This window comes from Akebia trifoliata, chromosome 13 (genome assembly GCF_017979445.1).
Source record: "Akebia trifoliata isolate Shusen 1 chromosome 13, ASM1797944v1, whole genome shotgun sequence".
NCBI lineage: Eukaryota > Viridiplantae > Streptophyta > Magnoliopsida > Ranunculales > Lardizabalaceae > Akebia > Akebia trifoliata.
In genome coordinates this window covers 25,915,397-25,987,485 of record NC_141387.1, presented here as the reverse complement: position 1 = coordinate 25,987,485, position 72,089 = coordinate 25,915,397, and the positions used below count along the sequence as shown (strand labels likewise).

General features: G+C 33.9%; 1 protein-coding gene across 1 annotated transcript; it reads left to right on the top strand.

Annotated features, from left to right (window-relative positions):
• Positions 1-31,565: 31,565 nt before the first annotated feature.
• Positions 31,566-47,652, top strand: LOC147388134 (uncharacterized). Its single transcript, XM_086420071.1, has 14 exons — positions 31,566-31,720; positions 32,240-32,535; positions 36,050-36,224; positions 37,416-37,499; positions 37,856-38,097; positions 39,076-39,313; positions 39,896-39,975; positions 40,056-40,140; positions 40,641-40,772; positions 40,864-40,977; positions 44,415-44,462; positions 46,849-46,933; positions 47,060-47,116; positions 47,211-47,652. Exons 2-14 carry the CDS (start codon positions 32,318-32,320, stop codon positions 47,348-47,350), a joined length of 1,698 nt encoding a protein of 565 aa, XP_086276197.1. The 5' UTR covers positions 31,566-31,720; positions 32,240-32,317; the 3' UTR covers positions 47,351-47,652.
• The last annotated feature ends 24,437 nt before the right edge of the window (positions 47,653-72,089 follow it).

The following is a 72,089-nucleotide window of genomic DNA, read 5'->3' as shown; positions in this document are numbered from 1 at the left end:
TTGAAAAAATCAAGGGCTAATATCTCAGTATGGGGTTTACTCATGGCTTCCACTGCTCATAGGGAGGCTGTTCTCAAAGCATTAAACACAGCCCAAGTCTCCCTTGATACTTCTCCAGATCAGCTAGCCAGTATAGTGGGGGCAACTCACGTGGAGAATATTCAATCCTTCTCGGACTCAGACCTCCCAAAAGAAGGGGCAAGCCATACTAAGCCGCTGCACATTACAGTTGACTGTAACGGAATGAGGGTACCTTTAGTTTTGATTGATAACGGGAGTGCACTGAACGTTTGCCCTCTGAAAACTGCTACTTGTCTCGGATTTAAGGCCGAAGATCTCAAACCTACTAATCAAGGTGTTAGAGCTTATGATAACACCAAGAGAGATGTACTGGGAATTTTGCACCTTCGGCTGTCCACAGGCATAGCTGAATTTCCTGTGGAATTTCAAGTTATCGACATCCAGTCTTCTTTCAATTTACTGTTAGGGAGACCATGGTTACACCAGATCAAAGCCATCCCTTCTACGCTACACCAGAAGGTCAAATTTATCAAGGATGGGCTGGTAATTACTCTTCATGGAGATGCTGAAATTGTAGGGATCATAAATAATACTGAGGCTAAGGATAAGCCGTTGCTTGAGATTCAACCAGAACAACAGGGAGTAGAGCTCAGTGGGTTCGAATTTGAAAAGATATGCTCAGTCCAATGGGATCAAGCCATGAAGGAGTATTTTCCAATGGAAAATACCTATAATTGTTGCATGGCCAATATATTCAAGAAAATGAGATTCTTCCCTGGTATGGGCTTAGGTCGCAAACAGCAAGGTATTAAAGAGGCACCATTAATTAAAGAGGCCATCGGCACATTCGGACTAGGATATAAGCCTACTAAGGAGATTGGGCCCAATATTGGAAGACAAAACGGGATAAGGCCATTGCTAAAAGGCAAAGGCGTACCACAGATCTCATTAAAATGAAGCCCTATCGAAAGACCCTCAATGGTTACTTTGTGAAAGAAGGAGAAGACTTCCGCTACTGTGGGTTCCCAGAGCCATTTATTGATCACATCACAGGTACTCGTCTCCCGGGGTTTGAAATTTTTTTTGGCATGGAATGGCCCGAAGAGGAAGCAAGCATAGAAGTTAAGGAGAAGAAAGTTGAAGACTGGCAGCTCGATCTAGACTCCCTCAACATCGATCAGCTATTCATTGAAGACCATAGTATTTTAGTGTTGTCGGTTGAGAAAGGGATTCCCAATCCTCAGTCTGTAATCAAACCCGCTGTTGGGGTTCTATCAAATTATCATGTAGTCAGTCCTGTGTTGCATGTCAAGGCTGGGTCTGTCGGTCCCATTAGTCCTGTTCAGTCTGACATGCCAGTTGAGTCATTTATTTCTGTTGAGTCGAGTAAGTTAGTTGTTTCTGCTGAGTCTGTTATTTCTAGGGAGTCTGTTTTTCCTGCTGAGTCGAGTGAGTCTGTCCAGTCTGCAATGAGTCCTGTTACCCCATCTCTTTTCAATGAAATGAAAGAAAGAAATTTTTGATTACCCCGAGCGCAATAATAATTCAACTAATAATCTGACTTCGGAGGGAGAGTCTTCTGACGAAAGAACCTCCCCCTGAAACTAAATCAAACTACTTAAACAAGAAGAGGAACGTCAGCTCAACCTCTAATAGAGGAAGTAGAGGTTATCAACCTCGGAACAAAAGAAAGTCCTCAAGAAATTGTATAGGGGTCACTTTATCTCCCGATGAACGCAAAGGGATAGTAGATTTACTCAGAAAGTTCAAAGACGTGTTCGCGTGGTCTTACGAGGATATGCCGGGAGTAAGCACAGATATTGTCCAACATCGGATTCCGTTATATCCTGATGCTCGACCACCAATCAAACAGAAACTTCGACGTATGAAGCCGGAATGGGCTTTGAAAATCAAAGAAGAAGTTACAAAGCAGATTAACGCTGGATTTTTGGAAGTGGTAGAATACCCTGAGTGGATTGCCAATGTCGTCCCGGTACCAAAAAGGATGGAAAAGTTAGAATGTGTGTGGATTTTAGAGACTTAAACAAAGCAAGCCCAAAGGATAGTTTCCCTTTACCACACATAGATGTTCTAGTAGACAGTACAGCAGGACACATGTTGTTGTCCTTCATGGATGGGTTTTCAGGGTATAATCAGATAAAGATGGATCCTCGAGATATGCAAAAGACGTCGTTCATCACGCAGTGGGGGACCTTCTGTTACAAGGTCGTGCCTTTTAGTTTGAAGAACGCTGGAGCTACCTATCAAAGAGCAGCCACAACTTTACTACATGACATGATACATAAAGAGGTCGAAGTCTATGTAGATGATATGATAATCAAATCCAAAGAACGACTAAGGCATGTTACTGCGTTAGAAAAATTTCTCACAAGGATTCAAAAGTATCAACTCCGCCTCAATCCACAGAAATGTGTATTCGGAGTAACTTCTGGAAAGCTGTTGGGATTTGTAGTCAGTCAGAGAGGAATCGAAGTAGACCCTGTAAAGATTAAAGCTATCCAAGAGATGCCACCGCCCGAGACTGAAAAGCAGATTCGAGGTTTTCTAGGCAGAATCCAGTATGTTAGCAGGTTCATCGCTCAACTCACCAATGTCTGCGAACCTATTTTCAAGCTTCTCAAGAAGAATGAACCAACAGTTTGGAATGAGCAATGTCAAAAGGCTTTCGACCAAGTCAAGGAGTATCTCTTAAATCCACCTATTTTGGTCCCACCTACACCGGGTGAGCCACTTCTTCTTTATCTGTCAGTCACAGAAGAAGCTATGGGGTGCATGCTTGCACAGTATGACAAAGATACTCACAAAGAAAGGGCCATCTACTACATCAGTAAGAAGATGTTAGAGTATGAACGAAAGTATTCATCCTTGGAGAAAACTTGCTTAGCATTGGTATGGGCTACTCAGAGACTCCGACATTATATGCTGTCTCATTCAATTATCCTGTTATCTCAGATGGATCCTCTCAAGTATCTTTTTGAGAAACAGGCATTGACAGGGAGAACCGCACGATGGTTATTGTTGTTATCAGAGTTTGACATCACGCATGTTACACAGAAATCCATCAAGGGGAGAGCTGTAGCAGAATACTTGGCAGATCACCCTGTAGTAGAAGGAATAAGGCCTGTCGATCAATTCCCAGATGAGAACATCTTGCACGTTAAAGAAGAACCGCAGAACCAAACATGGCAGTTATACTTTGATGGAGCGGCCAATCAAAATGGGTATGGAATAGGGGCAGTTTTGTTATCTCCAGAAGGGTGTCATATTCCTATCGCTATTAAGTTAGCCTTTTCGAACACTAATAACACGGCTGAATATGAGGCGTGCATCGCAGGGCTCGAAGCTGCTTTGAACCTAGGCATTACAGAAATTGAGGTTTTCGGGGATTCAGCCTTGGTCATACATCAGTCATTGGAAGAATGGAAGACTAGGGATGAAAAGTTGAAACCCTATCATGAGTATTTGCTAAACTTAGTCAGTAAGTTTAAAGCTATCCTGTTCCAGCACCTGTCAAGGGAAGATAACAGATTTGCTGACTCCTTAGCAACTTTATCTTCAATGATCCATTTGCCCCCTGGCATGGAATTGAGACCGATCACTGTTGAAGTCAAAGACAAACCCGCGTACTGCCATCAGATCAACATTGCTACTCGACTACCCGATGGAAAGCCATGGTACACAGACATAAAGAAAGTGTTGGAAAAACAAGAATTCCCGGAAGAAGCATCGAGGAAAGAACGACAGACCCTACTAAGATTAGCATCTCAATTTATCCTGTGCGCAGGAAGCTTATACAAAAGGTCTTATGATGGGATTCACTTGTCGTGTGTTGATGAAGATCAAGCTGAACAGATAATGATTGAACTACATTCAGGAGAATGTGGCCCTCACATGAGTGGGAAAATGTTAGCCAAGAAGATTATGAGACAAGGATACTACTGGCCCACGATGGAAATAGATGGTCAAAACTTGTCATAAGTGCCAAATACATGCGAACTTGATACATGTGCCACCATCTCAATTAGTGGGTCTGACCTCACCATGGCCTTTCTCAGTCTGGGGAATTGACATTATTGGTAAAATATCACCTAAGGCATCGAACGGCACGAATACATCCTGGTTGCCATCGATTACTTTACCAAATGGGTTGAAGCTACCTCTTATGCTGTCCTTACTGCGTCTCGAGTTGCAAAGTTTATTCAAACAAACATCATCAGTCGATATGGGGTACCTTCGGAGTTGATATCTGATAACGGGTCACACTTCAAAGCTGAGGTTATCAAATTGTGTTCAAAGTTTAAAATCTCACACCATAAATCATCTCCTTACCGACCTCAGACTAATGGAGCAGTCGAAGCAGCTAATAAGAATATTAAGACTATCCTCAGAAAAATGTGTCAATCACATCGAGATTGGTCAGAAAAACTGTCGTTTGCCTTATGGGCATATCGAACCTCAATTCGATCCTCCACCGGAGCTACTCCCTACTCCTTAGTGTATGGCATGGAAGCAGTCTTGCCAGTTGAAATGGAGATTCCATCTCTCAGGATTTTGTTAGAAAGTCAGTTGTCAGAAGCAGATTGGGTTCGCCAACGGTATGAAGAGTTGAATTTGATCGAGGAAAAATGACTGAGAGCGTTGTATCACGTGCAAGCTTATCAAAGAAGAGTTGTCCGTGCGTTTGACAAGAAAATCAAGGCCCGTCACTTACAAGTCGGGGATTTAGTACTCAAAGAGAACAGGGCACCGATTTTTGATCCCAGGGGAAAGTTCAAACCAAATTGGGGAGGTCCATTCATCATCAAAGAAATATTACCAGGAAAAGCTGTCAGACTTCAAGATCATGATGGAACCGAGTTACCAGAACCAACCAACCTTGACCAAATCAAACGGTACTACATTTAAGGAGGCCATCTTTGGCCGAATCAATTTTCTTGCTACCCAGTTCATTATCTCCTTTCTCAGCCCTTTGCAGCCCTTTCAAAAAAAAAATTGTGCCTTTTATTTCTTAGCCTGATCACCTAACTTAGGGGAGGGAAAGTTCGAACTACGTTTTGGTCTGATCCCAAAATTCTGGGATACGTAGGCAACCTGAGAAGTTACTTCAGGCCCGACCACATCAATAAAAAAAAATATATTTCCCCACATAATAAGAAATGAAAAAACTTAAAAGAAAAAGAAATTCAAAATGGGGAAGAAAATTCAAGAAAAAAGGAAAATAATTTAAAAGGAAATGCCACACAAGGGGCATTTGGGTTTTTGAGCCTCAAAATCCCTTTCTTTTTTATACTCAGTCCTAAGCCTACCTATAAAAGTCCTCCTAAGTACTGTGTGAGAAGTCAAGGAAGATAGCAAAACATGATCAGACAGTAAATCTAGAAGTTCAGAGAAGAAAAAGATAAAAAAAATGATGCCTGCTAAGTTGAAAACCCGAAAAGGGTGACTTAGGCAAAAATTAAGGCAAGCTCGCAAGGTTGAAAATCTGAAAGAACAACTTTGGCAACAATCAAAGCCAAGAAAAAGAAAGAAAAAGCTCGCTAGATCGAAAACCTAAAAAGGCGATCTAGGCAAAAGTTAGAGCAAGCTCGCTAGATTGAAAACCTGAAAAGGCGATCTAGGCAAAAGTTAGAGCAACAAAGAAAAACAGAAGAAAATCCCAAGCTGAGAGCGGTCTTAGCTAAAACATCAGAAGTCCGAATAATCAAGTTCAATACTTAGCTTAAACCCGGCATAGACTCAGAAGCCACAAGTATCTTGTCCACGATCGATCTGAAAATGTTTACTTCCCCAAGTGAACCAAGGGGATAAGGGTGAATTCTATGATGAAACTCGAAAGGAAATAATTTTGTACTCTTGAGCCTGACTCAAAACCTCCAATAAAATTAATCAAAATTAAAAGATGAGTCTTTATTGCGCTTGTGGTAATCAATTATTTCAAACCTTCATACAAGGGGATTTTCTTTCTTTTTTAATGTAACTTTTCCCCCTTATACTAGGGGCATTTTTTTGCACGATATGTTCAATTATTTTCAAGGCCATGTTCATTGTCAAACTAGAGGTGATTTGTTTTTGAGCAATGTTAATCCTAAAAGATAATGAGAACCCCAAATTTAAGGTTACCCTCTTGATAACAATTTTTTTTGAAAAACTTTTGAGGTTCAAGAGAAATAAAAACTCCGGTTTTAATTCATAAAACTTTTTGATAAATCCTTGAGGTTCAAACAAAAGCATTTTGATCTCACATAGGAGATATGGCATTCTTTCATTCTCCAGATTCTTTTAAGATCCACTCATTCTTGGAATCGATCATTTCTCTTTCAGATTCATTATCTTCCAGATTTATTCATTCTCCGATTCATTCTAATCAGTTTTCGCCAAATTCGTTCATTCTTTCCCAAAATTCATTCATTCCTCTACCAGTTTTGCTCAATTGCCGCCAAGGATTAACTTGGATTTTGCTCAGTTTCCGCCAAGGGTTATCTTGGATTTTGCTCGGTTTCCGCCAAGGGTTATCTTGGATTTTGCTCAATTGCCGCCAAGGGTTATCTTGGATTTTGCTCAGTTGCCACCAAGGGTTAACTTGGATTTTGCTCAGTTTCCGCCAAGGGTTATCTTGGATTTTGCTCAGTCTCCACCAAGGGTTATCTTGGATTTTGCTCAGTTTTCGCCAAGGGTTATCTTGGATTTTGCTCAGTCTCCGCCAAGGGTTATCTTGGATTTTGCTCAGTTGCCGCCAAGGATTAACTTGGATTTTGCTCAGTTTCCGCCAAGGGTTATCTTGGATTTTGCTCAGTTGCCACCAAGGGTTATCTTGGATTTTGCTCAGTCTCCGCCAAGGGTTATCTTGGATTTTGCTCAGTTGCCGCCAAGGGTTAACTTGGATTTTGCTCAGTTGCCGCCAAGGGTTATCTTGGATTTTGCTCAGTTGCCGCCAAGGGTTATCTTGGATTTTGCTCAGTCTCCGCCAAGGGTTATCTTGGATTTTGCTCAGTCTCCACCAAAGGTTATCTTGGATTATGCTCAGTTGCCGCCAAGGGTTATCTTGGATTTTGCTCAGTTTCCACCAAGGGTTATCTTGGATTTTGCTTAGATGCCGCCAAGGGTTATCTTGGATTTTGCTCAGTTATCGTCGAGGGTTTTCACGAAATTTTATTCAAATTATGCTCAGTTTATGCTCAGACTATGCTCAATTTATGCTCAAGTTTTACTCAGTTTCACACAGTGCACACACTTGCACATTTGTTCTTTTAGTCAGGGAGAATTCTCTAAAATTCAAGGATCTGACACTGTCAGTGAGAGTTTGCGCTCAAGGACCTGACAACCTTTTGATTCGGGGAGAGCTTTACCCTCAAGGATCCGAACACCTTGACGAATTGCTAAATCAGGCTGCAAAATGAACTGTCACTAGCTTTGGCATTCAAATATCGCACTATCTACCAAAATAGATTTGCTATCTAGTTTGCTTCAACCCTCTGCCAAAGAGGGGCATCTGTAGACACCCCATTTTTGCACTCGCCTGATTGATCAACTCGTCAACTCGATCGCAATGATTCCCAATGATGGATGTGTATTCCATTGCTTTATTTTGTTACCAGATGTGTTTCAGAAATCCAGATGAGGTATCTCGAATTGACAAAACCTTAGTAACCACGCTACGCTAGGAAAATACGACCCAGAAACATAGAAACCATCATCTTGCAGACCAAAAAGAAATTTTACGATAAAAATCACTAAAAATTGACCAAATTACCAAAATACCCCTAACATCAAAACAACCCTAGAGCCTACGTTACGCTTAGGAAAACTCTCTCGAACACATAAAATAACAAATCATAACCAAATAAATCATTTCACCAATTTTAACAGAATTTGACAAAATTACGAAAATGCCCCTCATAAAGTTCACGACCATTTCACACAAAAAAATTTCATAAATAACAAAAACTAATATTTCCATTGAATTTCTTACGAAAAATCGATTCTAAAACATCCTAGAACATTAAAAACCGATTTAAAACGTGAAAAGTCCTCTCCGGGGGCAAAACAGTAATTTCACAATTTTCATAATTAAAAAATTCGAAATTAATAAATAAAATATTAAATAATTAAAGTGAAATATTGATGAAATTAATTTAAAATTTTGAACCTAAAAAATCGATCAATCGGACTTTCGGGTAAAATTGTTGAGGGTTCGTGGGATATTTCTTTAAGGACCCCTCCATTTGGGAGTCCAAAGAATTAAAGAAATAATGGAAGGGGGTTCTCCAAAATTAAAAGTAAATCAAGCAAGACTGAAGTCAAGGTATTAAAGTCAATCAAGTGAGACTGAAGTCAAAATTAAAGTCAATTAAGCAAGACTGAAGTCAAAATATTAAAAGTCAATCAATTAAGACTAAAGTCAAAACATTAAAAGTCAATCGAATAAGACCAAAAGTCATAATAGAATTATAATTGATTAATAACTCTATCTAATAGAGTTCTAACTTAAAAATAATTCTACCTAAAACAATTCTAATTAAAACACAATTTTACCTAAAACAAGTCAAATTAAAACACAACTCTAATTAAAAGATCTCTAATTAAACACTAACTCTATCCAAATCAACCCCTAAAAATATCTATAAATAGAGGTGCTCACACCCTATTTTCGTATCAAATTATAAACCCTAAGAGAAGTAGGTCTAGAAGCTCCCCTAGCCCCCCATAAACCCTAGTTTTGGAGCCCCAACTCCTTAACTAACATCCCTCCTTCAATTTTAGTCTAGAAAACACTCAAAAGCCTTCTAAAAACACCCCCAAATCCGCAACGAACTTGAAGAGTTCAGATTCAAAAACAAGGAGATACCTCGGTCTAGGGGATCCGAAGTCAAATCCGGAGACAGAACGAAGCAAGGGAGCACGGTACAAGGAGCTCTTTTTGTCAGATCTGAGGGAACAAAGTCCTTGCTATCGGAAAGGTAAATTTTTATTTTTATTTATTTTTATCTAGGTTTTAGCAATGTAATTTACTTGAGAATTTAGTAGAGACCGGCTTTGGTCGGGTGGGGTTGGTGCCTAACACCTTCCAATCCCGTAACATGATCCCCGAATTCGGTTTTTTTGGTTTTAGATTAGTTTTTATCCGTTTAGAGTCATTGATCGGTTCCTAGACCGTAATAACTAGGTGGCGACTCCCAAACCTCAAGGGTCAAAAGCGGATCCGCGCACCCCGCGGATCGAGGGCGCTTTCAGTATGATGTTTATCTGGTGTAGGTTGAACGTTTTGGAATGCTAACATAAACAGAGGAGACCATGCCAAAATTTTGAGGTGCCACTTAGTACATCGAGATCTAACATAGGGATTTTTGTTAGAGTTCGGCGAGACGCCATTGATGGTATCAGAGCATAGTATTAGATCCGTATGGGATACTGATCTGTTGTGTTTTGAAAAATTGGTTGATACCACAAATATTAGAACGATAATCATAAAATGTCACTAGGAATTCAAAATTTGAACTCATTAATAGTTGCGTATTGGAATTACGAGTTCTTCCGTGTCTGGAAGTTTATAGAACCTAGTAAGCCTAGGATAGGATACTGGGTTTGCTTTGTTAGTAATGGAAATGTAGTCTATTACTAAGTTCCAAGCTACGGTAGCAATTCATAGTTACGTAAAAACGATTTTCACCTTATTCTGATAAGTGCCTTGTTACGGATAAACACAAGCAAGATGAGTGGATGAGACAAAGGCCAAAACATAACAGAGACAAACAGATTCTTGATCAGACCACTGACTCGATAGCACAACTAATGTCATTCATCGGATAAACGACTAAGTCTCATGATAAGTTTAGAGAAAAAAATATGAATAATACAACCACCACCACCTCGAAACCAAATGGAAAGAAGGCAATTAGTATGTAATAATAGACAAACAATTACGAAACTAGCAAATTCATAAGAAAAATAATCATATATGAATAGTAAGATTATAGACATACCAATTCAATGGATGAAATAATTTTATAAGAAACAATAACATATACTACTAAATCGATCGAAAGAAAGAGTTGTGATATATTACGAATGTGACAAATTGGAACACAAAGAAGAGCAATATTTGGGTCGACGTCAACCAATTAAGTATGTGTGGCTCAAAAAGATGCTAAACAAGCCAATCCAAGAAAAAATAAGACCATCAGATTTTAATAATATTGATAACGTACTCATGCTATCCCAAATAGATAAGACTAGCGATCGAAAGTGAGAAATGGTACAAGACTTACCACGATTGCAAGGTGCACCACTAAATCCAAGAAATGAGGGACCACTACCATAGGTCGTGCCTTTAAAGAATGAGAGAAATTTTCAACCTCAAAGGATAGATAAATCTAGGGATGCAGTTGTAGAATTTACAATGATTACGTCTATCGAGATTTGGGGACTTTTCCGATTTGATTGAGGTCAATGAGTGGGTTTTAAAGACCTGAAAGATTTTGAGTGACATGTAATGCCCAAGAGATCAGTGGGTGACGATGATTACATTCTAGTTGGACGATGATGCCAATCATTAGTAACGTTTTGAGATGAATGTATTGGGAGATGGATCATTTGAGTAGGTAGAATTCGATAAGATATTTGTTGATAGATTTATATTTGAGACTACTCGAGAAATCAAGCATTAAGAGTTTTTGAGATTTGTGTAGGGTAATCTATCAATTTCAGAGACTAAGATATAATGTTCACTAGGTTGTCACGATATGCGCTCGAGCTTATCCTGACAGATCTATAGAAGGCTGTAGATTCTTTAGAGGATTATAACCCTACCTAAGGGTTAGGAGGTCAATGATTGAGACTACCAATATAAAGATACGATGAATCGAGCTTAGAGGGTAGAACGATGATAGATGGAGTTACAAACCTCCAGAGGGCAAATTAGTCGACATTAGACTTCTTTTCCTCTCAGATCAGATTCGGACAAGAGGCCGATGTATTCAAGGCTTTCTCTTCCGGATCAGTGTATCCATAATATATAACTCCTCCACTACTGAGTTGTAGAGTTTCCCATCACTGAGTTATAAAGTAGTTGAGTTCCAATGATGCCAACAGGGCCAAATGAACCAACAAGGCAAGTTTAGAGCCTACAGACCCCAGTCCACCAACTGTCCGCTTCATAGAGATCTACGAAGACAGGATCGTTGACATGCTACGCATGTGGTCAGGTGGGACATATTAAGAGAGAGTGCTCTCTATCACAATCGTGAGCAAGGGTTGTGACCCAGGAGAAAGTACATGTCTCCGACGAAGTTTTGAAAAGTACGATTTCTAATTATAATGTTAGAAATTTGAGTTTTATTCAATATTGGTTCTTTCAAGTCATATAATTCTGCTGAGAGTTTGCACACTTGCTAGAGCTAGAAACTACTGACACAAATCAAGTAATGAAATTATTTGTACCATTAGGAAGCCTTGCAAATGAAGAATGAGATTTTTCAAAGATCATTTAAGAACTTGCAAAACATAGGTGTTAGAATAGTTGTAAAGTATGAGAAGACAAGTGCGATTTGTAAGACTAGTAATGTGACTATGTAGCAAGTGAAAATATGTATGATGTGGGCAAGATAAAGTTAAATAAATAAGATTTAATCAATATTACAATGATATTTAAGTAGTATCTAGTAGAAGTTATAATTTTGGGGGTAGAGTAAGAAAGGGCGTGTCTTGCAAAATGATTCTACCACCATAACTCGAACAAGTTTTCAATGTGTTCTACGTGTCCATGTTGAAGAAGTATTTGTTAGACCCTTCACACGTGGTTAATTTGCAAGATAATTTATTGGATATGTTTAAAGGAGAAGGGTAGGATGGTTGGTGTAAGGTAGAATGGGAAATACATATATATCTCGAATTAGAGTTGATGAATAAAAAGATGAGATGTAGGATTTATCCCATCGAGTAAGATTTTAAATTATAAAGATTATGACAGTGGTTTTAATGAAATATCACAATAAGTAGAAAATAAAATATTGAATTGAATAGAAAGATAATAGTGTGTTTGCAGTTAATCTATGCATTGAAGAGTAATATTCACAGCAAGTATGAGTAAAACATAATAGACGGTATAATTGATGAGAGAAATAAAGATAAAGAATAGAGAAGATGTGAAAGGATTGTTGTTGATAGACATTGGTGGGGAAGTGATACAAGGTGAATTGATTGTTATCTTAGGTTTATACAAATAATGGATTAGTTAGAGTATGAGTTTGAATTAGAGTGATTAATTAATGAATGTCTTGGGTTGACGAAATATGGGAGACATAAGTCTATGAGTTATAAATGAGATTGACTTGGGACGAAGAATAGATGGTAATCGAAAATAGGTGTTGTTTATTATACATGTCGTGTTAGTGAAATCACGACAAAGATCGATAAGGTATGACTTTAATTTCGAGGATGAAATTTTTATTAAGGGGGAGAATGTAAAATCCTGAGTTTTCAATTCGTATCTCGAGAAAAATAAATAATGAAATTTTGAGAAAATCTTGAAAGTAGGACTTAGGGATAAAATTTTAGGAGGTTTCTAATCATTTTTAATGGAATATGACCTCACCATTGGATTCAAAATGATTGAAAAACATACTTTAACCTATAAGCACGCTCAAATGCGAGTCCAAATATAAAAGTTGCAAAATCTTCGATTATTGAGTTGGACCAGGCTAAAATAGTAACTTTTTGCTAGAGCAAGAATTTTTAAGATTCGATCATATCATTGGATTCTTAACAAAAAATTATTGAATATGGACTATTTATTTGTCATTTTTGGAGATCAGGAAGTCGAATTATCATCAAAAATGAAAATGACGTCAATTTTAGGGGTTACCTCAGGCCAAAAATATAAATTTTTGTTAGAGATAGAATTTATAGAAATTAATCACACCATTAGATTCGGAACGAAAAATTAGGTGAAATAAAGTATTCATTCGGTACTTTTGAAGTCCGGACGATTAAGTTATCGTCGATCGAAATAATAGGCGAAATACCGATTTTGTCCCAAATTTTATATAAATAAATTTTTTTTTTTACTTCATCTTCCCCAACCTGTCCAAACCAACCAACATTTTTATATTATTATTTTGGTTTTCCCTTGATTCTTCAACCTCAGATTCACGATAAACGGCTCGCCGTCAACGTCCGACGCAGAAGGGAGAAACGTCCGTAGTCGTGTTCTCTACAAAACCCACCCAAATTCCTTCCGTTTTCTCATTTTTTTCATCCTGTATCGTCAAAAAACAACTGTATATATACGGGGGTTTCGAAACTTCAACCTCGAATTTCATCGATTTCGGGGTCAAACCATCCTCCATCACAGAAGGGAGAAAGGACGACGACGTCGAGATCTTCAAAACTATCGGGCAAAATTCAAAAATCAATCATCTCGAACTTTGAGCCATCTCTATTTTCATGTCATTCACCTCGATTTTCATACACGCACTTCAATCATTTTGCACAGAGATAGTAAAGAACTCTCAATTTCTATTAGTAATCGTAGATTGTGAAAATTACATTTAAGATTTTATTGGAAAATTTTGATGTATTTCCAAAATACAGAATTCTTTTGTTATTTCAAAATTCATGCCAGAAATTGCATGTTTGATATGTTTAATTGTATTTTTAATAGTATAGTTCCAAAAAAACCAAATACAAGAAAATATTTAGAGCTAACAAAAATCAAGAAATACCCTATTTTAAAGTTTATAAATCACTAAAAAAGAAGATATGAAATATCCTATTTTAGAGTTAACATAAATCACTAAAAAAGAAGATTTGAAATACCTTATTTATCCTGAAAAATTCTCGAGGAGATGAGATTTGAGATTAATTGAGGTTGTCACTCAGAGAACTTTAACTATCTTTAATCTACAATGCTAAAATTTGAAGATTTGGTTTCAAAACAATGATAAAAATGTATGGTTTCGAAAAAAAAATCACAATAGATAGATAGAGATGCAAATAGAGCTAAGTAACAAAAAATCAAGGTAATTACTTGAGAAATTCTCAATCGAGATCCAAATTAAGCTCCAAGAACATCAAGATGATCGATTGAATGCAAAATGATGAGATTGAGATGTGTTGAGATCATATTTCAAAGAAAATCAAATCATTGATTAGATTCAAAACGATGAGATTTAAAGCATGTTAGGTTCCAATTGAAGAAAGATTGAGAACTAGTTGGGTTCAAACAAAAAAGTTAGGGTTCAAATTCAGGTTGTGGTGTTCTGATCGAACCACTAGTTTAAACGAAAAACAAATGATGAAATGATGAGATTGGGATGAAAAAAATAAGATTCAAAACATCATCCTCACGTCAAATGTTCTCTGTTAAGGTTTCCAATTACGTTACATTTTTATTGAACGGAGGTTTTGGTTTCTATTAGGTTTTGTTTAAATAAAGGATATTTTGATCATTTTGCCTAAATAAGGGTATTATAATAATCTCACACACTATGTGTGGCATCCCGCAGTGCTAACACAAATCCCCATGCTAAATCTCAGGGGTATTAGGTGGCGCCTCGAGACTTCGACATAGTTTCCTCTATTTATGTTACCATTCCAAAGCACTCAATAACTTTATAAACAAAAAAAAATATATCTTGTATATATATATATACAAAAAAATCAACAAGCAATAAAATACTATATACATCTAATAACGTAAGATAGATTAGAGTGCAAAAGGAGTAAAAATTTACAGGATTACAAAAATACATTCTCTTTAACATGAACCTAACACTCAACCCAAAATCTATATACATCATAGCCAAATTGACTTCTAGTCAGTGTAGCCCTATTGTTCACCAGGTAACAGATTCTGATCGTCGGTCTGACCCACCAAATGATCATTACTCGTTGATTTTACACCCATCTCACCAACTGCAAGTTCTAAAGTTAAAAAAGAAGAAAAAAATATTAAGTAACAATAGTTATCTAGTGGGTCCACAAATAATTCCCATTAATAATCTCTCCTAACATGAATGAATAAGCATACTAAATCATCTTAATACATACAAATGTTACAGAATAAATTACGAGTAACTGGTACATATATCCATGGATAATCAACTAAACATTTGAAAAATTCACAACACATCAATCAATAGTACTCACTATAATATTTTATTCTTATACAAATCTAATTGAGAAAATGAAAACATTAAACATACATTTCATTTTATAATTTAAAATAAGGCAACAAATACATAATACACACTGGTGTAGTAGTGGAATGATGTTGCAATACTATATTAGTTGTTAGTTCCTAATTTTGTTGTCAGTCGTTGTAATGTACCACGGTTAGTTGACCATTTATCCGGTTTAGGCTGGTCATTTGATGTGATCATAAGAAATGGGTCTCTTTTTGATGTGTTAGAACGTTCAACTTCTCTAGATTGTTAGTGATCATTGACCAATCATCTTCGTCTATGCTTATTAGGCATCCATGTGATTCTCATTATACATCCCCATTCGTGTACGACCACCTTTATATTACAAGTTCATTGGTAAAGATAGAAAGGAATAAACTCAAATTTTAATTGTAACTCTATTCTTATATACGTCTCATACCAGGTATAGGCTTGGTTGTCCCTATTGTACATCCGATGATAGTACATCACTTCGGATGATATGATGTATTATCCCTTCAAGCATTCACAAGCTCTTTAACAATTTAGAAAATAACTACGTATATATATATATATATATATATATATATATATATATATATATATATATATATATATATATATATATATATATATATATATATATATATATATATATATATATATATCATTTTTCTTTGAAACTAAATGAAAAATTAACATTACATAATTGAGAATGGATATTCAGATTTCTACCATGAAATTGTGGCCCATTGGCTTAAAATAAATAATAGTACGAAAAGTAAATCAACGACTTACACTAATAGAAAGTAAATAAACATGAACTAAAAATGATTGCCTCTAGATATCCGTTCATAAATTTACACAAAACACAAGAATGTAAAATGCAAACATCACCCCTTAGTTGTGATTCGGACATTTTATCGTTTCATTTCATTTTTCTTAATATTTTTACTTTTCATCTTTTCGAACACAAAATCCATTTTTCGGTATTCATCGACTCAATATGAGTTCATTGAATATGAAATAATTTTCCAAACTTTAAAATTCATTTTGACAAATAGAAAAATTAATTAAAATATGATAGTTACTTAAATGTTTTTGATGAACATAGGGTTGGAAATTACATATAAGATGTGGGAAAAATAAAACAATAGCAAAATTTTAATTATGTACAAATTTTTTTTTTGAAGGTGATGCCATTATTCCTGTCTATGGTTGATGGCAGTGCCAACAACAAGTTGCAGTTTACGCAAAAATTGGATTTCTATCCAATTTTTTTGGATTTCTATCCAATTTTTTTGGATTTCTTTACTGATTTTTCAATCCATTATCCCACTCATTAATCAATTGTTAAAATATGATTAAACACATATTAAACATGTAGGTCTCGCATGAATTTGAAATAAACGAAACGAAATCTACGTTTTGAAACAACATCACAATTTCGATAAAGTCTTAGATGAAACTTTCGCAATCTACGATTACGAATAAAAATTGAGTGTCCCCTACTAAAGATCGTGGTTGTCGAATGTGAAGAAATGGTATGGAAGTCGAGGTGTATAGCATGGAAATCAAGGTTGGATGGTTTTAGGTGTGAAATGATCGGTGGTTTTATAAACCTTGATAACGACACTTCTATTCCCTTCTACGATGGAGGACAAATCTTCTTCTAAGTAGTTGAAATCCTGAGTGGAAAGTGCAAAACCCACTCACTGGTTTTTTATGAAAAACACAAAAAAAAAAGGAAAACTAGGATCAACGATGGTAGAAATGTAGAGCTCGCCGATGCAAATAATTTTATTTTTTTGTCGAGGTTCAACGATGACTTATTCACGACGGATCTTTAGGCGAAAAGGGTTGAAACCCTTGGAGGTTAGATCGGTTGGGTTTTGGATTGTTTAGAGATAAGAAAATGAAATAAAAGAAACAAGTTTCTTTTATATAAAAACTTGAAAGCATATTTGGTATTTAATAACTTGTTTTTTTGGTTGACAGTATTTCGACCTCTTAAACGTGAAAATTGGTGAATAAATACTTCATTCTTTATATTTTTTTGTTACATACCTAATGGTGTGATCAAATTTTACTAATTCTTGATCTAATGAAAATTCACTTTTTTAAGTCCCGTCTGACATGAAAATCGAAGATTTTGTAACTTTTTCGTCTTACTCGAATTTGAATGTGTTCACAGGCTTAAATATGTTTTTCAACTATTTTGAATCTAATAGTGAAGTTAGATTTCATTAAAAATTAATAGAACAAAATCTGAGTACTTTACTTTAAATCACTCTTTTAAAATTTTCTCAAAATTTTACTATTTTATTTTCTCGAGATACGAACTAAAAACTCGAGATATTATCTTTGAAATTGAAATTATATCGTAGTCTATAGTTCTGGATACTTAGCCTATATCTCAGCCTCTTTTTTTTCACGTAGCTCCTTCAATGTTGTGGCGTCTCCATAGTACTTTGATTAGAGGAATAAATTTAGATCTAAGTTGCTTTACTCTCCTATCAAATATCTGTATTGCACCTTCCTTATAGGACACATCTTCATCTATCTCTAAATCTTGTAAATCAATCACGTGTGAAAGATCTGACAAATACTTTTTCAACATGGATAAGTGGAACACATTGTAAACCTACTCAAGCTACAGTGATAGAATCAATCTATCAGCCACTAGCCCTATCCTTTCCACTACTTCAAACAGTCCCACAAATTGTGATTTTAATTTACTTTTTACACCAAACCTGAAGATTCCTTTTCGGAACAATACTTTTAGGAATATTCTATCCCTAACTTGGAATTCCAAAGGTCTACGTCACTTATCTACATAACTTGTCTGTTTACTCTAAGTAGTTTTTAGTCCATTTTGTATAATGTGTATTATCTCAATAGTTTCCTTAACAATCTCGGATCCCAACACCTAGTATTTCCTTTCTCTACCCAACATATCAATGATCGGCGTGGTCTACCGTATAAAGCTTAGTGCCATGTCAATACTAACTTAAAAACTGTTATTTTAGGATGACTCTACCAACAATAAGTGGCACTTCCAACCTCTTCCAAAATCCAAAATACATGCTCGTAGCATGTCCTCTAAGATCTGTAACACCCGCTCAGATTGTCCATCTGACTATGGATAAAAAGTTGATCTGAAATTCAACTGAGTACCCTTGGTTTTCTGTAGACTTTCCTAGAATCAAGAAGTTTGGGGTCCCTATCTGACACGATAGAAACTGGCACTCCATGTAGTCGACTTATCTCAATTATATATATGTGGCTCAATTTGTCGACGTTGAATGTAAATTGGAATAAATGTGTCAATTTCGTTAGTCAATCCACAATCCCCCATATGACATCTAGCAAGTCATTGGCTCTTAGTAACTTAATAACGAAGTCCATGATCACATGTTCCCACTTCCATCCCTCTATGGGTAATAGCTAGAGTAAGTTTGTTGGGTTGTAGTGTTCTACCTTGACTTACTGACATGTTAGGCATCTACTCACATATTCTGCAATAACCTTCTTCATACTTGGAAATCAAAAATTTATGTGCAGATCTCTATACATTTTCGTACCTCCTAGGTGAATAGAAATTTATATGCAGATCTCTATACATTTTCAATAATGGTGTGCCTCACCCAGTATATCGAATCTCAACTACGAGTTCTAAAGTATCCACATCTTACCTCTGAATTTGAGAACCTCATATAATATTTTTGACCAATCTAGGTCTGTCAAGTCCCTAGCTTTCAATTCGTATTCATCCACATCTTCATATGTTTTCTGAGCTTCTTTGACTCGCGTTATCAATTCATTCTTGATCCTTAGTGTACCCAAATAAATGCGCGGTCTACACTTTTTTCTCACTCTCAAACACTACCCCTATGGCTTGCTCAAGCAACTGCATTCTTTTACCATCATTTATGCTACAGTATTCCTGTTCAGCACGTCAGCAACTACATTTTCCTTTCCTGGATGATATTCAAGGATAAAGTCATAGTCCTTTAAATATTCCATCTACGTCGTTGTCTCATGTTGAATTCCTATTGTGAGAATATATATTTGAGGCTCTTATGATTGGAGAATACTTCAAACTCCTCTCTGTATAAGTAATGTTTCCAAATATAGAGTACGAACACTATGGCAGCCAGCTTAAGATCATGAACAAGATAGTTTTTCTCATGATTCTTCAATTTCCTAAATACGTACACCACTACCTTCCAGAACTGCATCAATACAGCTTCCAAACCAATCCTGGATACATCAGTAAAAATCTTCAAACCTTCACCCAGAATAGAAGATACTAGACTCGGAGTGGTCATCAATATTTTTTTCAACTTCTGAAATGCCATCTCACAATTGTCATCCCACTCAAACTAGATGTTTTTCTGCGTCAGTCTCGTCAACAATGCTACAAGAGTGGAGAATCCCTCAATAAATCTTCTATAATAGTTTACCATCTTGAGAAAACTTCTGATATCAGTCACTATCTTTGGTTGTTTCCACGATAGTAGGGCTTTAACTTTGGAAGGACCTATTTCTATCCCTTCACTGAACACTATATGCCCTAATAATTTCACCTTCCGAAGCTAGAACTCACACTTGCTGAACTTGTCATATAACTTATGCTCTCGTAAAATTTTTAATGTAATTCTGAGGTATCTCTCATGGTCTTCCCTCGACTTAGAATAAATTAGAATGTCGTCTATGAATACAATAATAAAATTTTCAAGGTGCTCCCAAAATATATGGTGCATAAGATCTTTAAATGTTGCCGGTGCATTAGTCAGATTAAAACGCTCACTAGATACTTGAAGTGTCCTAGCCTGTTTCAAAATGCAGTTTTCGGAATATCCACCTCCCATATTCTCAACTGGTGGTACCCGAATCACAAATCAATCCTAGAGAAATATTGGGTACTATGTAATTGGTCAAAATGATCATCAATACATGTAAGGGGGTATTTATTTTTTATGGTCACTTAATTTAGTTTTTGGTAATCAATGCACAATTGAAGCGACTTATCTTTTTTCTTGACAAACAGAACCGATGCTCCTCAAGGTGAGGAACTCTGTCAAATAAACCCCAAGCTTGTTTTTCAATGTCTCAAAATACTGATTTATCCACACTTTTCCTAGGCATTTATCTCGATTTTCGCCCTTATTTCATTAGATTAGGTAATAAGTATATTAAGCCTCAATTTATCACATTCCATGTTATCCCATGTTAATTAGGCTTAATTGCACAACATAATTATAATTTTCGAAAAATTGATCATGTGTGTTCACTATACAGGTCAATGATCAACCCATCTAGATGAACATCAAATCAATCAATCAAGAGTGCATTGCAATCAGGAAGTCCAATCAAGCAACCAAGCAAAAATAAAGATCTGAATGTTTTCAGATCAATGTGGCACAATCCGCCTCGAATGGATCGTTCTAAAATTTTTTCAGTTTGTTTCGTATATGAGATTACATGCAAGAGTAATGGCGGTTATTTTTGGATCCTTCAAGATTACCTCAAGTCTATAAATAGATAATTTTACCAATTAGAAAAAAGTCATTGGGCTATTGTCTTTTCTCTCTTCTCTCCCCATTACCCTTGGCATTTTCTCTATAATTTTTATTTTGTAGTTAGATTTTAGTTCAACAACCTCTGTAATTTTTCAAGGAGATAGTGTATCTTGGTTACCATAAATACCAGTGTTGTTTCGTTTACTTCTTTTTGTATCCTTGCAATGATCATAGACTAAAACTCTCTCCATTAGTAAGAGGACGAAGCCTAGGAGCAAGTTTTAATTATGTGATATTTTTTTATCCTTCCATGTTCTTTATGTTATTTATAGGATTCACTTCAAGGTTTTATCCAACTCTCATGGATTAAAGATTTAGATGAATCTCTACACCTCATATGCTTAACTTAGTTATTTTATGCTTAGATAAGATCAAGATAGAATATGCTTAATTTAGATATTTGGCGGTAGGTACTTCACACATTAATGAGTAAAGGAGTCCTAATTATAATATTTTTTTCAAGCTTCATGCCATATCTTCCAAACCAAGGAGCTCATACCAAGCCCTTGAAGTTGAGTGCAAAAAAGGATAGACTTAAATACAGTTTTATTTGCTAATCCTAAATTACTCTAATCACTAATGATTTTATTTTTCTTGTTTTCTTTATATTATTTTATTTTCCAGCAACACCTATTCTTCATTTTGTTTCACAAAAATACAAAAATAGGTTTTAAATTGTAACTTAGATTAACTTCATTCTTACTAATTTGATAACATCCCATTTTTCTTTTGGGTTTGATCCCTTACTTGTCCACAAGCTAAAAAGAGTAAAAAAACATATTAATTTATGATGAGATGATGACAACATCACTCGTAAGCTCATCAATCTGCATTTTTAACTCTCAGGTTTCTATCGAGGCCATTCAGTATGGTGAAATAAAAATAGGCCTTGTACCTAACACCAAATCAATCAAGAATTCTATCTCGTGACACGATAACAAACCCAATAATTCTTCTAGAAAAGCATCCCTAAATTCTCTGACTATCTCTATCATATCCACTAACATCTCTATCTCAGATACTCTCAAAGTTCCCAACTGGTTGTACAGAGGATCGTCTCTTCTATATCTGGATCCTTCAACCTTGACCTTTGGATAATCCAGTTTCATAAAACTAATTGATCTCATGAAGAAATCAACATGGATTTGGTTCCATACTAACTAATCTATCCCTAAGATGATGTCAAAGTCGGAACAATCTAATAAAATGAGATTAATAATCATCTCCTGATCCTCTAGCCTAATTACACAGTCTTCACATAATTTTTGGACTAGTTGACGGTCTCACAATGGTGTGGATTGTTTCATTACCCAGTTCGTGTTAATAATTTCTTATTCTAGCAACCATGTTTCGAATAAAACTCAAATTTTCACATTAGAAATAAAAATTGTACCTTCCAACACCTCGTCTGAAATAAATACCTTCTCTTGGATCATATGGTATACCCTGCCCTGGGGTCTAAGACTAACCTCGGTTTTCCACCGTGATAGAGGGCACTCTCTCCTGAAATGTCTTGTCTGACCACACGTAAAACACGTTGACGATCCCGCTTGTATAAGTCTCTATGGAGCGGGGGATTGATAAACGAGAGCCTACGGACTCTGAATTTGCCTGATTTGTCTCCTTGGCAATGATGGCCTTACTAGAGCCCCAATTACTTTATAACTCGATGGTGGAGAAACTCTGTACTACGAATATGTTGACTTAGAGGCACTCAGCCTCGAATACATTAACATTTTGGTCGAATCTAATCTAGGAGGAAAATAAGTCTAGGGTCAACTAATTTGCCCCCTAAAAGTATATAACTCTACCTCTTCTTACTCAACTATTTAAGCTCAACTCACCGTATCTCTATAACTGGTGGTCTTAATAATCGACATTTTGGCCCTTAGGTAGGGTTACAGTTCTCTGAAAAATTTGTTGGCCTTCTGCAGTCTGTTGAAATAAGCTCGAGCGCATATCGTGACAACTTAGTGAACTTTAGCTCATAGTCAGTAACTAATGCCCTGCATCAATCCCGAAAACTCCTGATATTTGATTTTTCAAGTAGTCTCAAATATAAATCTATCGAAAACATCTTCTCAAAATCTATCCACTTGAACAATCCATCTCCCAATACATTCCATTCAGAACACCACCAATGACTAGTATTTTCATCTAATTGAAATGTTGCCACCAACACCCACTGATATCTCAGGCACTACATGGCACTCAAAATCTCTTGGGTCTTAAAGGCTTACTCCTCGACCTCGACTAGGTCAGAAGAATCCCCAAATCTCGGTAGACGTAGTCGTTGAAAATTCTGTAACCAAATCCCTAGATCTGCCTATACTTGGCGTTGGGAAATTATTTCATTCCTCAAGGGAAAAACCTGTAGACAGTTCATGTGGTGGAACTTGGGGTAGACTAGGATCTGTCCCCTGTAAAGAAGCCTAGTGCTCCCTCAACTCAACCACCTCCTCGGTTAACCTGGTTTGTGACTCGATTATCTCCTCTCGAAACTTGGTCTGAGACTCAACCATTTGTCCAGATAATGTCATCAATTGTGTTATCAGGTCAGGGGTCTGATTTGAAGCCTATCCCATATCTACTACAACTTGGCCTCTCCCTCTTCCGTTCATCTCGCCTCTGTATATCAGTAACCAGGCACTTCTCAAAATAAGGCCAAAATTATTCTTATGAAAGCATTAATTACTACCTAACTCAGAATTTAGTAATAGACACTATTTCCATTACTGACGAATGAACCTAGAATTTTATCCTACGCTTATTAAGTTTTACAGACTTTTAGACATAAGAGAGCTCGTAATTCTTATATGAAACTACTAGTGAGTTCGGATATCGAATTACATGTGCTATCATCTAAATCCCTTAAACATAGTAGATTTGTATCCCATATGGATCTAATCCTATGCTTCGATACCATTTCTATGGCGCCCCGCAACATTAACACAAATCCCAAGGTCAAATCTTGGGATACTAGGTGGCACCTCGAGACTTCGACATGGTTTCCTCTATTTATGTTATCATTTCAAGGCACTTAAAAACCTGATAAACTAATATATATATAGATATATAGGGAGTGGTTCAACAGTCCCATTATGGTGCCCCATATGGTGCCATGCATTTTTTGTAAATCAATTTTGATAAGGTTACAAGGTTTGGAATAGGCTGATTTTTTGTGAGGATGATCTTTACGGTGAAGTGATCATCCTCACAAAAAATCAGCTCATTTTGAAACTTCTAACCCTAGTTTACAAGTTGAAGAATCGTGGACCGTCCAATTTTTGTAAATCACTTTTGACGGGGTTAGAAGTTTTGGAATGAGCTGATTTTTGGTGAGGATGATCTCCCCATCATAGAGATCATCCTCACAAAAAATCAGCTCATTGCAAAGCTTGTAACCTATGTTTTGAAAAATGCGTGGCACCATATGAGGCACCATAAGGGGCTGCTGAAGCGCTCCCATATATATAAAATCAACAACTAGCGGAAGACTATATATATCTAATAACGTAAGATAAATCAGAGTACGGAAGGAGTAAAATATATAGGATTACAAAAATACATTCTCTCTAACATAAACCTAATACTCAACCCAAAATCTATATACATCCTGAACGAACTGACTTATACTGGGTGTAGTCTCACTGCTAACCAAGTAACGAACTCTGGTCGTCAGTTTGACCTATTAGATAATCCTCACTTGTCGGTTCTACGCCCGCCTTACCAACTGCAAGCTTTGAAGTTAAAAAAACAAGAAAGAAAATGGTGAGTAACAATAGTTACTCAGTAGGTCTACAAACAATTCTCATTAATAACATCTTCTAACAAGAACGAATAAGCATATCGAATTATTTTAATACATGTAAAGTTTTACATAATAAACTACGAGTAAATGGTACATATAACCATGGATGAGCAATTAAATATTTGAAAGATTTACAATCAACAGTACTCACTATAACATTTCATTCTTATACAAATCTAATTAACAAAATGAAAACATTAAACATTCATTTCATTTTATAATTCAAAATATGGCAACAGATATATAATACACACTGGTGAAATAGTGGAATCAGAAAGTTGGGATTCACGATTGGATCGACCCCAGTTAGGACATAATGTTGCAATACTATACTAGTTGTTAATTTTTGATTTTGTGGTCGGTTGCTATAACGTACCATGGTTGGTTGACCATTTATCTAACTCAGGCTGGCTGTTGACATGACTGTAAGTAATTGGTTTCTTTTCAATGTGTCAAAATGTTCAACTGCTCTAGATTGTTATTGATCACTGACCAATCATCTTCGTCTATGCCTATCAGACACATATGTGATTCCTATTATATATTCTCATTCGAGTACAACCACCTTTACATTACAAGTTCTTTAATAAAGATAGAAATAAATAAACTCGGATTCTAATTGTGACTCAACTCTCATACGCATCTTATACCACATATGAACTTGGTTGTCCCTACCGTATATCTTAAGATAGTACATCACTCTGGATGATATGATAAACCATCCCTTCAGGCATTTACAAACTCTTTAACAACTCACAAAATATATTTTTTAAATAAATGAGAAATTTACATTACATAATTGCGAATGAATGTCTAGATTCCTATCATGCAATTGTGGCCCACTGGCCTAAAATAAATAATAATATGGAAAGTAAATCAGCGCATTGTTCTAACATAAAGTAAATAAACATACAATTGAAAGTGATATCCCCTGGATATCCGTTCGTTAACCTATATACAATACAACAATGTAAAATGCAGACATCACCCTTGCTTGTGATTCTAACATTTTATCATTTCATGGTATTTTCACTTTTTATCTTTTCGAACACAAAATCATTTTTCTGGTATTCATCAACTCAATATGAGTTCATTAAATATCAAATAATTTTCCAAACTTTGAAATTCATTTTGTCAAATGAAAAACTCAATTAAAATATAACAATGAATAGTGAATATTTTAAAAAATTTATTTATATAAATTTTTGGGACGAAATCGATATTTTACCTATTGTTTCATTTAATGATAACTTGACCGTCCGGACTCCAAAAGTGACGAATGAATACTCTATTTTGTCTAATTTTTCGTTCCAGATCTAATGGTGTGGTCAATTTCTACAAATTCTATCTCTAACAAAAATTCACATTTTTGACCCAATGGGACCCTAAAATTGATGTCGTTTTTATTTTTGATGATAATTCGACTTTCTAGTCTTAAAAAATGATAAGTAAATAGTTCATGTTCAATAATTTTTCGTTACAAACCTAATGGTATGATCGAATCTTAACAATTCTTTCTCTAGTAAAAAGTCATTATTTTAGTCTGATTTGACTCAATAATTGAGGATTTTGCAACTTTTCTATTCGGATTGCATTTGAGCATGCTTATAGGCTAAAATATATTTTTCTATCATTTTGAATCTAATGGTGAGGCTAGATTCTATTAAAAATGATCAGAAACATCTTAAAATTTTACCCCTAAGTCTCACTTTCAGGATTTTTTCAAAATTTTATTATTTATTTTTCTTCGAGATACAAATAGAAAACTTAAAATTTTACACACTCATTGGTTTTTTATAAGAAATAGAGAAAAATAAAGGGAAACTATGATTAACGGTGGTGAAAACGTAGAGCTCGCCAACGCCAACAATTTTCTTTTCTTTTTCAAGACTCAACAATGACTCGTTCGCGACGGATCTTGAGGCGAAGAGGGTTGAAACCCTTGGAGGTTTGATTGGCTGGATTTTGGTTCATTTGGAGAAAAGATAATGAAATGATAGAAACTTAAGTTTCTTTTATATAAAGACTTGAGGGCATATTTGGTATTTACTAAGTTGTTTCTATGATTGATGATATTTTGACTTCCCAGACTTGAAAATTGGTGAATAGATACTCCATTCTTTATAATTTTTCATTGCAAATCTAATGGTACAATCATATTTTATTAATTTTCGTTCTAACAAAAATTCACCTTTTCAAGTCCCGTTTGACACAAAAATCAAGGATTTTATAATTTTTTCATTCAAACTCGAATTCGAGCGTGCTTACAGGCTAATGTATGTTTTTTTGATCATTTTAAATTCCACGATAAAGTTAGATTTCATTAAAAATGAACATAACAAAATCTGAGTGTTTTACTCTAAGTTCCTCTTTTAGAATTGTCTTAAAATTTCACGGAAAGTAAATCAGCATAACATAAAGTAAATAAACATACAATCGAAAGTGATTACCCCTGGATATCCATTTATTAACTTATATAAACACAACAATGTAAAATGTAGACATCACCCTTACTTGTGATTATAACATTTTATCATTTCATGGTATTTTCACCTTTTGTCTTTTCGAACACAAAATCCTTTTTCCAGTATTCATCAACTCAATATGAGTTTATTAAATATCAAATAATTTTTTAAACTTTGAAATTCATTTTATCAAATGAAAAACTCAATTAAAATATGACATTTAAGTGTTTTTAATGAACATAGGGTTGGAAATTATATATAAGATGTGGGGAAAATAAAACAAAAAAGAGAATTTCAATTCTGCCCAAAAAAATTCTAATGGCGGCATCGTTATTCTTAACGATGGCTAACGACAGCGCCGTCAAAAAGTTGCAGTTTGTGTGAAAATTTGGTTTTCATCTAATTTTTTCTGATTTCTTCACCGATTTTTCAATCCATTATCCCACCCACAAATCAATAGTTAAAATACGATTAAACACACACTAAACATGTAGGTTTCATATGAATTTGAAATAAATGAAAAGAAATCTACGTTTTGAAACAACATCACAATTTCGATAAAGCCCTAGATGAAATTTTCGCAATCTATAGTTAACAATAGGAATTGAGAGTCCCTTACCAAAGATCATGGTTGTCTGAGGTGAAGAAACGACATAAAAGTCGAGGTGCACAATACGAAAATCAAGGTTGAGTGGTCTTGGATGCGAAACGATCGGTGATTGCAAAAACCTTGATGACGACATTCTCTTTCCCTTTTACAATAGAAGACGAATCTTCCTCTAAGTAGATGAAATCCTGAGTGGAATATGTCAAAATCCATTGGCTGGTTTTTGATGAGAAATGGAGAAGAAAAAAAGGGAAACTATGATTAATAGTGGTGAAAACGTAAAGCTTGCTGACGCTAACAACTTTTTTTTTTTTTTGTCAAGGCTCAACGATGACTCGTTCACGAAGGATCTTAAGGCGAAGAGGGTTGAAACCCTTGGAGGTTTGATTGGCTGAATTTTGATTCATTTGGAGAGAAGAGAATGAAATAAAAGAAACTTAAGTTTCTTTTATATAAATACTTGAGGGCATATTTGGTATTTACTAACTTGTTTTTATAATTGACGATATTTTAACTTTCCAGACTTGGAAATTGGCGAATAGATACTCCATTCTTTATAATTTTTCATTACAAATCTAATGGTGCAATCATATTTTATTAATTCTCGCTCTAACAAAAATTCACCTTTTTAGGTCCTGTTTGACACAAAAATTAAGGATTTTGTAACTTTTTCGTTCAAATTCGAATTTGAGCGTGCTTATAAGCTAATGTATGTTTTTCGATCAGTTTAAATCCCATGACAAAGTCAGATTTCATTAAAAATGAATATAACAAAATCTGAGTGTTTTACTCGAAGTTCATCTTTTAGAATTTTCTTAAAATTTTACTATTTGATTTTCTTGAGATATGAATAAAAACTTGGGGTATTACACTCTGTTAACAAGTAAATATTTTCATTAATGGTTTAACAAAGTCAATGAAAGTCAAGGGGGACAGACCTCATCTTGCAATGGGGGGAGTTATCACTAATATCACTTATTTTATAGGAATTTTTACTAAAATGCCCTTTAGTCTTATTCTTACTTGTAAATTGAATTTGTATGGACCAAATTTGAGTCAAGCGAACCGATAAACCAAATAACATATGGTGTGTTTGGAAAAGGAAAGTTAAAGATGAGAGTTCAACTTCTAAAAGTTGAACCTGAAAGTTAATATTAACTTTGGTGTTCAGTTGCATAGAAAATGCAAAAAAATTCCCTTCAACCTTCTTCGCCTTTATAAAACTACTAGAATAGATATGCTCAAGAAGCGAAAACCCGTATAATTCAACCTCTTTGTACCTTCCATGAGAAAAAATATATTTTTCTTGTTCTCCTCCGCAAGGTTTGATGGATTCAAATAGTCGATTCTGCTAGAGTTTTAGAGCATGAGAGATGAATTGAAGGAATTTGTTTGCTAAAGGATGAATTAGCTTAAGATATTTGATTAATTCTTACTCTTCTGAATAGATTTTTAGTTCTTTTTCTTCTTTTTTAGATTAATTCATCAAATTCACATTGAAATCGAGAGAGATGAAATTGGAGAATGGATGCAAGTAATCTAAAAATTCTTGATGAAGACCTCTGATATTTGAGTTTTCTAACATGTGGTTATAGAGGATTCAATATGTATTACCGTGATTCGATGGAGAGAATTGTAACTTTCACCCCCTCGTGGTGAAAGTTGAAAGGCCCCCTTTTTAGAAAGTTGGAGAGTTGGTTGGTTCGCAATTATCATAATTTTAATCTTCTAAACATACAATATTTTATTAAGTGGTGTGAGTTACCAGTTTTCACACTTAACCTTCGATTTTCAAACACATCTAAACGAACCGACAACCCCAATAACACAATGTTGGAGTGGTAACATAAAAATTATAAAAAACTATTTTATATAAAGAAAAATAGAACCTTCAACTCATGGAGTTTTTATAAACTCAAGTAAAGATTTTCAAAATATCATACAAGTTAACTTGAAAATCAAACAATTCAATGTAATGGACGATTCACATTGAAAATCTTGCTTCATTTCCCGAGTAAAGGATAACTCACCTAAATCATCTTCATCTCGGATGAGTTCTAAAACCAAGTTTTGTACCCCAATCTCCTATTGACTTCTTCATACCTTCCAAGTAAAGTAGGGGGAGAGGTGGGAAAAACCTTTTTGCCTTAAATGCAAACTAAAGTACAGCTGAACCTCATCTATGGCCGGCATCTACTCTCCTCTCCTATATAATTTATGACCACTATCTTTTTGTCACTCTTTCCTACGCGTTTTCGTTTTCTGCAATTTTTTTTTTTTCAAAATGAGATATGGCCGGTGATACCTTGACAGTGACTTATTAATATTGGACCCTCCACCCATTGTACTCTCTCACTCACGAGGTTAATTACATCTGTCTACTTAATTTAAACTTAGCCGATTCAAATCGGAAAATGTGTCAAGTTGGATTAAAAATCTGGCCGAGTTATGCATTATTTTCTTTAAAAAATAAAAAATATATATAATTTTAAAAATAAAAGTTTCTTTTATGTAGTGGGGTGGATCAAGAAAAATAACTAATGAAAAAGCACATGATTTTTAAAAATTTATACATATCCTGATTGTAGATATTCCAATAATACATATATCGTTAAGTCAACCTTTTGTTGGACATTTGAAATGATTGAGTCGACTCATCTAAATCATCTAATCTCAAATAAACTAAATCATTAATAATTTTAATCTTTTGAACCCATCACCTCAAAGTTGTTTTGCAATGTGTCAAATTAATTGAGTTATGGGTCTAAGTTGTAATAATTATAATCATTCCATATATGAGATAGATTAGTGGATGCTCAAATATAAAAAAAATATATATTTCTTTATCAACAAACATTTAAATCATTAAAAAATTATTCATTTTAACTCGAAAAGATAAAAATCCAATTGGTTCGGACAATATATTTCGATGTATGTTATGGACAATTCCCAATGACTCTTGTCTTGTCGCCTTTGAGACCATGATGACTTGTCCAAGTCATCTCGATTCCAAACCAATTTTAAAACCATGATTAGAGATCCAATTGGATTAATTTGGAATCATATACAAGCCTTGTATTGAAAACTTCTCACTAATAAAAGTCAAAATTGACTAGGTGCCTCTTCTTCTATTTCAATTATTTACGAGGGACAACTGAGCTATCTGAATTTGAATTATCTTTGTATCATAGCACATATTTAAATCAATAAAAAAAATATTATTTATCAAATTAAAAAACTTAAAACTCGATCAATTGAGTTCAAAATATCGTACGAGTCAATGTAAATTTGACCAAGTCAATCAAATTCTATGATTTTAATGTAAAAGCATAAATCCTTTTAGTGATTGAAGAATAAGATTTTGTGGCTGTCTATCTACAAATATATTTTATAATAAGGAAAAATTATATTTATATTAATATATAATTTTAAAACGAATTAAAATTTTAGATTCATGCAAGATGAGATGACTCAAACGAGAGACCAGAGACAAAATACCGAGTTATAAAACATGATAGAAAGAGATATTCTATTGTTACACCAACTTTTACTTAAAATATACTAAGATGTGGAGTCCTTGAAGGAACCCTCCTTGTTACAAGACACTTGAGACTTTAAATTTATTTTACACCTTTATATTTTAGTTAAAATTTAAAATACCTCTTTGAAAGTATTTTTTTTTTAATTTGTGCGTGTAAAAGTAGACGTTTTTTTCTCGTAAAAAATCAGTTTAGGATTTTACAAAGACGAATAACACCAAATTTAAATAGTAAATACATGGGGGTTTGTGTGGTTTAAGTAACATTTGGCGTGGAAATAGAATCTCTTAAAATACCAGCTACTTGAGAAGACCGTAATGGGTTTTGCTGTCTTCGAAAGTCAAACACTAAGAGGTAATTGTACTTTGCTGCTCTTTTAACTCCATTTGATTTTTATTTATTTTTTCATATTTTAATATTTTCTGAGTTACCTTCAAGAAGAGAGAGAGAGAGAGTCAACATCGTTGTAGTCGTGAGGAGACAAGGTTTTGTTGATGCGATCCTTCGATCCAGGTAAGGTTTTCTTGCAGTTTGAATTATTTCATTATCATTTTTTTCTCAAATTTCTTTGATTTTAGTTTCTGGTTCAGGAACGATGCATGATGGATCATAGATAGGGTTCTACTAATTGTAATTTTGAGTTGTTCTACTTCTCTTATAAGGTTTTTAGATCAGTAGAGAAGAAATTAGTTGTTATTAAAGAAACAATTTGTTTGATTGGATTTCGATTGAACATTATTGCTTTATTTTTTATTTTTTTTATAAATGTTGAAATCTGGTTTTTGAATGAGGGTTTGCTTGCATAATTTTCTGGATTTTTTAACTAAAAAATTAGCATGTGATTCATGATACTTAATTTCGAAAGAGTTCCTGTAAAAACAATAAATTCTAAGAAGTGAAGAATATTTTGTTGATTTTGGCTGCATAAATCAAAATTTGGAAAATTTTAATTTTACATAAAGTTTGAGGATTGATTTTACCATTTTTTCAACCTGATGAAAATTTTTCCATTTTTGATATCTGATGATGCAGGGTTTTGTTCAAGAAGGGGGAGAACTAGGGTTTTGTTTTGTGTGGTTTTGAGTGAACAATGAAACTGTGAGATTGAAAATGGATTCTGCAAGGAGTTGGTTTCATAAATTTCAACCTAGTAAATTAAGGTCCGCAGAGACGAAAAAGAAGGAAATGGAAAATCAGAATGATACATCGAAGCCTTTGGTTGATGAGGTACCTTCGAATGTAACACAACAAAAGGTTGCTGCTGCGAAGCAGTATATTGAGAATCATTACAAGGCGCAGATGAAGTGCTTACAAGATAGAAAGGAGAGGTATATGTATCTATAATCTTTTGTCCACTGAACCCCCTTTTTTTTCTTGGACATTGCTACATTTTTTAGAGTTAAAAACCTATTTTTCATTGTGTTTTTCCTTAATTTCTTTTTTGCTTCTGCTCTAATTAAACTTTATTGGCAATGGCTCTAAAAGTCCTAGTCTTGGAATTTATTTTTGAAAAACAAAAACAAAAAATAAGTGGAGTCTTGGAATATCATGAGGATGTCATGGTTCTTTCCTTTTGATGTTCTTCGTTCCAAAACCATACTAATAGGATGCAGGAGTGGAGCTATGATTTCTTGTAGGGGGGACAAATTATATTCAATTGATAGTATTGGTAATTCTTTATCGCACCTTTTTCTTCAGTAAAAATAACTAAGGTGCTATTGAGAAGGGAATTGAAGGCCCCAATTAACAAAAGATATAGAAAATGATTTAAAAAAAAAAAAATTCATTCTCACTTACAATTATCATTGATGGATTTTCACCTATAATGCCAGCAATTTTTCATATCAATAAGTGGTAGAACAAAAGCACTTCTTTGTTGAGGTTGACATCGATGGGAATCAACTACAACAGAAGAGGAACTAAAGCCTTAAGATAAGGTACTCACCAAAAGAAAATGAAAATGTGGTGCAATAATATAAGTTGGGGTGCCAATAAAAGTTCAAAAAAAAAATAATTGGGGTGATTTAGACATACCCCTCCACGTTGTGATCAATATTAGAGATATCTCTTATGTTTTCAAACTGATGACATGCCCCCTTGACCTAGGTCTTCTTTACTGAGACTAATGCAAATTTCCTAAATGGCCTCTCATGTTTCATGCTCTTGCAAAATTTCTTGATTTTCTCACCAAACTGGTTATCTTCAAGTTGTTAACTTCTGGGGGAAACTATTTTTAACCTATCAATCTCTTCTTGAATCCATCGAATTCAATGTCTTGTTGAAAATCCTTGAGATTTGAAACCCTTGATTTTTCTATTTGAAAATTCATGCTTCTACTTCACCAAAAATTCTATCTTGCATTTGAGGTTTGAAGGTTTAAGAAGATAGAATCATAAGGTTGAAAAAAGGGTAAAAATATATGTTGGAGAAAATATGAAGATGGGGGCATTTTGGTCATTTATATTAGTCTTAGTGAAGAATACCTAGGTCAAAAGGAGTCATGTCATCTGTTCGAAAACATAGGGGGATATTTCTAATATTGTCCAAAATATGGGAGGGGCATGTCATTAGTTTGAAAACACAAGTCGGTTTGTATATCTAACATTGACCGAAATGTGGTAATAGAGGGAACATCTCTAATATTGACCAAAATGTGGGGAGGAGCATGTCATCAGTTTTAAAATGCAAGGTATCTCTATTATTTACCAAATCATGGGATTGGGAACACAAGGGTGTATATAATATTGGCCAAAATGAGGAAGGGGCATGTCATCAGTTTGAAAGCATAGGGGTGTCTCTAATATTTGACCAAACATGGGAGTGTCATATGTAAATCACCAGATAAAAAAAATTAAGGGGGGTGGGTGATGTAGTGGAAGTGTGTGAATCAATAGATTCGAAAGAAATTAAGAGATTGTGTTCAATGGAATACACAAAATCAATTTGAATCTATAGATTCAATTGAATTTTGTTTTTAGAGCTCCTTATATAGATAACTCCATCATAACAACCTAGAAACATTCTAAAAAAATTAAAAAGTAACTTTCTAATCTATCTATAACATACTACTAACCTTCTAATCCTATTAGAACTCAATTTTGGCGACTTAAAAGCATTTCTAATTATAGCCTAAAGAAGAAAAACGAATTTAAACAAAAATAGAAACTTGAAAATAAATTAGAAACTTCTTACTAGAATTAAAAAATATAAATCCTACTAAAACTAGAAAATAGAATAAATCTTACTGAAATTAAGAAACTAATAAAGACTCTTAACTGAAATTATATATGTCCTAACATCAGGCTCTCTTTCTTTGAAAAAACTCGTCCTCGATTGTTCTTGAAGGCCCTTTTTTTCCCTTGTTTTTTTCATTCATCTCTTGCTCTAATCTACTTCCAGTGATATCCATTCTTCAGACTTAGTTTATTGTGGTAGGATTGCTCGTCTTGCAAATGTGAAAAAAATGAGTGTGTGTATGAGAGGAGAGAAAGGGGGAGGGGGGGTGGGGGTTTGAAAATCAACATAAGAGGACTTATTTTTGTTGGGTTTAGGAGTGGGATAGGAATCGATTTCATCCAAAAAATATATTGTTGAATGTTGATTTTTGGAGGGTATTGGATGTTGGAAAAAGTTCTAAAAGGGTGTAATGGGATGGAGAAGGGTATGGGAGGGTTGACCAAACGTGTAAGAGTGTTGTAGAGGTGGGGTCGCAAGGTAGAGGGTCTAGGGGGGCTGTGTGAGGGTTGCAACATAGTTGAATTGGCCCAATTGTGAGTTTGGCCAAGTGTTTTGGGGTTTGGAAATGGGATTATTGGAAGAGTTTTGATGGGATGGTGGTGGAGGGCATGTTTGAGGGTTTAGGGGCACATGGGGTGCAATTTGGGTATGATTAAAATTATGGGCAGGATTTTGAAAATTGGTGTGTTCGGTCTCACTAATTAGTATCCCAAGAGTTGAATTTTGAGGGGAATAGAGGGAGGGGTGGTGGGAATCCTTGGGGGCTTCATCTCCAAGGATTTTCTTACCTTTCCCCTTCTCAATGATGTTGTGAATCATGCCTTGAATTCGGGACTGCAAGATAGTCATAATTTTGTTGATGATTCTTTCTTCAAACTTCTTGAATTGGGCTTGTAGATTAGATATTTTGACAAAGTCACCTTCACCAACCATCTTTTGTCGATCGTAGCCAAAGCTCTGGTACCACTTGATATAACAAAGCATGTGAATTAATAGATTCAAAAGGAATTAAGAGATTCACTATGTAGGTAGACTGATTAATGGCCTTCATTTTCTAATGGCTGGTCATCTTGTCTGCCACCATTTTCTTTAATTAATATATACATCTGTGCCTTTCAAAAAAAAAAGGCAGATAGTGCCAACAAACGGACACCATTCATCAACAGACCTGCGTCGATTGCCAGATAGCAATGGACAAGCTGAAGCGACAAACAGAACATTACACTGCCTTCTTAGTAAACTATCCATGACTATCTATCATGATAGCCTGAATAGTTACCATATGGAACTATCGTACGTGTAGTAGCTCAACCTCACCATTGCCACTTGTCTACGGCACTGACATGATATTGCCAAAGGAATTCAAGCTCTATAAATTCTATCTACAAAACGGAGATGATAACACTGTGTGATATTGTTGGGAGTTTGGTCTTACTTTCTTGTATTGGATGTCAAGTAATATCTATACCCATTCATATACAAATTTGCAATTGGATAAAATATTTTAAACATTTGTTGCAATTTGAATTATATTTTTTATTAAAATATTATAGGTTAACACTTGTTGTAACTGATTTCTCGGAAATTTCTTTTTACATTTTTCAGACGTTGGGTCTTGGAGAGAAAGCTTGCCGATGCTGAAGTTTCTCAGGAAGACCAGTACAATCTCCTGAAATACTTGGAACAAAAGGAGACAGAATATATGCGCCTTCAAAGACATAAAATGAATGTTGATGATTTTGAACTCCTAAAAATAATTGGACGGGGTGCATTTGGGGAGGTCTTTCTTTTTTTATTCTTTTCTCCTTTCGTTTTTTTCCATTGATTTGTACTTCTGAAGTTGTCTGAACATCTGCATTCTAGGTTCAAGTTTTCTTAGAATGTCATTTTTATTCTGCTCTGCACTTTTTTAATTACATTGTTGGCAGGCCCCATTTAAAGCTTTTGATATCTATCTATCTATCTATCTATATATTTATCAAAAGTGGTTTACAAGTTGAAGAATCATGGACTGTTAATTTGCAAACCACTTTTGATGGGGTTAGAAGTTTTGGAATGGGCTGATTTTTTGTGAGGATGATCTCCTCACCATAGAGATCATCCTCACAAAAAATCATTCCATTCCGAAACTTCTAACCCATATAGGACAAAACGTTATTTCCGTGCTGGTAATATCCTTTATTTTCTTTTCTGTTTTATAGAGCTGATACTCAAAGTCTTTCGAATGTAGGTCCTGTCCTTTGTCTTAGTGTTAGAAAACTGCTGTACATTCTTCTTTCTTTCATAGGAAATCTTGATTGACAAGAAAAAAAAGAAAAGTTTGTCGAAGTTATAGAGACTTCTCATAGGTAGTTTACAATTATTACTTGGTCATGGTTTATCTGTAAGCCTAGATGAAGGTTCTATTTCTATAGTACAATAAGCATGCTGGGCAATTTATCAGGTACAGATTCCATTAATAAAATGTTAATTTTAACCATTCAAATTAGCACTTTTAGTGATCTTTGGAACTACGATATCAGTGGATATGTTTCCCAGATATGGCAGGGTCTGGAAATCAATAATTTTCTATGATTTTGATATGAAATTTGCACTTGAAGAGTATATATGGATATGGCATTAATTTTGAAGTGTTGGAATACATATACTGGACTGCATTTCTTCCTCAGTTGATTTTTTGTTTTTTGTTTTTTGTTTGTTTGTCACGCCCCCCACCCCCCCTTCGGGCTGTTATGCAACTTCTTTCTTTGTTTTGTTTGTGTCCTTTTCCTTTTTCTCTTCCTCTTTTTTTTTTCTCCTTTTGTAGTAGGTTGGTCTTCTCCTGACCCCCTCTTTCTTCTTTTTAATGAAATTCTATTACCCATTAAAAGAAAATTCGTCACATACCAAAAGATAAATATTTACTGAACTTTTGTTGAACACATTTAGATCAAGGACCTTTGTCTTTAACACGTTCACTATAACTATACAGGTGAGAATTTGCAGAGAAAAGACTACTAGTCACGTGTATGCAATGAAAAAGCTAAAGAAATCAGAGATGCTTCGTAGAGGCCAGGTATTACCAAATATGTGATTTTTCTTATCTTTCCTGTCTAAATATGTATGTATTTATAAATAAGAAAGTTTACCGAAGCGAAGAAAATGCTCATAAAACTATTATATTAGGGGAATTCCCTGATGTTTACTGGTCTCCTTATAAGCCCTTTTAAAAATCAACAATATGAAGGTTCCACCTCGGTGGGGTGGTAAAAGTCTGTGTAGTGATACCATAGACCTGGGATGGGGACCTTGTTCATGCTAAACCTATGTAGATGTATACAAAATCAATAATCTCTTTCTTTTGTAAATCTAAAAGTTCTTTCTTGTGTTTTGATGTATATTATCTCATTTGTGATTGCATCTATATTTTAGGTGGAGCATGTCAAGGCTGAAAGGAATCTCCTTGCTGAGGTTGACAGTGCTTGCATTGTCAAGCTCTATTGCTCCTTTCAAGATGAAGAGTTTTTATATCTGATAATGGAATATCTTCCTGGCGGAGACATGATGACATTACTAATGCGGAAAGATACCTTGACAGAGTATGAGGCGAAGTTTTATGTTGGACAGACAGTCCTTGCCATTGCATCTATTCACAAGCACAACTACATCCACAGGTTTGCATTTTAGCTGTTTATGGTATCTATTCTAAGGAATCTAAAGATACCATTATCCATAGTGACAAAATCGGGGTTCGGGAAAAAAAAGTCAGCAAAAGTTGGGAAAACATTGGATAAATTTTTAAAAAAAAAAAGTAAGCATAAACAAATATGTATTCATATATTAAATGATAAAATAACATTTTTAAAAAGGCTAAAAATAAAATCAATCTGTGATTTTTTTTTCAAAAAAGGTTTTATTAAATAACTGTTAATTGTGTTTTATTTATTTATTTTTTATTTTTTAATTTTTAATTTTTTATAATTTTTTTATAAAAAAAAATCTTGATTTAATCGACAACTATTAAAATTGTGATTTAATCTTTATTTTTTCAAATAAAAAATGCAGTTTTTTGTCCCTATGCCATTGTCTAGATCATCCAGTCCATAAATGACGTATTGGTAGCATTTACTCTTGGGTGATTGAATCCACCATTTGATTGGTCCCATTACCAGATTTCCCTCTGCCAAGTTCTAACCCAAGTAACCATTTTTTACTATTATCAGTAAGCCTGTTTTTAATGAGATCAGTAACTTGATGCTGGTGAGAATCGAACCCAGGTCTATGGTATCATCACCCAAGGACTTTACCAACTAAGCTAGCTGGCACCTGCCGAAGTAACCAATTAATTTGGACCTTTTCTAAACGGTTTGCTTAACCTTTTTTTTTTACCATTGAAAGATAATTTAAATAGTTACGATCGTCCTTGTTATTTTTACGTAGGAGCTCTCCGTTTGTTACCCATCTAGTTGCGTGTGCACCATGTATGCATTGTGGTGCTAATAGACAATTTCTACAGTCCTAATGGATAGAAAATTTTGATTTTGTTTTTATTGTTTTTTTTTCAATTAAAGAATCTTGATCCTCAGAAGTCATATGTATGGAAACTACTATGGAATTCACACAAGTAAAATGGGTTTTGCTGTTTTCTATAGGGATATCAAGCCCGACAATTTGTTGCTTGATCGTTACGGCCATATGAAGCTTTCAGATTTTGGATTATGTAAACCTTTGGATGCTACTAGTTTTCCAAACCTCAGTGGAGATGAAGGTGGAGTTGGAAGAAATATCAAACCTTCATCGGAGAGCGATAAGCATTCAAACACGCCTTCTGCACCAAGGCGCACACAGCAGGAACAATTATTACACTGGCAAAAGAACAGGCGAATGTTGGTAAGCTTCATGTATTGTTATGTTTCATTATTGTTTTGGTTTTTTATAAATTCTGAAACGAAACTGCATTTTAAAACTTATGTTAACCTATGCTTACTGGAACATAGACTTTACTGTTTTGCACTCCTCTTTGTTGAGTGAATATTTTCCTCCACTCTTGGGTGTGTCATACCCCAAGTTAAGCTCCGTGGCTCCTCTTATATTCATAGTTCTCCCCCTCTCTAATAGATTGGTCTTTTGGAGTAGTTGGTTGGTTAACATGGTATCAGAGTGCTAGGTTCGTATAGGTCATGGGTCGATTCTTTCCACCCTTATGTGGGGGTGGGGATGGGGGAGGGTGTGTTGAGTGTATATTTTCCTCTACTGTTGGGTGTGTCATACCCCCAATTAAGTCCCATAACTCTCTTATATTCATAGTTCTCCCCCTCTCCAATAGATCGGTCTTTTGGAGTTGTTGGTTGGTTAACACTCTTTGTTTATTCTAAATGCTAAACTTATAAGGTCATGGACTGGTCTGTGTTTTTTGTGTGGGAAGCTATTGGCCACACTAGACATTTATTTTTTATCTCCTTGCAAGTCTAGGCTTACTCCACGGTTGGGACTCCTGATTACATTGCTCCAGAAGTTCTGTTGAAGAAAGGATATGGAATGGAGTGTGACTGGTTAGTTATATTTGTTGTGATTTTTTTTGAGTCCATAATTATTTCCACTCACTGATCCTGATCCCTGATATTTCTCATAGGTGGTCACTTGGTGCAATTATGTACGAGATGCTCGTGGGCTATCCACCATTTTATTCTGAAGAACCAATGTTGACATGCCGAAAGGTAAATGTTTTAATTCTACCTTTATTCAATATGCTCTGTTAAAAATCTTGACAGATAATATATGTTAACCCAATCTTAAAAAACCCTCAGTGCACTTGTGTTAATGCAGCAGATCATACATAAAGCCATAGCCCAAGGGAGTATTTTTTTCTTCTTCTTACAATTGAATTAGATAATCATTTTACATATTATGGCTTCCTGATCTAATCCTTTCCATTTCTTATTCTTTCAGAATCTCTGATTTGTGTCTTTTTCTTTTTATTGTTTCTTTTATCCCTCATTGATGTCAAACTTTCTTATGCTTTTTATCTTCTTTTTTTTTCTTCAAATATTTCTAAATAAAAAGAAGAAATCTAACCTACTACATTTATTTTCCTGCATGTTACTTAATTCATACTTCTTGCTTGGTTACTATCTTGTCTTTCCACAGTGGTACAGGAAGTCATAGGTTAATTACCTGATTATTATTCTTCCACTTAACATTTAGTTTGTCCATGCAGATTGTGAACTGGAAAACTCATTTGAGATTCCCTGAAGAAGCAAAGCTATCTGCTGAGGCTAAAGATCTCATAAGAAAATTGCTTTGTAATGTGGAGATGAGGCTTGGTACTAAAGGAGCTCACGAAATAAAAGTTAGCATTAAAATGCCAATTCTTTTATTTGTTCATATATTCGGTGATTCCAGTGTTAAACACGAATAATTGACGTTCCTTCCTACCTTAGGCACACCCGTGGTTTAAAGGCATTGAATGGGATAGGCTTTATCAGATGGAAGCTGCATTTATACCGGAGGTTAATGATGAGTTGGATACTCAGAATTTTGAAAACTTTGAAGAGGTAGGAATGGTCCTTTCTTCATCATGTATACGCTGACACATCCGTATGTACCATACTTGTGCACAATTGAAAGTTCATGCCTACACCCTGGCTTTAAAGATCCGTTTCGTTGCGTAATGTTTCATACAAAACGTTTCAGTTTTTCAGCTTAATGAGACGAAACCATCTTAAAACCGAAATTTTCGAAGTTTTGGTTATTTTCTCTGTGTTTTTCCTTGATCCACAGATCTACAATATAGATTTGGGGGAGAAAGAGAGATCTGAGAGAGACAAATCTGGAGGAGAAAGAGAGAGTGGGGTACCTTGGAGGCTGCTCTGCTGTCTTTCCTCTCTTCTTTTCTGTCTGAAACGAAACTGTGCGGCTGTGTCTCTTCGTCTCCTGTTGCTTTCAAATGGATGAGATGCTTTTGACCTTGGTCTCCTGTAGAAGACTGGGTCATATAAGACCAAATCCCCCATGTTTTGGTAAGATGTACCCCACGTTTTAAAACCGAAGACATGACCCTTGACCAGTCTTTTGGGGAAGACATTGTTTCGGTATCATTTCAGTTTTTTTTAAAAACCGGAACACTGGGACGAAACAAAATTTTAAACCATGCAAACACCAGAAGAGCAATTGTTGTTGATGGTTTTTTTAGGCACTCTTGAGTCTTGAGCATCAGGATAATTAATGACATGGTTTTAGGAATATCTGTTACGCTTATAATGTGATCTTTTCTAGCATTTTCACTGAGAAAGGTCAGGTGTACTTCCAAATCTGAATTTGAAGAAGAATAATACTAAACTGACTCAAAAAAAAGATACTCAAATCTACTCAACTGACGTGGAATGTGCACAGAACCATAGATTTTTTTTTTCTGTGCATCTCAAGGAAAAATAAATCTATGGTTCTGTGCACATTCCACGTCAATTGAGTTTTTTTTTTTTTTTAAATTTAGTTTGGCACAGCTTTCTAATGAATTTCTGCATCTTGATGGTATGGTTAGCTTGTTTTTCTGTCTCTTTTTGTTTTTTTTAAAACTTGTAGAGCTCTAGAATTTTTATTGTTATTTTTATTTATTTATTTTTGGTTCTATCTCACTGTCATCAGTTGGTCATTCCAATATCAGTGCAACTTGGGGAAGTCATCTACTAGCACATATGAACATTCTGAGATGACTTAGAAAACTAATACCAAATAATAGGATCATTTGGTATAAATGGACTAGTGATTAGCATATTTCCAAAGACTACTGTAGTGGTTTATAAGGTGCATCAAGTTGCACACTTTTTTCTCTGGGTTGAAACTCAAAGAAAGCCTAGAGATTTTACATATCTAAACTGATGATCTATTGACTTGGCTGGCCTTAGATGTATGTTATATCTTTTTCAAGATATGGAATGGAATAGGAAAAAATGAATTTTTCTAGAATAATAGAAATTCATTTACTTAGGTATAATTCGTTAAGAAACTTGAAAATTGATTTACTTAGTAACAATAATCATATTTTGAAAAATAAGCAAACTAGAAACTATTTTAGGAACTAGAATAAGTATCATGTTCACAATGACCATCCTATCTTGAAATTTTTTGCAACTTAGGCTGTGTTTGGATTGAGAGAAGTGGAGAGAAGAGAAGGGAATAGAAGAGAAGAGAAGAGAAGAGAAGAGAAACTCAATTTCTCTCCACCATGTTTGGATTGACCGGAGAGAACTTAGGACAACTTTGGAATTTTAAAATATCTTAAAAGAGATCTAAGGCTTTCTCTCCATTTCTCTCCTCTTCTCTCCACTTTTGGAGAGAGAAAACTCACCTATTTTTCTCTCTTCTCTCCCCACGTAACAATCCAAACAAGAGAAATGAAGAGAAACTCATTTATTTTCCCTTCTCTTCTCTTCTCTTCTCTCCATTTCTCTCAATCCAAACACAGTGTTAGAGAACACCTTTGTCCCTGCTACTTAGACTTGGTTTTTACAGCGAGGCAATTTGACTGCCTTACTCCTCAATGTTTGTGGTGCAAATGACCATTGCTGTCTATTCCGATCCTTTTCTTTGACTAAGGGGGGTTGTTTACGATTCCACTCTGAAGTCCAAGTTAGTGGATAATCCAGTGGTCTCCGGCCAGTTTACATAAAATTTCATAGCTTCGCCTTCATTTGATCTCACTTCTATCACCACCAAAGCGTATCATCATCATCATTATTGTCTTATCCCAAAAATTTGAGATCAGCTTAGCGAAACTTGTTCCTTTATTCAATTTTATATAAAGCCATGTATCTTTTAATTCAGATGTGTTCATATCTGCTCTCATTATCTCAATCCATTTTGTTTGGTCTTCCTCCAGCTCTATTACAACCTTCAACTCGCATGTTCCTTTAACTAGGACTGGTATTGCTCTTCATAACACATGACTGAACCCTTTCAATCGATTTTCCCATAGTTTGCACCTGTGCTTCTCCATGTTTTTCACGAATGCTTCATTTCTAGTTGTCTTTCTATCCATCTCCGCATTCTGATGTATGATACTCTCAACCTATAAACATGTTTCTTGGTTATGCAACATTCAGCTTCATAAATGCATGGTTATTCTTATTGTTGCACTACAAAACTTTCCTTTTAAGTTTATTAGGATCAATTTTTCCATCCATGTGGATAATAGAACTAATAATAAAAATGGTCTCTTTGGTGTATTTTCTGGCCATCAAATTTTTTTCCCTTCCTACATGTATTGCTTCTAAAGTTGTATCAGAACTTGTTGGAATATTTTGGTCGAGACCATCTTGGTTTTTCTTCTGACAAACATTGTATGGAGTCGAGTTTTTACACATTGGGCGCCACTATGTTAGCGGATGGTACTCATTTCAAAATTTGCATTTGTTGCGACCTTTTGAAATATGTGGTTGCAGTTACAAGTCTAATCTGAAAAGACTGACATCTGCACAATTGGCTATATATGTTTTATCATAGTGAGAGTAGGCATCCTCTTAAAAAAGGCTTAGAATAACTTTTCAGGGTTTCTCTGCAAGGCTGGTTTTTCAATTGTTAGGTTTGGATTTTAATCTATTAAAAGGAAACATTAGTTGCAGCCTTGAAGGAATCTTGAACAGTATGTGATGGGCTCACTTCTTAAAATAATTCAATTGAAATTGGTTTGCAACAGTTGCTCCCCATCTGATTCCTTTCCCACACATCCTCTCACTTCATGTAACAAAGGAAGAAAGTTGTAGCTGTAACCAGACAACCTATGAGACTTGTAGCTGTAACCAAACAACTCTTTTACTTTCTCATTTTGGGCATATCTTTTGTGTTGTCTATCATGGGATTTGTCGAATTATGAACATTTCTATTGGTAATGAGAGATTTTGCATGTTTCCATATACTGGGTAGGACTGCTTGAGTGTCATTTATTCTTTTATTTGCACTTTATGATGGTGTATCCTTGGTCTCGTGAATGCAGGCTGAGCCTCCAATGCAAACCACACCAAAATCAGGTCCATGGAGAAAAGTAAGTGTTGATCACCATGTTTATTGTTCTCTTCATCTTAGCTGTCTTACATTTCTATGGTGCTCTTCTTGAAGGTTGTGACTCATCATTTTGCATATTAGTAGTTTCTAACAACCGCCACCACAACAAAAAAGCTTTTCTCAGCAGTTTCTAATAATATTTTAGTATATCCGATGGCCAGTTGTATGAATGGTACTTGCTCGACATGGGGATGATATGTTGATGGACTTCTATAATAGATATCGAATATGCTATGAGGATAATGAATATGTTCTATACATAATGTTTGCACATTCATGACAACCATATTACTTCCATTTCCACAAGGCTCAACATGAAATTTAATCAACAGTTTCTTTTTGTTAAATTTCAGTGGAAATCGCTATTCATTTCTTGAAATATCGATGAACATTAAATTTCAACAAAAAAATCAAATTTCATTTATTAAAAAATGCAAGATTTCAGTGAATCTGTAAAAAATAAAATTCGATTGTAATATTCCAAAAGTCTCAACACGAAATTTGATCAACAGTTTCTTTTTGTATAAATTTTAGTGGAAATCGCTATTCATTTCTCGAAATATTGATGAATATTAAATTTCAAGAAAATAAATAAAAATCATGTATTAAAAAAAATGCAATATTTTGGTGAATGGATAAACAACAAAATTCAATTGTAATATTCGACAAAGCTCAACACAAAATTTGATCAACAGTTTCTTTTTGTATATGTTTCAATGGAAATTGCTCATTTCTTGAAATATCGATGAATAGTAAATTTTAACAAAAAATAAAATTAAAAAAAATCAAATTTCTTGTATAAGAGTGCAAGATTTCATTGGATCGATAAACAATAATATTCGATAGTAATATTCTTCTCTAAAAAATTATTGTAAAAAGTATTAATAAACTTTAAAAAATAAAAATATATATAAATTACTTTTAAATTTGTTCAAAATATTGGTTCATTAGTAGAAATTAATTATGATCAGTTAGATATCTATATATCATCCATTAGATGTATTCTAAAATTTAGCGTGTTCATAAAAGCACTCTGATGTAGGACATCTACAGTTCTAAGTAGTTTTATAATTTTGTTAGATTTCTGTTTCTATTTCTGTTTCTAGTAGGATTTCTATTTCATAGTTATTTTAGGAGTACAATTCCTTGTTAGTTTCTAATTTGTTTTAAATTCGTTTTTATTATTTAGACTATAATTAGAAGTACTTAGAAGTCTCCAATTTGAGTTTTAATAGGATTAAAAAGTTAGTATTATGTTATAGATAGGTTATGAATATTAATTTTTAGTATTTTAATAGGATTACAAGTTGTTATGATGGAGTTATTTATATAAGGAGCTCAAAATCCGAAAATTAATAGGCAATCAATAATCAATTCAATTATCTTTTCTATTTTAATTATTTTTTTAGTTTTATGCTTTATTTTATTTCAAATTATTGCTTGTTTATCAATTGAATCTATTGATTCAAATTGATTTTGAGTGTTCCATTGAACACAATCTATCGAATCTATTGATTCACACGCTTCCGCTACATTACACTCACATACAAACATTCCTGTTCTAAGTACTTTGATATATCAGTTTGTTATTATTATAAGCCAGATAGGGATTTGCGTTAGTATTTTGTCAAAAGAAGAAGAAGAAGATATATTAATTATTTAGTTATAAATATTTAACGATAAAAAATTTTAGAATGTGCTAATGTAGTTTCTAATAATTTGTTCAATGTGTTCTATACAGTTAATATGACAATATTAAAGTCATTTCCATATATAATATTGTTGTTTTTGGTTGTCAGGATCTGATTTGCCTGCACTAATGTGTGTCTAATGTTATTGATCTTTATATTTCCATGAAAATTAGGTTAGTTTCAACACTAATTGAAATATTTTCATTCTCATGCTAACTGAAATAGACATCGAACAAAAATATTTAATACCTTGACAGAAGCTTTACTAAATCAAGTAGTTTATCTTCTGAAGTGGGATATACATGATAGAATAGGGGGAAGAATGGACAGACGAACATCAATGCCTATCTGACATACTTACATGTACATGTACCAGTTATGCAGAGTGTTTGAACCTACCAAATCTGTAAAGGAGATCTAATAGTCAGAAAACCAACTTCGTTTTTCAGTTTGTAAGCTGGGGTTAGGCAACACCCTTGAGGTTACAAACATAAATGTTAAAACCTCCAGATTTCTTATTATGGAAAAATACTTGTTCCGCTCATGATTTTTATCCCTATCTTGTTTATTCGTAGTTGCTAATTCAGCTTTTATATTATATTCTTGTATGTCAACTATTAATCAAATAATTGTTTCACATGACTAACTATAAGTTCTTACCTCAATTTCATACAGATGCTTCCATCAAAGGATGTGAATTTTGTGGGTTATACATACAAAAACTTTGAAATTGTCAATGAACATCACGTGCCTGGCATGGGTCTCTCTCTCTCTCTCTATCTCTCTCTCTCTCTCTCTCTCTTTGTGTGTGTGCGCACACGTGCACACAAGATCAAAGGTCCATCCCTACTATATGCTGACTATTGTAGTGTGTTATTCAATGCAGCAGAGTTGAAGAAAAAGACAAATAAGCCTAAACGGCCATCGATAAAGTCATTGTTCGGTATAGCATTCGATCACTCAATTCCTCTAAAATGCTTTTCTCCACTAATTTTCTGTATTTTATTCTGACACCTGGCCTGGTTTTGGTTCCACAGATCCGGCTTCTTCTTCCGAGCAGCCAACCCAGAGCTTTCTTAACACGTTGCCTACACAATTTGAAGTCTCCGAAAGCCCTGAACCGTCACCCCACTTCAGTCGACCACCACTGTATCAGCACAAGCCTCTACACAGATAAAGAAAACAAGGCAAGCTTCAACAAACTGTTCATAAGCGAAGCAAATATGTTTAAAGAAAGGAAAAAAAAATGAAATATATATATTATGGTTTTCAGTTTGGCCTCCTGAAAAGTTGTTTCAATTGTTGTCTTCCTAGTGATACGAGTTCATAGCTGATGTGCTTGTTTCTTGTATAGACTTGTTCTGACATACAAGAAAATTCTTTTTAATATGTAAAATGCCGATAGATTGTGCCACAATGGATGTGTAGAATTGAAAAGTAACTAATTAATTACAAAATGTCAATTCTTTTTTTTAGTGATATTTGTGGATTCATTGGGTTTGATATTGTGTACTAAATTGGATTTTTGGCGACGATTGTTTTGCTTTGGGAAAACATATATCTATAAATCATAATAGTCTAACATTACATCTTTAGATTAAAATTCAGCATTTCAGATTTATCTTAAATGACAAAGCCAATTGTATTAATTTTATATGGTAAATGAAAAATCTCAAACTTGTAAGGTGTTTAGGTGTGTTCAATCAAAAGTTAACGCTTTGACCAATGTCTTACCTTATATGCTTTGGTCAGCTTAATTATGAATGACATAAAAGCAGTAGAGATAAACTTTTCCTAATTTTATTTTATTTTCAAAATCTCTTAGGGCCTGTTTCGAAGCAGAGAGTTGGAGAACTCATATCTGATGATGATGATGAGAATGATCCTTACGACTCTATCTGCATTTATGCTAATAGAAACCTGAATCCAATTTCTTCATGACATCTTTTATTCCTCAAATAATAAATAGAAATTTCATACTTGTGGCCCATGGATCTGCATCACATGATTTTGATTTTCTACAAACAAATTTTTTTGAAGGATCTACGCCATCCAATATAAGCATAGTAGTCAAAATTGACAAAGTATTAGAGTTGGGAGTTCTCTTCAACACAAGCAACCTACATTGGAGATAATATTAACTCCCACCAACATTTTGAGGTTAAACTTCCAAAAGTCCAATTCTGCAAACCAAACAAACCTTTGGGTGGCTATCGAACTCTTTTAAGTTATTTTCATGTGCAATAACTTATATGATTGCTGCAAGTTTTTTTTATTTTTTGAACCTGAATTATCTCGGCCTCTTAAAGCAACCGACTAATCCTCGAGGCACGTGCAGTCTGCAGTCCCCTCCCCTACACGCATCAAGTAATTGCTAGGATAAACTCCTAAGGATGGCTCCTAACTTCGAGTTGATATTTGAAGGTTGTGTTGCCGGGAACCATCACTCAATCATTGCAAGGAAAAGAGGGCAATCGACTTGAAAAGGACGAATACGCAAGAAAGAGTCAAACTCAACAATAGCAAACTGCATCTTGATGTCATCAAAAAAGAACTCCGTAGTATTAAAAAATACGTGCTAACAACCCCTGAAATTGGCTCCTAAATAAGGCGTCGGAACATCCATCGGCATGTACATGGATAAATGGCGGCCTAATCCGTGAAGAAGTGAAGTGTCATGCAACCGCTCACTGGCCTCTATAGGAATCTCGGGACAGAGTGCAACTCTACCATGATCACCTCGGCCATGGAGATCATCTTCATAAAAAATCAGCCCAACCCGAAACGTCTAACCTATATAGGACAAAACGTTGGCTAATATATATATATGTATGTATGTATATTCTCCAACACTTTTGTTTTTTCAATAATAACCTAACCAATTTTATCTTTTAGTGAAAAAGATAAGGGGTATATTAGTCTTTTTACATAATAAATGCTTATATACATAATAAATATTTGTCTCTCACATAATAAATGCTAAGAGAATTTAATATTTAAGATTATAGTGAAATAATAAAATCTCTAAAGTCTGGGGTCGATCCACGGGGATTGTGTAAAAATTGAAATAAGGATGAGGTGAAAGAAGATTGATTTAAAGTATGAAAAAGACGATTTTCCACACTTTCGTATGGAGCAAAAATTATAAGATTTAAAATAAAAATTAAAAAAGCATTAAGGTATTGTGGATCCACTCAAAAATCATAATTTTATTCTTGCAATCATTTTTCTTGGTCAGTTTCGAATAAAGATTATCCCTAATCAGATGATATAACAATTAAACTAAAAACTATTTTCTAAAATATTTTAGAAATATAAGATTGTCACATGTAGCACATTCACATCCCATAATGATTCCTTAAACAATCAATATAACAATCATCTACAATAAATCAAGAAAACTATCCAAGCACTCAATGTAATGATTGTAGATAAAAACTCAAAAAGAATTTATAGATATAAAATTATAAAAAAATAATAATTAAATCACCTTAAATCAATCCAAAAATATAAACATTAATCCACTATTGTTGATCGGGATAGAATTACAATCTTCAAATTTCACCATTAATCATAACTAAGATTCTAGCCAACAATCTACATAGACGAGTTCATCAAAATTATTGAATAAAAAACATAGAAAAATAAATTAAAAGAAATTAATGAGAAAGAGAGATTAGAGAAGAAGAAGAACAAAATAATAAGACGTCTAGATTAATAAATAATGGGAGAGGAATAGAAAAATAATATAAACAAATTAAAATAAAATATAAGAGATATGTGATGAGAGAAAATTTAACATGTGGAGAAAAGAGAAAGAAAAATATAAACAAAAAAATATGATAAAGATGTACGAGATGTTTTAGAATAAGATAAAATAGGAAATGATTTGTTGTTTTTACGTAAGAAAATGTATAAAAATTCACTTTTTGAAAATTTTTATTTATTTATTTCTTTAGCCCTTCCTTTAACTTATCTTATTACTTCTCCATCATTTTGTATGTTTTATTTAATAAAAGTCTATTTTTAGTCTTTTTCTCCCATTTTGTACCTTCAAGACCTACAAGAATGAAAATTCAACTAATTAGACCATATTAACCAAATTAACATTAATTAATCATAAAAAAATTGGGGATAAATATCATCAATTTGTACAATTATCATTTTGTTATTGTGTATTTAGACGATATTTTGATTTTTAGCAAGACATGGGATGATCATCTACGACACATATCACAAGTGTTGGAGGCCCTACAAACAAGTCAGTTACATTTGAAAAGGAATAAAATGTGAGTTTGGGGAACAAAAGTTAATGTATTTGGGATTCATATTTGGAGTAGGGGAGTTGAAGATGGATTCTAAAAAGGAACAAGTCATATCTAAATGGCCCACACCCCATTCAGTCACCAAGGTTTGAAGTTTTATGAGTTCGTGTCAATATTTACACAAATTCATCCATCATTTTTCATAGATTACAGTATCTTTGCACTCATTAACAAATGCCAATAAAAAATTTGAGTAGAACAAGAAGCATGAGGATACTTTTCAGTTGTCAAAATAGAAGATATTTGAAGAACCCATGCTAGCATTACCAAACATGCAGAAGCCTTTTGAGGTTGAAGCAGATGCCTCTAACTATGCATTGGGAGCTGTTTTAATACAAGATAGAAGTTCGGTGGCCTATCATTCAAAGATGTTCAGTGTGCTGATTATGAACTATCTAACTTATGATAAGAAACTCTATGCATTGCATCAATCCATGAAGCATTGGAGTGTTTAGTTGCTTGGGAAGGAAGCGTAGTTCATTCTAATCATAAACCTCTTTAATTTTTGTCTACACAACCCAAGTTATAGCAAGCTCGGCACATGAAGTGGATGTCATACTTACAATAATTCAACATCATCATCAAGTACAAGAAAGGAGTGAACAACAAATTGGTAGACATGTTGTCTAGACCCCCCCACTTTAGTAAATTCTTCATTACTGGTGGCAATGCCAATCCAACCAATGGTTCCTTTTGAAAACACAAAAGGGTATGACATAGACATTGATTTTGGTTCTGACTATCAAAAGTTACTATAAGAGCATACTAGTGAGTTTCAACTGAAAGATGGGTTGATGTACAAGGAAACATTTTTGTGTATTTCAAAAGATGGGGATCTAGTGCAGTGGATTTGTGAGATTCATACTTCTAGAATGGCAGGACATTTTGGGGTTGAGAAGACTTTGCTCAATCTTCGACGTTAATAGAATTTTAGAAACAAGATTTGTTGAAGAGAACTCTATCAAAAATGTGAAAAACATACAAAATTTAAAAATAAAAATTGAAATTAATTAAACATCTTGGCTTTATAAATCTCAATTTCCCTAGATTGGGAGATTAACCAAAACTCATTCTAGAAAATTAACAAATAAATAAATAGAAAAGAACTTATCTTTTATTAATCTCTTAAATAAATCTTAAACAAATGAACCAATATTATGGTGATTGGTGGTGATCATTGGGCTTGGGTTGAGATTCAGGCATAGGATAATGGTTTTGGGTTGAGTTGAGTTTGATTAGGTTAGGGTGTGTATATGATTGGGTTGGGTTGAGAGGTGAGGTTGTGATGGCTTAAGGGAGGGGTAGATTTTTAGCCCATGGGCAAAGCAAATGGACCGTAGGCCATTTATTTGAAATAAAACAAGTCTTTTTAGGGTTTGGCTTTTAAGCCTCTAATTTTTATATGAATTTTTGAATATTTTTTCATTGGGGTCCGTTCAAATTAGAGTGTTTATAATTGTCTTTTTTTTACAGGAGTTGCGTGTAAAGAATAGACGAAATCCCTATTTGTACGAGCCTGAGAATTTTGCTTGAACAAGTTTTCAAAACATCGGGGAGGTTTGACGAATTTTGTAAAAAAATTGATACCTAAGCATGGGGTCTGACAGGGTTAGCCTTTTGAATTCCTTGACCTTGTGGCATGGAGCTCGTTTGAGGCCTCAGATTTGTTATGGTTTGATAAAATTTTGAAACCGGGGTTTTCCAACGAGTTTTGGCAATTTAAACTTGGCTTTTGCAAATATGTTATTTTTTTCATTTTTTTTTTTCTTTTGGTCAGTTGATGGAGTACGGACTGATTAAATATAGTTCCATCCATACATTGTGTACGGATTCGATCATTTAGTTTTTTTGGTCCGTACACAGTGTACGGACTGTGCAGACTTATTTCTTTCTTTACATGATGCACGGACCAGCACATTTAAAAATTGAAAAGGCATGCTAAACGCACCACTTTGCCATTTTTGCTTCAATTTCCTTTGGTTCTTCTCTTCTCCATCTTTCTTTGGTCTTATTGTGAGCTTGGGCTATCGAGACGATTATTGTACAAGAGAGCGTGTGGACTTTTTTAGTGTGGTGATTCCAGTCTTTAAGCATTCGCTGTGTCTTCCAGATTTTTTTTTTTGGATAGAGGTTGGTCCACCTTCTTTTTTAGGTTATTTTTCTTTGAGACACCTCTATCGCATGCCCGTTTGCTCTTGAACATGATATGATGAAAACTTTTATCACATGTTTATTTAGTTACTTGCTATGTGACCATGATGTATGCTTTTGTCTTTTAGGAAAACCTTTATCGTATACCCACATGCTTTGTAAACGTTTTTATTCAAACATGCACCCATAGAAATCATTGGATTTACTTCGAATGCTAGGGAAAATTTCTCTGGTAAAGGGGAAATTAGGTTGGAATGGACTTTAAGTTTGCGGTTGGAGATGGTTATATTTAAAATGGGTTTTAGGTTTTCAGATTGGTTTGGGTCATCGAGTAGATTGGTTTGGATGACGCTTGGGTGAGTTTTCATCGGGTATTTTTAGGTAGGTTGAATCGAGTTGGGTAGGTATTTGTGAGGTATGGTCATTAGGGGAGATAAGTTTCTTAGTTTTAATCAGGTTCTTAGATTGGTCCATTGAGGTCGGAGTGGTGTTAAGATTGAGTCGAGGGATTTTGAATGGGTCTCTTTAGGTTGGAGTTGGTTTTGGGCAAGGTAAATTGGGTTAAGGTTTTGGTTAGGTTGGTTAGGGGAGGGGCAATAATTTGGATGAAGTCTTGGTTTTTTGTTGTTGCCAGGTTGGCTTGGGTTAGATTTAGTTTAGGTGTTCGGTCGATTCTCATCGAGTAGTCAACTCTTTATGTAGATGGTGCATATTCGAGGAAGCAAGGTAGCTTTTATTGGTAAGGCCAGGGTTAGATCAGATGTGACAACTCGTTACGAGTGTGTGACCGTCAGAGCATCGCCTAAGGAAGATGCGACTCAGTCTAAGGAGTCCCCAGCAAAGAGTTCATCATCGGGGAGTGAGGTTAAGGCTAGTACCTCACGACGTCGATCCATAGTTCGATATGTGTCTGAGGGAGGTTGAGTTGGCAGAGCTGAGGGTGCAGCCGGTAGAGGTAGCCGAGGTGGTAGAGGTTGGGGGCAGAGGGTGCTCGTACTGCTATATCGATAGAGGTTTGAGAGAGGGTGTCAGACACCCCTCTCTTGACGGGGCTGAGCAACCATGTCTCTATGTATGTGAGGATGGACGCTCTAACTCATTATCCTTCCAAGAATTTCAAAGGCAGTTGGAGGACTTTTATAATCGAGTATACCCTTTTCACCGAGGATCCAAGGGGACAATTTACCATGGCCAAGTTTGGAGCTTTCTTGAGGATCTCGTATTTTCGATCTGATCGTCCGATTTTCTTGGTGATGGTGGAGCAGTGGTTTTCTACTTCACATACTTTCCCCATGACTTAGACCGAGATTAGCATCCGACCATCAGACTTTGTTCTAATCACGAGGATTACAATGGAAGGGAGCCCATATTTCCTTATATGCTTCCTATTGAGGAGATTGCGGATTTGATTGGTGCTCCATTTATCCCAACTGTCGAGGTCGACTACCTGCATCGTTTGAGCATGCGATTATTATTGTATATACATGTGTTTTCAATCAATCTAATCATTTACAAATCATATTTATACTATAATTTATTATTTTCTAATAAAGATAAGATAGAAATTTCTCGAATAGTAGTTACAATAATATTCTCAAGTGGTATCCTATACTAGCGGAGAGAATATCAAACCCTTATTATTCTAAATTAATTGACTTCTTCTAGAAAAAGTTACTGATTAATCATATATGCATTCATTATCCCTTTAATGGACAACAAAAATAAAGATATATATCCATATATTTTTTAAATTCATTTGAAATAAATTAAAATAAATTTGCAAATGTGATGATCTTCCTAGGGATTCTGGAATTATAAACATGCAGTAGTATATCGAAAGTAGTAAATCATAAAGTAATAAACATGCAAGTTTACCATCCTAATTGCATCTTATGCTCCATTACACAGTATTCAAAAGTACTCTAAACCTAGAAACTCCTCAATACAAGCACATACAGTCGAGAATCTCATTCTTGATTCTAACCAATCAAGAATCTCATTCTTGATTCTAACTAATCGAGACCTTCATTATCAATTCAATTTAAGCTTAAACATTTTTTTGTATAAATTATTATCCAATGAAAATACAATTTCAAAATAGTGTGTCTTAACAATTTTAAAAATGAACACTTTAAAAAAAATTACTATGAAAATCAATTTGTTAAACAAATTAATTTTCGGGTTACACTCACCCATATTCATTTATTTTTATTTCATAATATTAAAATATTAGATAAAAGATCTAAAACAAAGTATTCTACAATTCAATGTATGAATTTTGAATTTAAATCATAATAAATTTGAAACTAACTATGATAATTGTAATAAAACATATTTTATTGAAAATTATACTATAAAGTTTCATACCTTCGAATGTGTGTTTTACACGTTCCTATGGTATTAAAATGATTTTTCTAACTAGTTTCTTAAGCAATTTAATAAAATATTCAAGTGACTAAGTAGATTTTAACGTCGTGAATATTTTATTTTTTAGTGTCGGATTTTAATTCACGTAACACACATTTAAATTTCAATCGAAGGTAATGTACACGAACCCACTATCAAAACTCACTCATCTTTGTTTATATTTTTCTCTCATAGTATGAATAAACATCAGATAAGATTATAATATATAATAATATATAAAATGAATACACCTGGGTATCTATATCGTTAACACATTTATAACTTATAATATTTTATATAATATAATAATATTTATATTAATTACACCTCACCTCTTTAACAATTTAATAATTTCAAATAAACTCCCTTTATTTAAATAATTACACTTAAACCCAAATTTTTAAATATTTATTTTAATATTTTAATAATAAATATAATAATTTTTTATATATTTTTATTTTCTCCATTATGTTTATTACATTAAACCAATTTAAATCGTGTATCTCGAATTTTTAAAATTTCTAATCAATTTTTTCTATTTATCAAAATACCCCTTACGTCCTAAGTTCTCTTGATAAAGTTTGTTTTTTCAAAATTTATCCTATTAAATTCGAATTCAAGCATGCTTACAGTCTAAACTATGTTTTTCGATACTTTTAAACTCAATAGTAATATCCATTTGACTAATATAATTTCTTATAAAATTTTTAGTTTTATCTACTTTGACTAAATATTCTAATTCTTCGATCATAATCATGATAAGATTTTCTGAATTATACATTTCATTTATCATATTCTCCTTATAGCAAATCCTTATTTTAGATCGACAATGTTATAATTTATTTTAATACTTTTATTTTAAGCTAAATAAGAAAGCATGTTAATATATTGACTTACTTCCTCGTTATACATAATAAAATTTCATGGCATTACAATGAATTTTTGAAACAGGCAAGAAAAATAGTAATTTGTTTTATATTTTTTTTATAGATTTGGGTGCCATTGGGCTCAAACATGAGAGGAGACCCTTAAAGCAGCCAGCAAAGAGCCTATTTTCTATCTTTTGATCCACATTGTCAGCCCAAGAAAAAACAGTCACTGATCTGTGTTTTATGTACGGACCCAAGAATATTTCTTAAGTCCATATATGAAGCACGGACTCAAGTATATTTCTTTAGTCCGTGTTCGCAAAACGAACCAAAACTTTTTATGCCCAAGAAGAACTGCCCTCTGTTGTCTATTATGGGCCTTGCCCTATTTTTGAGCCTCTATTTTCTGGGTTTTGGAGGACAATACCTCTGGTTTTTGGTTTGGGTAAAGAAAAACACATTTTTTATGATGTGTACAACTTAAAGAAAAATCATATTTTCCCCTTTTACTTAGGGAATATGAAAAGAAAAAAAAAAGAAACTTAGGACTATACAACTTGCCTTCGTGGGCTCCATTATGGGCTTTGCAATCTTTCTTTCGTAGGCTTGCAAAATTACACCAAAATGAACATGGGATCGATACACATTTATCTTTGAAAAACATAATATCCTAAGTTTATTAAACATGACTTGATGCATGTGGATTCATAAGTGGTTTTCGAATACTCATTCTTCAAATCTTGATGTACATCGAAGTATCCACATCTTAAGTTAGTGAATGTAGTAGATGTTTTCCTTCCTGCCACCCAAAATAACGATCTTGGAGGCTTGAGAGTACCAATATCTAGGGATAAATTTTTAACAAAGTACGGGAGGCGATTGTGTAATGTGTTGTGAATCATACATGCAATTTTTGAAAAGCATATCGATCCTTACATCTTATCTAAAAGGAAAATAAAAAGAAATTTGTAAAAGAAAATAAACATTACAATCACTCTTCCAAGATAAACTAAAATAAATAAGAAACAAGAACATATTAGAAGGTGAGAGAAATAAGGAAACAAAATCCACACATTTTTAAAAAAATAATCGAATCGAAAAAGGGTCAAACCCACTAGTGTACTCCCTAGAGGAGTCGCCACCATTCTTCTTTACAAAAGGGTGTGAATGGGCACTCGAAAAATGATTTCAAAAAAATTGTTTCGTTTATAGTGACTCTTGTACAGATGAACGTGTTGATCTATGTAAGAGCTAGGTAAGATGGTCCATATTAGGGAATAGGGAAGGTGTTAGACACTTTATTCCCTCTACCATTGGTGATAACCTTGAATTCGACCAATTTTGGAGAATGAATAAAATAGTCAGAAAAATTGATTTTTTGTTCTCGAGTACGAAAGACTTTGATTTCGATTTAAAACATTAAGGGCTTCCTTATTGAATAAGGGGTACTTCTATGATCCATACCTTTGGATAATCTTGAAAAATGTAAACTCTTCATCAAGGGATCATTTCCATAAAGAAAGGGGCCAAAACCTTAGTCTTAAAGCATTTTTATGGGGTGTGTGCACTACTGTAGGGATTTTTAAAAAGTATTTCAAAAATTCTACATTTCGATCGAGTTGAAATCCAATCTACTAGAAGTAGATGAAGGTATACATTACATCTTAGGGTTATTCTAAAGTGAAAACAAAATAGAAAGAGAAGTAAAAGATGGGAAATATGGAGGGGGGAGAAAGGGAGAAATTATTTCTTTTTTTAGCCCTTATCCTACCTTTTTCTTCTTCTTCTTTGACTTTTCTTCTTGGTTATCAAAATATGAGCTTCTTTGATTTTGCATTTGATGTGTTGGATGTGTGAAATTTTTTGTGGTTGATGGATGTAAGCATGGAGGTTATGAGTAAGAGAGTGTGTGTGTATTTGTTGAGAGAGAATTGAGACTTTTTTTTAAAGTATTCAAGTCTGGGGGGTTTGTGTTGAGAATATGAGGGTTATAAGATTTTGGAGGTGACTTTAAAGGTAGAATAGGGTGAAAGGGTAGAAATGTGTAAAATGGCATGAGATTTCTGAGTAAGGTGTGTGAAATTTAAGGTTGGGAGAAGGGTATTTGTGAAAGAGAGTGTAAGTGAATTACTTTTGATCCAAATGGATTGGATCTTTCAATCCATTTGGGTTGAGTATTAGGTAAGTTGAAGGGAGTGTATTTTGATTATAAGAATGGTGGTGTAAATGGTGGTTGTTGATTTTTTTTTTTTTTGAGGGTGGAGAGGATGGTGACAAGTATCCAAAAGTGTGGGGTGTATATTAGGTGAGTTAATTAGGGAGAAGGGGTGTGAATGTGACTTGTGATGAGGAATTTAGAGAGAATGATGGGAGTAGGTCATGACATGGGTGTGGGTTGATATATCTGTAGGTTAGGTTTTTAGAGAAAGGTGGTGGGTTTGGTAGATGGATTAAGGAGGTAAATATTGGTGGTGACATGTGTCCCATTTTAATGATCTTTGATCTCTTATGATAATTGGTAGTGATCATTGGGCTTGGGTTGAGATTTGGACTTAGGATAGTAATTTTGGGTTGGGTTTTAAGTCTAATGGGCTTAGGGGTTTGGCTGAGATTGATTAGGTTAGGGTATGTATATGTTTGAATTGGGTTGAGAGATGAAGTGGTGATGGCTTAAGGGAGGAGTAGATTCATAACCCATAGGCCAAGCGAAAGGGATCCTAGGCCACTTATTTGAAATAAAACAAGTCTATTTTAGGGTTTGGGTTTTTAAGCCCATTCCAATTTTTATATGCATTTTAGGACATTTTTGCATGGGGGCTTGTTCAAATTGGGGTGTCTACAGCCTGTATCTGCTTTCATCACAAAGACTGCTTCAAGCAAGTTTAGACTTATAGCGTTCAAGATTGGCACCATGCCCTTGTTCCAACAATTCTTATAACTCTTATCATAATTAGTATATATCTTTGTTATACTATGAGGGATGTGAAAAGTCCCCTGACTTCTAGTACTTGTCAAGGATACCCATAAGCTGTATAGTTTTCTAGCATCAATAGAACATATCAAAGGAATTGAAAAATCTCAGGTATGCGTTGATGAAAATCATGTTGACGAGCAAATCGGTGGGGGTTATACATTTAAACCACATAAATATCTCCACGTCTAAATCTTACAATTATTGGTCAACAACTTATCATAAATAACACAACTCACAGCTCATGTTGCCCATTATTTCTTTGTGTCATATCATCTCCATAATCTAATTGGACTAGTTAAGAATGCTAAATGAAGTTTTTCAACCTCATAACACTGATGACATCGTAAACTTGTTTGCTTGGTACTTCCCAACAAAAGTGGGCAATGAAATTACTATCCACACAAAGCATATATGGAGGCCCAGTGTTGTGATTAACAATGGTGACACATTATTTGGAAAATAGAATCCAACCTAAGAAAAAAGGTAGTGTAAAAGATAACAATCTTCAAGACCTCCAAGGTCTTAATTGTTGAGATTTCATACGCCAATAAGTGGCAAAAAGGTCATGGTAAAGATGTACCAAGATAGGAAAAGTTAAATTAAAGGTAGTATCTTGTGCCATTTGCATTACGGTCTTGAAAATACCAAGAAGAATTATTACATTACTCCCACAAGGTATAACATGTTAGTCTCTTTAGTACTGATTTCTATGTAAAGAAAGAGAAGAAGTTTGAAGTAATCCTGATTTTCAAATTGAATGTAATAGAAAAATATTACCTAAATAAAATGGTTGAGGCATGCACAAAGCATTGTCTTCAAATGAAATTCGCACTTACTATGGTACCACAGTTTGTAGGTGTTCATTCTTCAAGATACAACAACCCATGTTCCAAAAGGATACTCTAATGTTGTGTGCTCTCACAACGAAGAATAAAAGTATACTGATAGTCGAAAATATGTAAAATAAAATATCAGAGATCAAGTATTTTAAATCGACTAAACAAAAGGATATAAATAAAGAGAAAGTGACTATTTAAAACAATCACAAACCTGTTTGAATGTGTTAATTTAGAACAGACATAGTATATTGGCTCAGAACATACACTGGTTCAAGATAAAACGACTATAATTTTAAATAAAATTGGGCCTAGATAATTAAAGCAAAAAAAAAAAAAAAAAAAAATGGGCCTTTGCGATGGTCCACCAGAGGTCTAAATCCGAGATTTTGCACCCTCCCTACGCGCACGTCGTACGTGCACACACGCAATAAGGTTTCCAGACCGATGGATCCAAATTCCAATTGGAATCTCAGATTTTTCTCTTAACCCCCTGTGTGCACGCGTGAGCCCGCCCACTATTTTTATCAACTTTAAAGCTATTCGAAGTACAATTATTTAAGAATTACAAATCAATTCTTCTCCTAGTCGATGTGGGACTAAAATTACTCAAGGCAAAACATAAAACTATCAATTAAAGCTTAAAGTAATAAAGTAAAAAAGCATAAAGAAATTTGGGATTGATTTATCCTATGTTTTAAATATTGATTTACTATATGGTTAAAACTAATTGAATATTAAAGGGTTTTCAAATTCAACCCTCTAAATTCCAACAATTCCCCACATGAATGTAGAATATATATATATATATATATATATATATATATATATATATATATATATATATATATATATATAATATAATATAAAAAGAGAGATAACTTTTTGAACAACCATATTTCAGCATAGGTATCTTTTGGACTGGATCCTTACCTAGTATAAGTCATCGGATTTACAAGTCGGTCAGTAGACTTTAAGCTTTGAACTACCAACCTTTAGAGTAAATCAAAACAATGGACTATACATACAAGTTACTCAATCAACTATCAAGTTCTATCGATGGTGTTCATTTTGGCCTTGAATATAATCTGGTATCATGAGTACTTTAAAAAGCTTAGCTTAAACTCTCATAGAATTAGCCCAATTCTACACTTATTTAGGTGTACTTATGAGAAGTACGCTGATATACTCCACTTTTACAGTATAAGCAACATTAAGAATTATATTTCAACATTTCTTCTTCACAGGCAACATTAAACACTTCATAGGATTGGACTTGGAACAAAATGTTCCATTAGTGTTTTCATTTAAATCACATTCAACTGATTTTTCCATTGAACCTATATTTTGGGATCTCCAATCAATTAGGTTGGATTTCTATTAAAGTAATTTTTAATCAATAGGCTTTAGGCACATTCCCCTCGAAGTTGATGCAACTAACTTTCTAGATAATCCTTTTATTAGAAAATCCGTCAAATTTTCTTTAGACTTTACAAAATTAATAGAAATAATCCCATTAGAAAGTAGTTGTTTTATTGAGTTGTGTCTCCGTTTAATATGACTTAACTTACCATTATATTTATATTATTTGTGGCCCTCGCAATGGCAGCTTGGTTGTCATAATGAATAGATATAGTAAATACTAGTTTAGGCCAAATAGGAATGTTAACAAGAAAATTTCTTAGCCACTCAACTTCTTCACCAGTTTTGTCCATGGTAATAAACTCAGATTCAATGGTGGAACAAGCTATGCATGTTTGTTTGGTGGATTTCCATAAGATTGTTGCACCTCCAAGTGTCAAAATATAGCCACTAGTGGATTTCGACTCTTCTGAGTCTGATTTCTAATTGACGTCACTGTATACTTCTAATACAGTAGGATACCTATTATAATACAGTCTGTAACTCATATACTTTAAGTATCTCATGATTCTTACCAAAACTTCCTAGTGATCATGTCTTGAGTTGCTAGTATATTTACTTAATCTCTTTATTGATACACAATATTTGGCTTTGTACAGTTCATAATATATATTAAACAACCAATAACTTGAAAAGATTTTAATTGAGAAACACCTTTACCAATATTTTTCATCAATTTACAATTTGGATCAAAAGGTATTTTTTGCAAGAATATAATCAAACTGATTAAAATGTTTCAAAACATTTTCAATATAATGAGATATGATAAATCAAATCCATTATTATTTCTAAAAACTTTATTCCAAGAATTACATTAGCATGACCTAAATCTTTCATGTCAAAATTTCTAGACAATAATTTCTTAGTTTGATTTACAATATTTATATTAGATCCAAAAATTAACATGTCATTTATATATAGACAAATAATCACATAAGAATCAATGATAGTTTTATAATAAACACACTTATTAGCTTCGCTGATTCTAAATCCTTTTGGTATTATTACATTATCAAATTTCTCATGTCATTATTTTAGAGCTTGTTTTAAATCATATAAAGATTTAATTAATCTACAAATTTTATTTTCTTGTCTTTTAATTACAAATCCTTCCTATTGGTCCATATATATTTTTCCGTCAAGTTCTCCATTTAAAAAGGTAATTTTTAAATTTATTTAATAAATTTCTAAATTATAAATGGAAGCTATAGTAACAAGAATTCTAATAAAAGTGATCATAGTAACAGGAGAATAAGTGTCAAAAAAGTCAATGCCTTTTTTTATTTGTACCTTTTAGCCACAATCTGGTTTTATATTTATCTATAATTCTATCGAATTTTAATTTTCTATTGAAAATCCATTTACAACTAATGTTTTATTACAAAGAGGTAGATTGACTAATTTTCAAGTGTTTTTTCATAATTGAATCCATTTAATTATTTATAGCTTTTTTCCAAAATGGAGTCTCATGTATTGAAATTGCATCTTTAAAAGTTTGAGAATGTTTTTCTAAGAAAAAACTAATAAAATCAACTCCAAAGGATATTGTTGTTCTACTTATCTTGCTTCTCCTAGGTTCATTATTAGATAAGTCAATGTGAGATCTCTTTAAAAGTTTTTCAATTTTATCCTTACAAAGATACACATCCTTAAAAAATTCAACATCTCTGGATTCAATTATATTGTTAGGATTAATATCATTTATATCAAATTTATATACAAGAAATCTACACGCACTATTATTAATAGCATATCCAATAAAAATGCAATCTATAGTTTTATGACCTAATTTTATTCTTTTAAGTAAGGGGACAGCCACTTTTGTTAAACACCCCCACACTTTCATGTATTTAAAAGTATGTGTTCTACATTTCCAAAGTTCATAAGGTGATTTTTTAATGAAATTTTATTTAAAATATAAGAAGATGTTAAAAGGGTTTCTGCCTCATAAATTTAAAAGTACATTTGAATTAATAAGTAAAGAGTTAACCATGTCTTTCAAAGTTCTATTTTTTTTCTTTCTACTATACCATTTTTTTGGGGGAGAATAAGGAGCAGTTGTTTGATGTATTATTTTATTTTCTTGACAATATATAGTCGGAGGATTAGATTCTTATTCTCTTCTTCGATCAGATCTTAAAATTTTAATTTTAATTTTAAGTTGATTTTCAACTTCAGATTTATAAATTTTAAACATTTCTAATGCTTCATCTTTACTATTTAAAAGATAAATCATACAAATCTAGTACAATCGTCAATAAAATTAAATATTTTTACTGCCTCTAAATTGAATGTATTTGAGATCACACAAAATAGAATGTATTAATTCTAAAGATTTTGTAAATCTTTCAACATTTTAAAATGTTTTTTAGCAAATTTTGATTCAACACAAATTTCACATTTTTTAGATGTATCAATATGCATTTTAGGAATCATACTACTATTCATTAATTTGATAATCGATCTATATTAACATGGCCTAATCTAGCATTCCAAATATTAGAACATTCGGAAACATAAGCAAATAAAGTAATATTATTAATAAAATCATAAATTACATTGAATTTGAACAACCCATCACATAGATAACCTTTGCCCACAAATATTCCATTTTTTATAATTATACATTTATCGGACTCAAACACCATTTTGAAACCTCTCTTACTTAAAAGAGATCCTGAAATCTGGTTTCTTCGAATGTTTGGAACATGAAGTACGTCATTTAGATTAAAATCGTACTAGTGAAATTCACATTTACTTTTTCTTTTTTGATCACAATGGATGCGAAAGAATTTTCCATAAATAACTTTTCATCTCCAACGTTGTTATAGGAGGAAAATATGCCTCTCCCAGAGCATATGTTTTTGGTGGCTCCCGCATTCAGCCACCAATCATTGGTATTTCCTACCAGATTCACTTATGAAACAATCGCTAACAGGTTCTGAGTTTTAGACACATTGGTTTGTTCATGTTTCTGATGGTATTGTTAACTTTTTCTTTTGTGACAGTCCTTGGCCCGATGTCCAGGTTTATTAGAAAAATAACAATTTCCCTTGATCTTTTAGATATTGGCTTTTGGATTATGCAAGTTTTTCTTTACATATTTTTCTAGAATTCGGGTTTGAACTTTCTAATGAATTTGGAAGGTTCTTCTTCTACTACATTCACTTTAAAAATCATAGAATTTGTCTCATTCTTTTGGTTATCATCTTCAATTCTAAGTCTTATCACTAGATTCTCGAGTTTCATTTCCTTTCTTTTATGTTTCAAATTATTTTTGAAGTCTTTTTAAGATGGTGGTAATTTTTCAATTGTCGATCTAACTTGGAATCCTTCAGTTATACTCATGCCTTCAACATGAATCCCATGAATAAAGATTTGGAGCTCTTCGGATTGTAATACAATGGACTTAGAGTCTACCATTTTAAAATCAAGAAAACGCCTAACAACAAATTTCTTTGTGCCGACATCTTCTAGAATATATTTCTTTTCAAGAATTTTCTACAATGTCTTGGCATATTTAATAGAAGAATACACTTATAAAAAATTGAATGTAATTGAAAAATATTACCTAAATAAAATGGTTGAGGCATGCACAAAGCATTGTCCTAAAACGAAATTTGCCCTTGTTACAGTACCACAGTCTGTAGGCATTCGTTCTCCACGATACAGCAACCCACATTTCCAAAAGGGTACTCTAATTGGAACGTAACTTCGAACCTCGACGATATTGTATGCTCTCACAACGAAGAATAAAAGTATACTGATAGTAAAAAATATGTAAAATAAAATATTAGAGATCAAGTGTTTTAAATCAACTAAATAAGAGAATATAAATAAAGAGAAAGTGATTGTTTAGAACAGTCACTAATCTATTCGAATGTGCTGGTTCAGAACAGACACAATGTACTGGTTCAGAACATACACTGGTTTAGAATAAAATGAATTAAAATGACTATAATTTTAAATAAAATTGGGCCTAGATAATTAAAGCAAAAAATGGGCATTTGCACGTGTCCACGTGAGGTATAAATCCGAGAATTTGCACCCCCTACTCGTATGTCTTATGTCTGCACACGCATTAATATTTCCAGACCGGTGGATCCAAATCCCAATTGGAACCTTGAGTTTTTCTCTGGGGCCCCTGTGTGCGCTCGTAAGCCCGCGCACTATCAACTTTAAAGTTATTAGAAGTATAACTATTTAAGAATTGCAAATCAAATTTTCTCTCAGTCGATGTGGGATTAAAATTACTCAAGGCAAAAAACAAAACTATCAACTAAAGTTTAAAGTAATAAAATAAAAAAAAGCATAAAACGTAAATCATAAAGCAAATTTGGGATTGATTTACCCTATGTTTTAAAGATTGGTTTACCAAATGGTTAAAACCTATTGAATATTAAAGGGTTTTCAAATTCAACCCTTTAAATTCCAACAGAATGAACTGACATAGCCACAGTGCTAGATATGCAAAAGTTGTGGCTTCATATTTTACATCTTTGTTGGCAAGAAAGTTAAGCTTGGTGAATGGGTTCTCTCCGATGCAACTACTTGTCATCATCTACCTAATTGGAGGAAGGTATGGCCTATGTAGCTTCCTTTGACGAGTCACATCACGATGATTTGAAAAAAATTTGTTCTTTCTTTGTTTGTATTCAATAAGTTTTCGAGAATTGGGAGTACATTCATTCATGGTATACCAAAATTCAAGCCAATCATTATCTGTGACATGATGGCTCCCTATCTTCAGAGCAAGTAAAGCATAAGCCTTAAAAAAATAATTACAGGATTTTGGCAATCTAACAACATTGTCAGACCCCATTAATTCATCAAAATTGGGCATAACTTCTTATAAAACACCCCTAAAATAGGAAGTCTCAAAATCAGATGTAGATCCCACAAAGAGATTCCTACTTCATCGCAACCAATCACAAAGGTGTGGGTCTCATAACACCAAACTTCACATAAGGCATGATACATGTCATACGAATTAGCATACTCCTGGCTAGCTGTGTAGACGACCAATCCAAGATTGTAAGTCTCATTTCTACTACATAATTCTTTGTATTTATGTCAGCTCTAATCCTATAATCCGCTTAAATATGGGGACTGCACCTCAAGAAGTAAGATTTGACCCCCATCGAGCAAGATTTGCTGCAATCTTTTGTCTTACAACAAGCTCTAGAAGATTCTGAGTTCTAGTATGGTATGGGGTGTGAGACAAAGAAGAGTGATGCTTATCATTGATAAGATTCCCTGGGAACATTTCAGACTATAAGTAATTTTTATTTAAAGCAATGATCTCTAAGAATTCTTTCCTTTCTACACCTTGATACACTATTATCAGCTTATGAACGACGAGTCTCATTGCAAGTGAGGTATTCTTAGGCTGATTTTTTATCTCGGTACCAAGAAAATAGAGCCAATCACCTTGTAGTACAAGATCTTCTACATCAAATACCCATTTATCACGGGATAATGTTCTTTTGCAGCGATGCTCATGTGGTTGAATGCTTCTAGAGTGTTTGGGTATGGCTTCTCCAAATTTCAATGTCAAATCCATTCCTATAGGAAAAAAAGAAAAAAAAGGAAAATCTTGTGAGTATGCGTGGTGTGTGTGCATGTGAGTGTGAATGTGCACATGTGTACACATATATGCGTGGAGGAGAGGGGGGCAATCACATTTTCTGTTAAAAGGAAAAAAATTTGGAGTGTGTGTGCATCTAGGGGGCAGCTCTTATTTTGAAAAGAAAAATTAATTTAAAAAAAGAGAAGTAACATTGAAATTGACATCATTTGGGACATTAGTGTGCAAAGAACCATAGATGATTCTCACTCATATCTCAATGAAATCATTTATCATTCTATAGACACAATATCAATTTCAATATTACTTCAGCACTTTCCTTAAAATCACACACGCACAAAAAAAAAAATTAGGGTAATTGTGGTGCGTGTGAACATATGTCAAAAAGGAAAGTGTTTTTCTTTCCCTTTTTAAAATAAAAAATGGTGAAAGAGTGAATAAATGTGACATCTGTGTGCCTTGTTTGTCTTTAACTCGTGAGGGTGCTTTTGTAATTAAGTGGTTGAAAAAAATGGGATGTCCAAGAAGCGAGGATAATCAGGTGCCGCGAAACGTGAATCACACACGTTGGCAGACCTACCTTCAAACTTCTTGAGGGGGCTTCAACATGAGAGGTCGAAAGACGTGGGAGGCATCAGCACTTTTTTACAGTTTTATATTTATATATTTGAGAGGGGAAAGTACTGGATAAAACCCTCTCTTATAGATTCAAATACTAAGAGTTTAGGGTTTAGTAAAAGCACGCATCGCTCCCGCCCCCACACCCCAAGAATTGTTTATTTATTAAAACAAAACAACTATAAAATGGGACAAATTGTTACTCTCAGCCGATGTGGGACTAATTGTTACTGATTCTTCCTCTCTCTCTTCCAAAGCCTTATATCTTTCGACTGATGGTCTTCCTTTCCTGACTGAGAAATTGGTTATATTTATTAATCCTTTGTGTAGAAATTGAATATTAAACTAATTATTTTTTTAAAAATATGATTCACTTGTTGTAAAGGTATTAGAAACGAGTGGTTTAGATCGAACCATGCTATTGCTAATAGCCAGATTAGTGAACATTTGTACTTCCATTATGTAGTCGTTTTGATTAATTCGACATACCATTAAACTTTATTTCAATTCACTCCATTATCACCCTCTAAATCACGATATAGGTCTCTAGATTTGGAGACGAAGCAAAAAAAAAAAAAAAATAGAGATGGTCTCTATTTCACTATTCATCTTGTACTAATACCAATTGTGTCCCCATCATTTTACATAAATGTCATTCTTAATTTCCTTTTTCATTAAAAATATGTTTTAAATATAAGTTTTATCCCTTATAATTATTCAATATTTTTAATTCTTTTTATTAAATATTTATAAAAATATTTTAAACTCAAATTTAATCAATTGTTTGATCAAATTCAACAAAAAAATTGTAATAAAAAATAAGTGTAATCATAATATTCAATTTTTTTGTAATTTTTTTAAAAATTAATTTAAATGTGTATATTTATATTTTTCTACTATACATAAGATGATCTCATACAATTGGTGGATTTTTATTTATTTTGGAATGTAACAAGTAAATTTGGGTTGCCAATAAAAAAAATTTATATATTTAATTTGGGGGTATGATAAGTAAAGTTGGGTTGCCAATAGCAAGTTTATTGTTTTTTATTATGTGAATAGTTAATTAGAGATGTGAGTAGTCATTTAAAGGTTGGGACCCTGGAGTTTGTTTAGTTTCAGAGGAGAGAGTCATACCTAAAATGTGAGAATATACCAAAATAGAAATGAAAAATAGAGATACCCGTTGGAATAGCTCTAAGGTGTTCAAAAAGTTTAGGAAGTTTTTTAGAGGACTTGGTTAAGAGATGAGACTGGGTCTACAATATATATTGTAGCTCCATAATGGTCTAGTCTAACCTTGTTGTTGGCGTTTTATACCATTTTGGGTTGGTTATCTCGATCGCCCTATTAAAATAAGGGAATAAATGAAAAAATGGATGAGGACATTAAATGCATACTGTGGAGGATATTTCTCGTTAAGTACCAAGGGATGATATGTATCACATAGGGATTCGAGTTAATTATGGAGATTTGAGCCAACTCGTTCAAAGGATAAGCTCAATGGCTCGATCACAAACCAACCATGGGTTCGAGTCTCGGTTGGTCAGGAAAATATCAGGTCAATGGCGCATGGTAGAGTCGTTCAATCAATCAAGGAAGAAGGAATGTATGAGGACGGGATATTGATTAGATACGTTCCAAAATCTCATTTTAAATTGGATAAAGGTAAAATCGATAACATGATCTAAATGATCCTAGGGTTTTATCTCTATAAATAGATGGATAAAGTACTAAAATGAATGAGTTCTCCCCCCCCCCCCCCCCTCCCTTCCCCTCCAAATTTGACACTATTTTTGTATTAAATTTCTGACTTGGACGTTGGAGTGGTGTTGTTGTAGGCACACCCAGGAGAATGAGAGGAGAGGGGATCGCGAGGTTTCATCACAGATCTCAAAGTAGTGCAAGTTTTTGCATCTACAATTTGGTGCTGTCTGTGGGATTACAAATAAAAAACTACGAGAAACCACGTATGGAATGGTTGGAGTCTTAATCAGAAGTGGTGGTTCTCCCCTAAATCAACCCTTTATCGTTTTAGGGTAAGGATGTACGAAATACCCTCTACAGGTCTTCGATGGTGAAGGGAAAATTGGTTTACCCAGAACACTAGTGAAATAGGATAGTCCATCATTGAACCTGATTTGGGTTCTTTCAAAACCCTAGATTCATGTATGGAACTAGAGTGATTAGGTTACGAAGAAGATAGGGTTTTGTGTATCTAAACATCACAAAGATTGGCAATCATTTTTTAATGTTTGAATCCCCAAACCGGAACAAGTGTACATCATGGTACAACTGGGAATTCTTCCATTATCAACCCTCGTAGACTTGAATTTCTGAATAGGCATGGTTGAAGGATGCATCATCGATTGTCGATTGAATTTTTTCATTGCAAAAGGAAAATCAACTAAACAAGTTTATGAATCGAGGATCACATCACATGGATGATTTTGAGGCATAGAGGATTTCTTATCCTCCAAATAATTTGACTAATACCAACAAGGGAAAAAAAGTAAACCTTGATGAACAATGAGTTGATGGTTTGGGACGATTGAGTCAGTGACTCAAGGGCATAATACCATTTGTTAGACGAGATAAGTTAGACTTTAGAGGTTGAGGTTGGTTTGAGTTGAAATGGGGAAATCGCCTCAAGAGTCTGATTCAAGGGTAGTTATGCATCTCATCGACCTGCAATAGGGTTTGCTTAATTTATCGAAAGTCCTATCTTTTCAAATCTAAAAGCGCCTATTTCCAATGACTACATGGGACCTTAGGTAAGTTTCTCTTCATCCCCATCTCCTTACATAATGAAACTCACGAGATATAGGCAAATGGGCGAATTTGGATGTAAATCATTCAAATCATTGTTTGTAATCTATTTAAGATATAACTTTTTGATTCTTGGCACAAGAAGACAAAAAATGTTATGAGTTAACACCTAACAACACACGTTAGGTGCTAACTCACAAAAAAAAATTCTTTTTTTCTTTTTGAAGATTAAGTGGGGTTTAGGCAGACAACCAACCAGAAAAAACAAGACTACATTCTGTTATAGGCATGCCCAATTACATCCTTACAATATTTTGTAGCTCTCTAGGTAAGTTCCTAGAATCCAAAATAATCGCCCCTGGCAAGACTACACTCATCAAGTTGTGGGTTAGTAAACCTTGTTTTTAAAAAAGATAATGAAGAGGTGAAATAGTTTTACAGTGTACCCATAAACATCAAGCTTAATGTAAGCCCCACCCATGATATTAAACTAGAACACAAAATTAAAAGTTGAGTACCCTACTATTTTACAAGCGCATTAAAATTGACCTTTTACTACTTTGTTTGTTCGACTCAACCAATTTACTTTGTCAAATCAATGTCAAGGGGTCCATTTTTGCTTGCAAAATTAGGGTGTATCCGTAGGCACCAAAGTTGATGAAAAATAAAATAGAAAAGTGTTAGGTGCCAATCCGATTTCACTCGATTTCGGCTTATCGAGTCAAATTTATTATTTGGGACACAATTGAGTCAAGGTACCTGATTGAATAATGTATTATTCAAGAAATCGATCAAGTCAAGTGACTTGATCGAATAAATTGATCAAAATTATTATAAATTCAGATGGGTCAATAAACTCGATTAAGTAAAGTAATAAGTTTTATTAAGTGGGAACTCGATCGATTCAAGGGGTTGCCGATTCAAGAAATGATATATATTAATAAGGAACTTGGCCGAGTCGAGGGACTCCATCGAGTTAGTTAATTCGATTTATCACTCAAAAATTCAATCAAATCAAGGAACTCTATAGAATCACATGAATTTGCTTGAGACAAGGAACTCATTGGATTAAAATGGTAAATTTATATGAGGGCTTAATCGAAGCCTAACTTACCAAGTCGTATAGTATAAGTAGGGGTCTAATTCAAAATAATGGTCACATGACTTCAACTTAACAAGTCAAATGGGTTTGATTTAAGAATCGATTTATAAATTGGATTTGATAAAATAACGTTATTTTAAGCAATGACACAGATCAACCACACTGGATTGGGAACTAATTGCCTTATTGTTTTATGTAATTATTATTGTTTTGTTTTCATGTTACTTTAAAAATGCAGGATGCAGAGGAACCTAACACACACACAACTTTTATAGGGAGTCCAGTCCACATCTTAGGTTGATTGTGCGAGACCACATAGCACAAAACCCGACCGTGTGGGATTGGTACTTCTATTATCCATCCAAATCTTGGATTATTTTGGGATTCAAGCCCAATCCGGGATTTCGGTCAGTTCATTTATGATTTGTCTAATTCTTAAATTATTTTAGGATCCAAGCTCGTTCTAGGATTTTGATCGTTTCATCTATTATTTATCAAAGTCTTGAATTATCCTGAGATTTAAGTCCGATCTGGGATTTCGATTGGTTCTTCTATCATTTGTCAAAACCTTGGCCCGTTGTGGAAGTCGAGTCCGACTGTATGGGATTGGTTTAATGAAAGTCTTAGCCTATTGTGGGAGTCGAGCCCAACTGTATGGGATTGGTTTAACATAAGTCTTGGCCCGTTATGGGAGTCGAGGTCGACCGTATAGGGGTTGATTTAGCAAAAGCCTTGGCCCGTTGTGGGAACCAGGCCCAATTGTGTGGGGTTGGTTTAGCAAAAGCATTGGCCCATCATGGAAGCCGAACCCAATCGTGTGGAGTTGGTTTAGCCAAAAGCCTTAGGCCGTCATGTGA

What these genes read in the sequence shown, in the direction of transcription:
- LOC147388134 (XM_086420071.1), top strand. Translation starts at nt 32,318, where the DNA reads ATGGATTCTGCAAGGAGTTGGTTTCATAAATTTCAACCTAGTAAATTA. An exon ending in TATGGAATGGAGTGTGACTG is followed by an intron (nt 39,976 to 40,055) that starts GTTAGTTATATT and finishes TATTTCTCATAG; the next exon opens with GTGGTCACTTGGTGCAATTA. An exon ending in ATCGATAAAGTCATTGTTCG is followed by an intron (nt 47,117 to 47,210) that starts GTATAGCATTCG and finishes TTGGTTCCACAG; the next exon opens with ATCCGGCTTCTTCTTCCGAG.